Source organism: Martes martes (assembly GCF_963455335.1).
Source record: "Martes martes genome assembly, chromosome: 2".
In the NCBI taxonomy this organism is placed as follows: domain Eukaryota; kingdom Metazoa; phylum Chordata; class Mammalia; order Carnivora; family Mustelidae; genus Martes; species Martes martes.
In genome coordinates, this window is record NC_137889.1 from 143127383 (window position 1) to 143196910 (window position 69528).

The 69528-nt window shown below is 51.8% G+C and overlaps 4 protein-coding genes and 1 pseudogene across 6 annotated transcripts; 1 reads left to right on the forward strand and 4 right to left on the reverse strand.

Moving 5' to 3' along the window:
- Positions 1–22194: 22194 nt before the first annotated feature.
- Positions 22195–23644, reverse strand: BLOC1S4 (biogenesis of lysosomal organelles complex 1 subunit 4). The gene has a single exon (XM_080797630.1). It carries the CDS (start codon positions 23556–23558, stop codon positions 22815–22817), a length of 744 nt encoding a protein of 247 aa, XP_080653756.1. The 5' UTR covers positions 23559–23644; the 3' UTR covers positions 22195–22814.
- A 1057-nt stretch (positions 23645–24701) lies between these two features.
- Positions 24702–25439, reverse strand: LOC308338894 (small ribosomal subunit protein eS4-like; annotated as a pseudogene). Its single transcript has one exon. The product of its transcript is annotated as a small ribosomal subunit protein eS4-like (transcript).
- Positions 25440–29473: 4034 nt separating this feature from the next.
- LOC308338795 (MORF4 family-associated protein 1-like) lies at positions 29474–39805 on the forward strand. Of its 2 annotated transcripts, none has more exons than XR_013966434.1 (2): positions 29474–30137; positions 34217–34801. XR_013966434.1 is itself a non-coding variant. In XM_080797085.1 (2 exons), the coding sequence occupies exon 1, from the start codon at positions 29656–29658 to the stop codon at positions 30037–30039; it is 384 nt and encodes a 127-aa protein (XP_080653211.1). In that variant the 5' UTR covers positions 29636–29655; the 3' UTR covers positions 30040–30052; positions 39791–39805. The 2 variants fall into 2 exon arrangements, 1 of the variants encoding a protein (XP_080653211.1); XM_080797085.1 differs by lacking the exon at positions 34217–34801 and adding an exon at positions 39791–39805 and having other exon boundaries at positions 29636–30052.
- On the reverse strand, positions 36093–45121 carry S100P (S100 calcium binding protein P). The gene is made up of 3 exons (XM_080797086.1): positions 44780–45121; positions 38601–38771; positions 36093–36381 (listed from the first exon to the last, which is right to left on the reverse strand). Exons 2-3 carry the CDS (start codon positions 38736–38738, stop codon positions 36232–36234), a joined length of 288 nt encoding a protein of 95 aa, XP_080653212.1. The 5' UTR covers positions 38739–38771; positions 44780–45121; the 3' UTR covers positions 36093–36231.
- An 8113-nt stretch (positions 45122–53234) lies between these two features.
- MRFAP1L2 (Morf4 family associated protein 1 like 2) lies at positions 53235–55151 on the reverse strand. The gene is made up of 2 exons (XM_080797635.1): positions 54634–55151; positions 53235–53902 (listed from the first exon to the last, which is right to left on the reverse strand). Exon 1 carries the CDS (start codon positions 54994–54996, stop codon positions 54649–54651), a length of 348 nt encoding a protein of 115 aa, XP_080653761.1. The 5' UTR covers positions 54997–55151; the 3' UTR covers positions 53235–53902; positions 54634–54648.
- Between the last annotated feature and the right edge of the window lie 14377 nt (positions 55152–69528).

Here is a 69528-nt window from a genome sequence, read left to right on the forward strand (position 1 = left end):
CTCCCTCTGTGTATGTCTCTCTCTCTGTCAAATAAATAAAAAAGAAAAGAAAAGAAGAGAAAGAAAGAGCAGGCCAAAGGGCAGCACCAACCTTCCCCCGTGGGGCTGCAGGACCAGACCCACTGCACTGACCAGTCTTTCTGCATTCAGGCCGCTGACCAGTGCTCCTGCCCACCCAGGGGGTCACGTGGGGCCAGGGCTGTCCCCAGATATGTCGTGTGGCAGCTTTGACCCCATGATTCCACTTCTGGGAGGCGGCGTCCTGGGTGCAAACTTAGTGAGTAAAGGGTTGTGATCTGCAGTGGACCCTGGCCTGGGAGGAATGGGGATTGTGGAGAAGCACTTTGGCTACTTTGAATGTTTTTGTTTTTTAAGGATTTTATTTATTTATTTATTTGACAGAGAGAGAGAGAGAGAGAGAGATAGCCAGAGAGAGAGCACAAGCAGGGACAGTGGCGGGCAGAGGGAGAGGGAGAAGCAGGCTCCTTGCTGAGCAGGGAGCCCGATGTGCTTGATCCCAGGACCCTGGCATCATGACCTGAGCCAAAGGCAGACGCTTAACGACTGAGCCACCCAGGAGCCCTCGGATACTTTGATCATCAGTCTCTGGCTGCCTGATCCTTTTTACTTTTTAGTTGAAGTGAAATTCACAATAAAAAAAATCAACTTTAAAAAAAAATTTTAAATTAGAGGGCACGCATGCGTGGAGGGGTGCATGGGGGAGGGGCAGAGGGAGAGGGAGAGAGAGCACCTCAAGCAGGCTCTTGAGAGCCTGACATAGGCCGGATCCCACGACCCCAAGATCACGGCTGGAGCCCAAATCAAGAGTCAGATGCTCAACCGACTGAGCCCCCCAGGCGGCCCCCAAAATCAACTATTTTAAAATGTACAACTCACTGGCATTCAGCACCTTCACAATTTTAACCCCTACCTGCATGTAATTCTAAAGCTTTTCCGTCACCCCTAAAGGTGGCCCCTACCTGGGAAGCAGGTACTCCTGCTCCCCTTCCTCCTCCCCCAGCCCCTGGAGACCACCCATCAAGGGCATTCTGTCGCCCCAGCATGTCATATAAATGGAATCCTACCATGTGTGGCCTTCTGCCATCGGCTCTGCCCCCTTGGCGGACGTGACCTACGTTCATCCGCATGGTAGCGCGTCACTGCTCCGTCCCTTGTTCCAGCTGAGTGATCTTCCACTCGCGGGGAGAGAACAAACGGTGTTTATTTATTGTTCTAGCTGCGGACATGTGGCTGTTTGCACCTCTGGGCTCTTGTGCCTCTGTTGTGATGACACTCGACCTATGTCAGCTTCACCTGTCACGTCTGCAGAATGGGGACAAGGAAAGGACCTACCTCGTGAGGCCGCTGGGAGGCTGAGTGGGTTAGAGATGTGAGGCCCTGGCCTGGTGCCTGACCAGTGCTCCACTGTTGATTCTGCTGGGGTTTGCTCATAATCTGACATTTATTGAGGACTTACTGTGTACCCTTTTAAGTCCTATACCTGTATTAACTCATTTATGTTGATGTTTTTCCTTCATTCATTCATTCCTCCAGCAACTCTGTGGGTGTAGGCCCCACTGGTCATTTCTGCTTTATAGAAACCCTGGGCCCTGAGAAGTCCGCTCAAGAATGGCCTGTGGAGGCAGGAATTGAACCAGCCGACTTGACCCTCAACCCGCATTGCGTTCTTTTTTTTCTTTTTTTAAAAAGAAGGCTTCTTTTCCTTTTTTTTTTTTTTTTAAGATTTTATTTATTTATTTATTTATTTATTTGACAGAGAGAGAGAGAGAGATCACAAGTAGGCAGAGAGGCAGGCAGAGAGAGAGGGGGAAGCAGGCTCCCTGCTGAGCAGAAAGCCCAATGTGGGACTCGATCCCAGGACCCTGAGATCATGACCTGAGCTGAAGGCAGAGGCTTAACCCACTGAGCCACCCAGGCACCCCCCGCGTTGCATTCTTAACACCTTTCTGGTCTACACTCCTTGGACTGTTTACACAGCCATTCACAGGTATGTCTGTGGTTGTCACCTCTGGACTGGGGACTTAGGGGGATTTTCACCTTGTTTATCCCTGGACTGTCTCTCTCACCTTTCTGTCATTGTTCGTTTTGACAACGAGCAAATAATTCTGTAATCAGAAACAAACACTAAATATGATTTTAACACCTATCTATATTAAGTAAAAAGAGCCAAACATGAAATTTCAGGTATAGCTTGATCCCAGTTTGTCAAAACGTGTACAGAAAACCCCCAGGGGACTGTTCCCCCAACTTACTGATAAAGTTTGCTGAGCCCAATGGGGTGACTGTGATGTTTGGTAGAAGTCTGTTGTCCTTCTAGCTTTTCCAGCTTATTTTGACAACAGACATAAAGTATCACTTTTATATTGAGAGAGAGAGTCTGAACACAAAAAGACCCACCTTCCCAGCTAGGACCCCTGGGTGTCTCTGCCTCGGCCGGTTGTCTGGGCAGGTGTGTCTGACCCACTGACAGCCCAGGAGCTAGTGTGAAGCTGCCAGATGGGAGGGTCCCACATCAAGGAACTGGCCCAGGGTTTGCTGGCTGGACACTGTTGTTTGTCATTCCATCTCCATGCAGGGACACAGAGACACAGGTAGGACACACCAACCTCAGGGACCCCCCAGCGCCTGGATAGGGCCACCTCAGCCTTGGGCTGCCCACCCAGCCCAGCCACCTCCCCTTCCACCTGAATTTCTGCCTGCTCCGCCCCCCTCCCGGAGTATGCTTCCCAGATCCTTGTGCTCCCTCTGGTACAATCATGTCATCGGGTCCTCCCTCCCCTTCCCTGCCAAGTGGACAACTCTGGAGCCCCTTCTCCCTTTGCCCGACACGCACTTGAGACTTGGCCCTGTGCCCTCCCTGGCCCCGGTTTAAAGTGATTGCGAGCTCCAGGAAAAGCTGGTTGAGCCTCCCCGGACAGGATGCCGTATGCAGCCTGGATGACCAGTGAGATGGCCTAACCCATGACGCCGACAACACAGTAGGGCAGAAGGGCTGGACCGGCTCCACCTGGGGGATGCCACTCCCCGGGGAGGTGACGGGTGGGTGGGAGTTGGACGACATGAGCTGGGAGGAGAAAGACTTCTCAGCCAAGGAAGGGCGGGGAGGGCAGAGGACACCGCCTCTGACCCCATGGCCACCTCTGCCTTGGCAGGACAACCAGGCGAGCCCAGCCCAACTCCGACAGCCCCTGCCAGGAAAACAGGTCAGAGCAGGACGGACCCAGGCGGCACTGGATGCTGGCTGGGCTGGGACACACAGCTTGAGCCGAGGAGGGTGGGTGGCCTGGGCTGGCCCCTTGGCTTCCCCGGGGCTGTCATTCCCTCCAGGACATCCAAGCCGCCCAGGCAGGTGGCAGTCAGTCACAGCCCAGCTGGCCAGGGGGAAGGGCTGCCCCCCAGCCCAGACCACAGGATGGGTGGGAGCCCTGTCCCCACCCAGCTGTCCTGACGCAGCCCCACCCAGGATCTAGGCTCAGCCTCCCGTGGGCTGGTCGTGCCCTTTATAGCAGGAGGAGGGACCTGGCCACAGAATGCAACCACGCTGAGTCTCAGTGTCCCCATCGGTAAATGAGGATGAATTCTTCCCTCAGCTCTCAGACCACATCCTGTGAGATAATGTTGGAAAAAGCTCATTTAAACGTTGGAAGCTCATTCGCATTGGATTGTTGTTACTATTGCTATCATTCTTATGACTTTATTATTAGTGGTGACTATTACTGTGGGGGAATGCCCAGCCCGGTGGGAGAAGAAGATAGACCTGGATTTGATTCCAGCTCCACTATCCAGATCACTATCCCGAACCTCTCTTTCCCTTCTGCAATCACCCAGGCAGTGTGTGTGCCTGGGCTCCGCATCGGGGCGTGGCCAGCCTCGGGGAAAGGCCAAGGTCAGTCCAGAAGGGCAAGGCTCCGCGGGGGCAGCTACAAAGAAGCAGCGTCCTCTTGGACCAAGGCCAAGCCACTGCCTGGGGCTCTGGGTGCGTCCCAGCCTGTGGCTGACCCCTGTGTCCCACCCAGTCTGCCCTGCTGACTCTTAACAACCCCTTAGCCGCCAGTCCGTCCTGGCCATTCAGGAGGCATCACCTCAAAGGTGCGGCCACCCCCTTCTACAAATAGCACTGTTGAGCTGCCGGGTGGGAAGGCCCTATGCTGGGCATGGAGCCCACGCAAGCAGTGGACCAGTGGAGACAGACAGACAGAAAGACAACCGCAGGCTGCCAGCCAACCATACCTCCACAGACATGCAGGCACAAGGGTCGGGGGCTTGGAGAGGGTCGGGCAAGGCCTTGAGGAGGCAGCCTTTGGCTGAGCCTTGGAGGGGCCACGCCCTGGCTTCTGTCCCTCCAACCACTTCTTAAATCCAGGCTGACACATACTCGGGGCTTCATAGGGCCTGGTGAGTGCCCATGGAATGAGGGAGGGAAGGAAGGAAGGAAGGAAGGAAGGAAGGGAGGGACACTAGGGGGCGAATATTGTATTATCTTTATATCAGACTCTGAATTCCCTGGGGGAGAGAACTCAACACTGCAAAGTTACTTAGTTCAGCCTCTTAGGGTGGTGATAGAAGCATGGGAACATCTGGGGACTGAATAGTGTCCCCTCCCAGGCCTTCTCCTCCTCCAGGAGGTAAGTAGGGCTCTCCCCAGCCGAGACTCCCCAAGGCCTAGGAAATCCTGATGGTCAGAGCCTTTGTGGTACTGTGTGGCCTTGGGCCATCCAGTGACCTCTCTGGGCCTCAGTCTTCTCACCTGTGAAATGAGATCGGTAAGGGCAGCACATACAGGGGTGTATTAGGATGGGAGGGTTAGCAGGCGGCAAGGCTGTGCTCCTGCGGGATTGTTAGCCTGCTCCCTGCTCTCAGGAACCCCCACCGGCCGTGCTCCTGGGCATCTCGGTGCCAGCCACCAGCTGAGTGCTGGCTCAGTGCTGGCTGAGCCCCCCTTCCCCCACCTTTAATGATCAGGTCTGTCCCCACACCATGGTGTGACTCTGCCTGAATGCATTCATTTAGGCCCCATAAAACAGGGTGACAACGAGCCATGTCAGAGCTGAGCAGAGAAGGCATTCCAGGGGCCTCCCAAAGCAAAGAGACACCCAGGAGGGCAGTCTGGGGCTCATGGGGGCAGCTGGGCTGTGTCTGCCAGAAAGACCTGGCCAGGCCTGAGCCAACCCTCCTTAGAGGGGAAGTGGAGGAGGGAGACAGACAGACTGAGACAGAGAGGCAGAGGCTAGGGGACAGGGAGGGGGAGCCAGGGAGAGGACGAGCTTGAAAGGACCAGAGACAGGGTCAGAGACAGGGTCAGAGTCAGGGTCAGAGGCACAGAGAGAGACTGGGAGTCAGGAAGGTGGGATGGAGAGAGGTCCTGAGGGCAGGTGGGCAGGGAGGGGGTTCTCCTGAGGGGCAGCCTGGACAGAGCAGCTCCGAAGCGGGGGCCTGGGTGGCCCCGCCAAAGCACACAGGAGCCAAGGTGGGAGCTGGAGGGGGCAAGTGGCCCACCTGCAGCGCTCCCTGCAGCCCACGCACAGATGCCAGTCTACACTCGCTGCCTCGATTCCGGGCAAACACGGTGTCTGCCTGTACTTCAGGTACACACCAGCACAGAGCACACGTGCATCATCACTGACCAACGCTCCCAACGGCACATGTGCCCATGGGCTCCGGGCCAGGTGCTTATGTGCTCAGCACAACCCAGGGGCTCCAGTCTGCAGGGGAGGCAAGGGCAGAGCGGGGACCTGCTCCCCCAGGCTGCCTGTGTCCTGGGCCCACAGAGTCCCCTGAAGTAACCGGTGGAGCCCTCGTGCTATGGGAAACAAAGGCAGAAGGAAAGCAGATCAAATTAAAGGTCCTTCTAACCTGCAGCGCACTGGCAAACAGCTGAGTCAGGCATAGTGTCAGGTTCCTCCGAGAACCCCCAACTGTCTTCGCTACTGCTTTCCTAGAGGGAAAACCCAAACTTGACAACTGCAAGGCCTCAGGTGGCTGGTAGGTTCTCTTTAGCATTTGAAAGTTCTTTTGAAAACCTCCCGGTTTTCCTTACCAGCAGTCCCAAGTATCTAATAGCCATCAGATAGCCATCCCTCCCAACCCTGGGGCAGCAGTTTTTTCTGCCCAAGGGTCCTGTCCCAGTGCTTTCATAAACCGGCAGTTTGTACCAAAGACAGCTCAAAAATTCTTTCTTGGGTGTCAGCCTCCGGACCTCACCTACCTTCCAAAACTACATCAGACATCGGCTAGATTAAACGAGCACCCACCCTATGATCTCATTTTAACTTGATTACCTCTGGAAAGACCCCACCTGCAAATAGTCACAGTCTGCAGTATGGAGGTGGGTGGGCTCGTGGGTTAGGGCTTCAACCTATGGATTCTGGAGACACACAATTCAGCCCACAGCACTGCCTTTCATCTGACACACAAATTCCTGCTCCCTTGCCTCTGACAAGGGTTGCCCAACTTCAGCTTGCATACCTCCCGTGTCAGGGAGCTTTCTACCTCACAAGGGGAAAAACGGTGGGCAGTGATTTCTGGCAGCGGCTGCCATCCTTGGGAGCAGCCCCACAGGGAGGCTGAATCCTTTCAGTCCTCCAAAAACCGAGAGAGGGCTGTTTCATCTTCAGGAGCAATTCAAAGCAGGTTGGTTTCGCCCTAAACAGCAAGAGAGCTTGCTTGTTTTGGAAGGCAAATTCAAAGGCAGATTCCTGCTGGTAGACTTATCTGTGTTTTGTTATCTGCCTTGAACAGCAGTGGCTTTGGAAGCCCCAGAGTGTGGATGCCTGGTTTGCCCAGATAAATGTCTGCACCCAAAGGAAGCTATAAATAGGTCACCAGGGAGGGGGCGGGTGGCTTTAAGGGGGGCCACTGTGAAACTGAAATTTTTTTCTTCCCATCCAAAAGAGCTGGATTGTTGTGGGGTCCCCTCCAGATGGTGAGAGGGAGCCACTGGGGACGTTGCGATCAAGTCTTACTCAACTCAGTTTGGCTTTAAAAGTCTATTCCCAGAAAATAAAAAATAAAATAAAAATCCATTCCCAGCTCAGCAAAGGAAATGATTATTATTTTTGTGCCCCGATTTCACCCTGCCATTCTATTTTTTTCTAAGAATTTTTCAAATCCCAAACATAATACACGTTTATTATAGACAAGATGAAAAACGTAGTTCGGTGTGAGGAAGGGGACGGACACTACCTTTAATCCCGTCACCCAAAAACCCTTAACATTGGATGCACCTCTCTCTCTCTTCAATGGGATTATACTTTTAAAAAACAGATCATACTGTTTCTTGCACCCACCAGAGGCGACACGTACAATGGTGAACAAGACAGCCAAGGGCCCATTCCCTTGGAGCTCACAGTCCGGAGGGGAGACCGAAAAAACACACAGATGAATTTGCAGGCCATTTACAGTTTTCCTTGTAACAAATAGGACTACTGTGAATCCTGGTTCCGTGGATCGCCTGAACGCATGCATGTCGATTACCTAGGATGACTTTTTTTTTAAGATTTTATTTATTTGAGATAGAGAGAGAGAGATGGAGTATGAGCATAAGCAGGGGGAGTGGCAGGCAGAGGGAGAGGGAGAAGCAGGTTCCCTGCTCAGCGGGTTGGATGTGGGGCTCCATTCCAGGACCCTGAGATCATGACCTGAGCTGAAGGCAGATGCTTAACCCACTGAGCCACCCAGGTGCCCCAGGATGACTTTCTAAAAGTGGAGTATATGACACAGGGTTTCTTCCATTATCAGTAAACTGTAATGATCGACTTCCTGCGTACCTGTATTAGTAGCATGTCGGTACCACCTGCCTGAGTTAGACAGACCTGGAGATTTTCCAGATTCATGGGCATTTTGCAGCCTTCCCATCTTGGTGAACCCCTCCTCCGCCTCCCTAGCTAGCTTACATACCCCGAAACACAGGATGCTCATTCCCTCCTCAGGCCGCTCATTCCACCTCTACGTGGCCCTGCCCAATATTGGAATGAAACATGTCTTCCTGGGCATCCACCACTGGCCCTGGTTCTCAAAACTGCAAAGAGGAAATCAAGTGAGGCCTCTTCCTCACATAGGCCCCGCTGAGCGTGGGGACAGCTCCACAATGGCCTGGAAGGTGGAACTTGAACGGACTGTGCACAGAGCTCCTACTCCCCTGGAATGGCTGTTCCTTCCTTGTGACTCCACCCAGGGATTACCTCACCTCCCCGAGGGAGCCTTCTCAGACCACCCCTCCCTGAGGAGCAGGTGGTCTGGCTCTTCTGCACTCCTGCTCCCATCCCCCCTCCCTGGGAGCTTGTGTTTCTTTCACGAGGCAGCTTCAGCTCTGTCTCTGCCCCCACTGGCACTGGATAAAAACCTGTCATATAAACAAATGCAGGACTGGATTCTAGCGCCTATGTCTCGGACAAACTCTGTGCCTGAGGGCCCACTGCCCTGAGCTGTAACGCAGACACAAAATGAGCTATGCCCGAGCCGAGCCAGTGTAGCCTGCCCTGGGAAGGAAGGGGCTGTTCCAACCGAGACCCCAAAGAGGAAGGTCTTCATGTAAAGGGGGCAGGGAGCAGAATTCCAGACCCAGGGAATAGCAGGTACAAAGATCTTGAGATGGGACAAAGCCAGGGCGACTCCCAGATGGATCAGAGGTCACATGATGGATCAGAGGTCATCATTGCAGCGACGATGTGTGCGGGGCCCAGAGCTGGCTGTGGGTCCGGGTACCACAGCCAGGAAGCTGGCCCCAGCACGGCCCTCCAAGGGCTTAGATGTGAGTGGGGAAGATCAAGTGACTAAACAGAGACACAGTCAGGCAAGGATTCCTGCCTGTGGGCCCTGACCTCATGAAGTCGGTGACTGATCTGCTGAATCATGGTTTCACGGACTCGCCGGCTGATTTCTTAATACAGTGGTTGGTTTGTTCATTCAAATCTCGACTGTGGCCTTCTGTGAATCAGGCACTGTGCTGAGCTCTGGGGAATGGCCATGATCGAGACACACAGCAAGTTGACCTCTGAACGATACCCTCTAGAGGGAACGTGACAAGTGCTACCTACGTCAGGAAAATCAGACGGAGCCACGTGACAGAGCGCAGCGCTCAGGAGCGGCGGGTCCCCGTCCAACCAGGAGCCACTCGCGCTCAGGCTTGAAGGAGAGGCAGGAGGCAACCCCTCAAGGGTCATAGGAACAGCCTACCTGCTGAACACGTGTTTTGTCTGCAACAAATCGCTCCTTAATGGGAAGGGGCTGCCAGCGAAGACATGCCCCCGTCTCTGGCCACACACAGTGCGTGCGTCCTCCTGAAAACCAGCAAAGTCAGCCTCCCCCAGCTGGCACGGCATCCTCCCGGGGAGGCCTGGGGAGCTGGTGGCCGGGTGGCCGGAGAACAGAGCCACGTTGTGAGCTTGGCCCAGGACTGCATGGGTAAACAGAAGGGCAGGCAGGCTGGGCGCTCAGAAGCGCTCATTGAGCCCATGAGCACCAGGCCAAGAGTGCAGCCAGGAAGAAACAGGTCTTTATGAAGGGAAGGCCCCACATGGCCTGAAACAGAGGAAAAGTCAGGCCATCCATCTGCAACCCCTGCGAGGCTGGGCCGGGAGGACGGCGGGCTGGACACCAAGCCACAAGAGCGCATGGAACTGGCAAGTGAGTCTACCTTCCTCGTATGCGGGCCCCTTGTTGTACACGGACAGATTCCCACACGGAGACACACAGCTACCTTTCTTGCACCTTCCTCCCCAGGACAGAAGAAACTTTTTGTTTGTTCGTTTGTTTGTTTTTTAAAGATTTTATTTATTTGACAGACAGAGATCACAAGTAGGCAGAGAGGCAGGCAGAGGTGGGGGGAGGGCGGGGGGTGGTGCTGAAAGCAGGCTCCCTGCTGAGCAGAGAGCCCCGACTCGGGCTCCATCCCAGGGTCCTGGGATCATGACCTGAGCCGAAGGCAGAGGCTTTAACCCACTGAGCCACCCAAGCACCCCAGAAGAAACGTTTTCAATTCCCACACAAAGGGTGGTGGTCTGGGAATAATGCCACGTGAGTCTCTGCAGTCCTTGACACCTGAGCTCAAGGGCTCCTCCGCGATTCCATGAATGGGTGCCCTTGGTCACCAACCCCATTCTGCAGATGAAGAAACTGAGGGCCGGAGAGGATCCGTAACTTGGCCAGGTTCATTGCGTAACTAATGGAACTGGGATGGAAGCAGGTCTGCCCCAGGCTCAGGCCTGTGCATTTCACCATCACAGCGTGTGCTGTTCCAGGGCGTATCCAAAAACTTGACCTTGACCTTGGTCAGGACGCGCATGGTAAACTGGCTTCGGGAATGGGCCAAGCTTATTTACAGCAAGTGTTGGGGAAATCAGCCCCAAAGTACTCCCTGCCAAGGCAGGGGTGCAGGGGGCCTCTTCAGGTGGGGACATTTCTTTCATGGGGTCAGGGCCTTGGGGAGCTGGGTCAGACTCTTGAAGGGCAGGAAAAGGACCAGAGAGACCAGGGAAAAGGAAGGGGCATAGAGGGAACAGAGGAAGGGAGGCTCAGAGGCCTACTGAACCTCTTAGTCCCCCCTGGCAGGCCCACCTGCCCATGGAATGGGGATCCTCCTCACTGCTCACCTGCCTTCAGCCAGAATTCCCCCACCCACCCTCCTCCCCACTGTGGGCCCCAGAGGGTCTCGATCAAATCTGTCCCATCTTTCCCCTCCTTTAGCTTTCCTGGGGACAGATCCCAAGGCCGCAGGACCTGCCCGTCTCTGCCCTCACCTCCTGCCTCATCTGACTTTGGACTTGGCTCCGAACAGAGCTCCGCAAGGTTCAGGCCTCTGGGCCTGCGCCCCTGCAGTTACCCTGCTCGAATCCTTCCCTGAAGGCTCCCCTGGCAAGTGTTCTCTCCCCTCCTTTAAGGCTCTGGGCCTCCAGCCCCTGGCACTTCCCCTGCCCAGGGCTTGTCACAGCGGCACTGATGACTCCTCTGCGCCACTCCCAGCCGCTTCCCTCTCAGGGGTAGGGTGGCGGGTCCCTCTGTTCCAGGCTATGGAGCAGATTACCTGGAGACTTCCAGAAACAAGGATCTGTTAACCCAGATTCTGTGGGTGGGGAATTCGGGCTCCTCCCTGCCCCCATGTTGTCCGGGGCCTCAGCAGGAATCCTCTGGAGGTGCATTCATGGCGCTGGTTGCCACTGGCTGTCCCCTGGGGGGCCTCCCCACGTGGTACTTCCATGTATGGCAGCTGGCTTCCCCCAGAGTGAGCATCCTGGAGATAGAAGCAGGTGGAGGGGAGCCCCGAGGGGAGAGGCTGCTTGGTGGGAGGAGTGCACGTGGGACTGCAGGGTATTTCAGGACATTCAGCCTCTGCCCAGTGCAGGACCAGTACCCCGCAGCCACTCAGGCTTACCTTGCTCCGGGGAGAGTGACCCGAGGCAGGATGTCTGGAACACAAGGCCTGAGAATATGCCCTGACTTCTGGGAAATGGGGGTGGGGGTGAGGGTTGGGGACAGGTCCTGCCCCTCCTGGGACACGTGGGCAGACTCTTGAACCTTGGCAGGTCGGGCACAGAGTGGGATCATGCACATTTGTGTGGACACGCCCTGTCCTATCATCTGGGTGACCCCCTATCAGTGACACCCTTAAAGATCTCTGGGGTCACTGGTGGCAGCTAGCTACAGGCTGTTGCTTGCTGAGCGCCCCGGGGGTGTCTGGACGGAACTTCGCTCTGAATTGTTCAGGGAAGACATCCAAGGACTCCCGGGGCCCCCAGGATGAAGACCACAGTCTTTGAAATGGCTGCAGGGGTCCCTCCTGCCCCTTGTCTTCCCTTAGCCTCAACGGTCAAGGCCCCAGAGGTTCTTGCTACCCGAAGTCAACCATCCACAGAGCAAGACACCCACGCTCTAGACCCACTGCCCAGCTGCAGGTCCTCGCTCCATCTCCTGCTTAGCCTTTTTTTTTTTTTTTAATATATAACATTTTGTATGCTCAACTGAATTTTCACTAGTTAATTTGACTCCACTGTATTATGTGTTCTCTGTCTCTGTTTCTGTGTGTTTGCACATGCTGTTCCCTCTCCCTGGAGTGCCCTTCCCCTCCCATTTCTCTCTGGGAAACTTTGACCCACCCTGCAATGTTTAGTTCAGCGATCACCTCCTCCAGGAAGCCATCCCTGATTGCCTACCCCTCCCTCGGACCTCACACAGAATGCCCAGGTTTCTTCTTGTGACCACCTAAGAGGACTCTTTAGCACTCTCTCCCCCGTTGTCCCTTGAGGTCAGGGCCAGGGTCTTATTCACTGGCCAGGGCCCAGGACATGTTACACCCCAAACGGTGTCTGTGGAATGAATGAGTGAAGGATGCACTCAAATGAGGCCATCTGGAGAGCCAGCCAGTGTGGTCCACCTTCCCTCTCTACCACTTCCAGGCGATGTGATCTTGGGTAGTTTTCTTGACTTCTTAGGGCCCCTTGTCTCAAAGGCTGGGTGAGTCTGAAAGCTACATGTGTCTGTCCATCAAATGGTGAATGTTTCTCTGTGACTGTTCTCACCAATTCTGAGACTGGTAGAAACACAAGAAAGGAGGGCATACACTGGTGCCCTGTGACAAAGAGCAGCGGCAAGCCATGAGCCACGGGGTGGGGGGGACATGACCTTGAGTGGGTCTCCTCCCTGCACCTAGCCTTGGTTTTCCATCTGTCACCAGGTGGGGGTGAGCTGGAACGGGAAGCCAGGTAGGCTGGCCCTTGAGTCAGGTGCTAGGGACTTCTCCCCCTGCCTCCTTCATTGCTCTCTGCCTTCCCAGGAGACCCAGCCAACCCTCGGCCCCAGCGAGGGTTCTATAGCGCCCACACTCCTTCTATAGCGCCCACACTCCTCTCTGCTTTAGGGTTGAGTGAAGTGCCTCTCACACACACGTGCACACACATGCATGCGTGTACAGATGTCTCCCCTGAAAGAGTGTGGCTTTCTGTCCTCTCTTCACATGGGGGTCACGTTCTCTGGTCACTACCCTGGATGTATCCGGCCAAAGTCAGGACCAGTGACCAGAAATTGGAGGCCCCACAAAAAGAATGCTTAACACCAGACACCAGGTCCTTCCTCCTGTCTTCCCTCGGAAACCTCAGGGGCCATGCGTGCCGCTGCCTCAGGGCCTTTGCACTTGCTGTTTCCTTGTGCATTAGCTATTGGTCTGGCTGCCTCCTTCTCCTGGTTCAGGTCTCAGCATGGATGACACCTGCTGCTGAAGGTCTTCTCCATCCCAGCCATCCCAGGAGCAGGAGTGGGGAATATCCTGCATGGTGGGTGGGGTGGCACAGTGGTTGGTGAGTGTGGGCTGGATCGGCTTTTGAGGGCATGTGGTGCACCTCTGCTCACAGCCAAATTAGAAGCCAATGACATCTTCTCTGTGCTTCTGCATCCCATCTGAAAGGTGGGTACTCACCCAGCAGGGCTGAGCAAGAACATGTGAGCAGGGGGCTTGGCACAGGGCCAAGTGCGTGCTGGCCGTGGAATGTGGAAACAGGGTGCTGGGGGATCACCACTCAGGGTCCTGCTGCTTGGAGGCACAGCACTCAGCCTGCAGGAGCAGGGAAGCCAGGAGTTGAGGAAAGGGATGGAGGGGAAGATAGACAATGCCAAGAACAGAAGGAACAACCCCTGACATGGAGACCACCCAGGTGGATCTCAAGGGCATCAGTCAGGTTGTGTGGACAAAGCCAGTCTCAGATAACGTGCTGGATGATTCCATTTGTATACCACTCCATATATAGCCATGGAGAGAGAGCAGGTGTTGGTGGCCAGGGGTTGGAGTGTGGAGGGGGTGACCAGCACGGTGGGTAGCACAAGGGAACTTTCTGGGGGTGGCAGAACAGTTCTGTACCTGGGGTGGTGGTTACAGAGAACTGGGTTCAAAGAGAAAAAGTGAGTGCATGGAAGGGCAGGAGGAATCCAAATAAGGGCTGCTGTTCTGAATAGTGGGGTATCAGAGCATGCCAACATCAATCTCCTGGGTCCATCGTTCCTTGGCGGTTAGGTAAGATATGCCCTGCGGGGAGCTGCCTGACGGGCACACGTGGGCTCCCTGGACAATTTTTGCAACTCTACTTCAAACTACTTCAAAATACAAAAGTTTTAAAAACAAAAACACGGAGACTACTTCCTCTAACACTAACAGAGTGCACGTCCTTCTCAAGCTCCCACGGAGCATCTGCTGGGGAGACCACACCGAAGACAGACCCTCAGATACACCAGATACAGATGCTGAAAAGAATAGAAACCGTGCTATATGTACTCTCGGACTGCAGCGGAAGTAAGCTAGAATTCATAATGGAGACAGTTGAAAAAAAAAAACAACAAATTCTCAGCGATTGAACAAGTCTTCTCAGTAACATGCAGCTCAAAGAAGACATGGTGAGAGAAATTTTTAAATATTTTGAACTCAGTGAAACTGAAAACACAACTTATGTAAATTGTAGCGAAAGCAGTGCTTAGAGGGAGACTGTAGCACTCAACACAGATTAGAAGAGCAGAAAGATAGGGCACTGGGGTGGCTCAATGGGTGAAGCATCCGACTCTTGATTTCAGCTCAGGTCATGATCTCGGGGATGTGAGATCAAGTCCCGCACTGGGTGTGCACTTTACTTGGGATTCTCTCTTTCCCTCTCCCTTTGCCCCACCCCCGCTCATGCACACGAGCACACGTGCACTCTCTCTCTAATAAATAAGTAAAATCTTTAAAAAAAAAAAAAAGTAAATTCAATCGAATGTGGGCAGAAGTGGTCCTGGAGTGCCCAAGGCTCCCACCCAGCACCCTTCTTAGGGGGAAGGAAGGGTGGACACAAGGCTTGATGGCGCCCCAAGAACACAGGTGTGCCTGCTGCAGTTCTCACTGTTGGCACGGGCTCACCCCCTCGCCACCTTGAGCGGGCGAGGACGGCCACTGTAAACTAATAAACACAAGGCTTGGTGAAGATGGGGGGAAGCTGGGACAACGTGCTCTGCTGATGGGTGTGTAAGGGGGTGTGGCCATGCTGGAAAACTGTGGAGGTGCCTCCAAAAACTGAAATATGAACCACCCTGTGATCCAGCAACCCCACTGCTGGGTATTTATCCAAATCAACTGAGAGTAGGGCTGGGGATGTCTGGGTGGCTCATCCTTAAATGTCTGTCTTCGGTTCAGGTCACAATCCCAGGGTCCTGGAATGGAATCCCGCACTGGGCTCCCTGCTTGGCGGGAAGCCTGCTTCTCCCTCTCCCACTCCCCTTGCTTGTGTTCCCTCTCTCGTTGTCTCTCTCTCTCTCTGTCAAGTAAAATTTTAAAATGAAAAAAAAAAAAAAAAACCAGAAAAAAAAACCCACCAAAAAACCCTGAAAGCAGGGTTTCAGAGAGATATTTACACCATGTTCAGAGCTGTGTTGTTCACAGAAGCCAAAAGGTGGGAGGAACCCAAGTGCCCATCAGCAGGTGGATGGATAAACACAGTGTGGTCCACACACACGATGGGATATATTTTCCAATGTTAGAATGTTAGACAGGAAGCACATTCCGACACCGGCCATCACACTGATGAACCTGGAGGACACTGTGCTCAGCCGAAGAAGCCCATTGCAAAACGTCAAACACTGTAGGGTTGCTGTCCTATGAGGTACTGAGAGCGGTCAGGTTCACAGAGACAAGGTAGGCGGGTGGGGGGATGGGAACGGGGTTCGTGTTCAATGGGGACAGAGTGTGAGTTTTGCGAGGAAATTTCTGGGCATGGATGGTGGCGGCTACTGCATAGCAGTGTGAACGGGTTTAACAGCATGGAACCAGACACACAAAAAATGGTTAGGTGGTAAATTTGTATGTACGTTACCACAGATTCTTTTTAAAAATAATAAAAACTGGGGCGCCTGGGTGGCTCAGTGGGTTAAAGCCTCTGCCTTCGGCTCAGGTCATGATCCCAGGGTCCTGGGATCGAGCCCCACATCGGGCTCTCTGCTTGGCAGGGAGCCTGCTTCCCTCTCTCTCTGCCTGCCTCTTGCCTGCTTGTGATCTCTGTCTGTCAAATAAATAAATAAAATCTTTAAAAAAATAATAATAAAAACTTTGAACTAAAACCAAAATCAATTAAGGGACACCAGGGTGGCTCAGCGGGTTAACCGTCTGGCTTCTCTGCTCAGGTCATGATCCCTGTCCTGTATCTATTGGGCTCCCTGCTCAGAGGGGAGCCTGCTTCTCCGTCTGCCACTCCCCCTGCTTGTGCTCTCGCTCTCTCTCTCTCTCTCTCCCTGACAAGTAAGTAAATAAAATCTAGAAAATAATTTAAAAATTAAAAAATAAAACAAACCAGTTAAGAAAGAACTCAAGAACACTTATGTTTCCAACTTCAAAAACTTTGCAAAGCAAACAACTTGCTGCTGGTGCTTGGCACTGAACTTGTCCCAGCGGCTCCTAATTCCCACCCCCGCCCTTCTCTGCCTTAGTTAGCCTGTCCTAGCAATCCACACACTGCCAAGACAATCCACCAGCAAGCATTTTCACCGTTGAGACAGCGAGAGCCTGTTGGTGATTTTGTGGGGACTGGGGCGGGGGCGGGGGGAGGGCAGGGCACTAGGTTTCCTGGTTTTGCTGGGACAAGGAGCTGAACGACCAGGAACGGAGTCTGGAAGTGCATCCCTCACCACCAGGATGGCCTCCCCAGTCCTCCTTGCCAACCGCCTCCTCTGGGCCAGGCACCCCAAATCCAGGGTGCACAGAATGGACAAAGGCCAAGCTCCTCGCCCTCGTGGGGGAGACAGACAGACAGACAAATCAATACATGAGCTTGCTTATTCTGGTGCAGAGGAGATGAGGACAGCAAACAGGTTGAGGGACAGGACTGGCCATTGTATACCACCCCTACCCATCCCCCAGCTGCTCCCATCCCACTTTCCTCCCCTCCCACACCCTGAGCAGAAAGGGCAGCCTTGGGGGAGAGCCGTGGTCCCCACACTGCCGGCCCCTCAGGCGTGGACAGGGCCTGAAGGCTCTGAATCTGCAGCTTCCAGCCCCCGCCCCAGCCTCTCCAGGGCCGGTTCCTGCAGGCGGGGCGGACCAGCTCCTGGCAGGGCGGCCTTTTCTGCTGTGGCAGCGCCCCCTGCTGGGCAGGGGCTGTTCCTGCCGTCTCCTTGGCCGCCGGCACGCTGTCACACGCCCACGGGAGGAGGCCCGGGTCCCTTTATTCCCATCCTCTGCCCCAGGGTCCCACCTGAACCCCTTCGGGTACGCCTCCCTTTGGGGATGAAGACCACCAAGAGGAAACTCTCACTCTACAAGGCATGCATTCCCTTCTCTATTGCTGGGGCTAACGATGTAGGTCACTTTGGAAAATGATTTTTAACCTTCCGGCATGAAAAGGAGTCTCTTCAGAAAGGTAGTTCTGGGGGCGTCTGGGTGGCTCAGTGGGTTGGGCCTCTGCCTTCGGCTCGGGTCATGGTCTCGGGGTTCTGGGATCAAGCCCCGCATCCGGCTCTCTGCTCCGTGGGGAGCCTGTTTTCCCCTCTGCCTCTCTGCCTGCCCCTCTGCCTGCTTGTGATCTCTCTCTGTCAAATAAATAAATAAAATCTTTAAAAAGAAAGAAAGAAAGAAAGAAAGAAAGAAAGAAAGAAAGAAAGAAAGTTCTGAAAGTTCTCTAGCAACATCCCCGGGGCTCAATTCAGAAGGGGCCCTCTTGGAGCCCATAGGAATGATGGCACCAGATTTAAAAAATTCAGTCCCCGAAGCTGGGGTTGGACTGAGTTGGGGTCGGACTGCTCACCCTCTGGCCCGTCTAGCTCTTGAAGAACAATCAGGTCTTATTTTTCTTGGTGTCCTCAGCCCTCCCAGGATGCTTGATTTTCCAGCAAGTCTTGACTGCATTACTCTCTTTGTCTTTCTGTCTCCCATTCCATACGCAGCGCCTAGTTTTTCCCTGGCTGTTCATTCCCTTGGCCGGCCCGATGGTCACTGGTTGAACAGCTGAGCATGCCAGGCGCGGTGTTACCTGCTGATAAGACAGTCGTGGTGCAGTGGGACGGACAGAACCCGTGCCTGGCTGGAGGTGGGGGAAGCAGACAGCACAGAGTGACACAGCACTGTGAAGGGACTGCACTGAGTATCTTTCAGGATCAAGGTGAAGCTGGATGGGAGTGAGCAAGGGGAGAGAGGCCCAAGTCAAGATCACTGAAGGGGTGGGAGCCAGATCCTGTAAGGTGTGGCAGGCCACAGAATAGAATTCAGATCTTACTCTAACGTCACGAGAAGCCAACGATGGTTTTAGGCAAAGCCCAATGTATCTGGCCTACGGTTTTTATTTATTTTTTTAAAGATTTATTTATTTATTTATTTGACAGACAGAGATCACAAGTAGGCAGAGAGGCAGGCAGAGAGAGAGGGAGAGGCAGGCTCCCCTCCGAGCAGAGAGCCCAATGCGGGACTCGATCCCAGGACCCTGGGATCATGACCTGAGCAGAAGGCAGAGGCTTTTAACCCACTGAGCCACCCAGGCGCCCCTGGTCTACGGTTTTGAAAGACACCTCTGGCTGCTGTGTACTGTGTGGAAAGTGGCTTGGAGAGAGGATGAGGGAAGCAGGAAACCACTTAAGAGACTGCTGGGTGGTGGAGGTGAGATGGGCTAGCTGTGGGATGGACAGAGGGGTGCATTTGGGATGTGTTGTGGGTGGTGCCTATAGTCGTACTGACAAATTGGATGTTAGCTTTCTATATATATCTATCTATATATATAGATCTATATAGATATATAGATATAGAAGATTTTATTTGAGAGAGAGGGAGCGTGGGCGAGCATGAGCAGGGGGAGGGGCAGAGGGAGAAGCAGACTTCCAGCTGAGCGGGGAGCCCCATGCAGCACTCCGTCCCAGGACCCAGAGATCATGACCCAAGCTGAAGGCAGACTCTTAACCGACTGAGCCCCTCAGGGGCCCTGTTACAGCGCACACTATTAACAGCAGTTCATTTTAAGCCAAAGTCCTTAGAAGATACTGCTGAGAGAGGCCAGGAAGCTTTGTTTCTGGTAAAGGTGGGTCTTGAAGAAGGTAAGACCTGAACTGGTCTCCAGCTGTTTGTGACTGTCTTTGGTCCAAAGGTAACTGGCGACCTGAGCCCCGTCTGCGGTCCTAAACCCGGCTTTCTCCTGATTCACGTTCACCAGTGTGGTGGTGAGGGGGGTATCCTTAGAACTAATGCTTTCCAGTGCTGCCCCTTCTGAGGAAGCCAAGCTAGTTCAAAATTTTTTGTTTTTTAAGTTTTTTTTTTTTAAGATTTTATTTACTTATTCGACAGAGAGAGACACAGCAAGAGAGGGAACCCAAGCAGATGAGTGGGAGAGGGAGGAGGTTTCCAGCTGAGCAGGGAGCCTGATGCGAGGCTTGATCCCAGGACCCTGGGATCATGACCTGAGCTGAAGGCAGACACTTAACGACTGAGCCACCTAGATGCCCTGTTTTTGTTTTTAATAGATTTTGTCAGAGAGAGAGAGAGAAAGCACAAGCTGGGGGAGTGGCAGGCAGAGGGAGAGGGAGAAGTAGGCTCCCGCTAAGCAGGGAGCCCGACACGGGTCTCAATCCCAGAACCCTGGGATCATGACCTGAGCTGAAGGCAGATGCCTAAACGACTGAGCCACCCAGGTGTCCCAAGCTACTTTAAAAATCTTAAATCGCAGACCAACATTAGTCTGCTCCCCTTAGGTCTTTTGTTTCAAGAAGTACCTAGGTTTTATTTGCATGCAGCCTGCACATTTGTCTACGTGTGGTCTGTGGCTGCTTCTGCACCAGCGCCAAGGGAGTAGTTTTGAGACCTGTGGCCTTGTGGTTCTTTCCCTCCACCCCTTTAGGGACGTAGCTAGTCTGTCCTAGATCATATACTTAGCAGGTTCACATTGGGCTGACTCCACGACCTGCACTTTTTTTTTTTTTTAAGATTTTATTTATTTATTTGACAGAGAGATCAGAGTAGGCAGAGAGGCAGGAGGACAAAGAGGAGAAGCACGTTCCCTGCTGAGCAGAGAGCCCAACTTGGGGCTCGATCCCAAGACCCTGAGATCATGACCTGGGCCGAAGGCAGAGGCTTAACCCACTTAGCCATCCAGGCGCCCCCCTTTTAAAGATTTTATTTATTTGAGTGAGCCCAGGCATGGAGCCTGATGTGGGACTCTATTTATTATTTGACAGAGAGAGAGACCAAGCACAAGCAGACAGATGGCAGGCAAGGAAGAAGCAGGCTCCCCACCCAGCAAAGAGCCCGACATAGATCTCGATCCTAGGACCCAGGGACCACGACCTGAGCCAAGCAGCGGCTTCACCAACTGAGCCCCCCAGGTGCCCCACGACCTGTACTTTTCTATCTACAATGGGCCCACCCACTCACACATGGTCCAGACGGGCCCAGTTGGTAGAGCATGCAACTCTTGATCTTGGGGTTGTGGGTTCAAGCCCCATGTTGGGTGTAGATTACTTAGAAATAAAATCTCGGGACACCAGAGTGGCCCAGTCATTGGGCATCTGCCTTCGGCTCAGGTCATGATCCGGGGTCATGGGACAGAGTCCCACATCAGGCCCCTTGCTCAGCGGGGAACCTGCTTCTCCCTCTGCCTGTCCCCCTGCTTGTGTGAGCTCTCTTTGACAATAATTAAATAAAATCTTAAAAAAAAATAAAATCTCAAATAAAATAAAATATTTTAAAAGTTTATTTTTTAGTCCTCTTTACACCCAGCATGGGGGGGGTCAAACTTACAACCCTGAGACCAAAAATTGCATGCTCTCCCCACTGAGCCAGTTCAGCACTGCCAGCTCTTATTTTCTTTTCTCTCTCTCTTAGTTTTATATAAGATTTTATTTGTTTATTTATTTGACTGAGAGAGAGAGAGCGAGCGAGCGCAAGAGGTCACAAGCAGAGGGAGAGGGAGAAACAGACACCCTGCTGAGGAAGGAGCCCAACGTGGGGCCCAATCCCAGGACCTCAGGATCATGACTGGAGCCAAAGGCAGACATTCAACTGAGCCACTCATGTGTCCCAAGGTTGTTTTTTTTTTTTTTTTAATATTGCCAGAAAATGGGGCACCTGGGTGGCTCAGTTGGTTGGGCATTTGCCTTGGGCTCAGGTCAGGATCTCAGGCTCCCTGAGAGCAGGGATCAGGCTTCCTGCTCAATGGGAAGTCTGCTTCTCCCTCTCCCCTGCTCCTCCCCACTGCTTGTGTGCATGCTCTCTATTTCAAATAAATAAAACCTTAAAAAAAATTAGTTATCCCAATTTTTTTCATAATTTGCCCTAATTACTACCTACTTTTTAATATAAAGCATTTTGGCAATATGGATGTTAGGTACTAAAGCTATTTTCATATTCAGTGACTATATCATAGGGATATTCTAATTACTTACGGTACTACCCAGCAATTGCCCAACAGTATTAAATGTAGCTTACTTGTGCTTTGAGCTTCTAAATTCAGGAGTTCCTTAATTTATAGTCTATGAACCTCCTAAATAAAAAGTATAAATATGCGACACTGCAAGTCCATGAAAGAGGAAAGTGCAGATTACATCATCAGATTTTTTTTTTTTTTTTTTGGTCAGAGAGAGAGAGAGCGAGCTTGTGAGCAGGCGAGTGGGCACACAAGCCGGGGGAGTGGCAGTTCGAGGGAGAAGCAGGCTCCCCGCTGTATAAGGAGCCCGATGCAGGACTCAATCTCTGGACTCTGGGATCCTGAGCTGAGCAGAAGGCGGACACTTAACCTACTGAGCCACCCAGGCGCCCCTACATGATCAGACTTATGATACACAGCTATAAGAGAACATGACTGCTCCGTTAGCCTCTAAGATCGACAATAAATGACACAAAAGAAACCTAAGCTGGGTGCTTATTTGAGATCTACTGCCCAGGAACATCAACTAATAACAATAGATTAAGATTCAAATCAAGATCAAAGCCTGCTGCACCTGCAAGACATCTTTAGGATTCCATGCTGTAGGGTGAAAGAACAAAAACCCCAACACCAGTCATTCATACGTATGATTTAACTATTGACTTTGAGAGGTGAGAAACATAAAGTTCTTTGGAATAGTAGCTAAGCTTTTTCACATCCGAAAGGAGTTACTCCCAAGACACCTCTCCTTATCCCTACAATCATGAGCAATATATCTATTTTCAAACAAAAAAGGGAATATGAAAAGCCCTTTCCAGAAGAAAAGCTTTTCCAATAAAATTTAAAATTTTTATTAATATTTATATTATAAACCAAATGTTAGCAACCACTTACAGACACGTTTGCTGTGGGCAAATTAAGATTCGGAGGGCCTACTTGCAAATACAGCTTCAGAATTAGTTGCAATAAATCAATCCATCTTCTCAGAAATTGTATGATTTCCTTCGGTTTACAACCCATGATGTGCAAGTATAATATAACGTGAAATAACTTACCATCTACCCTAAAAGCTACAGAAAATGGAATCGCTATTAGGATCGAATAATAAGACTGGGGCAGTTGGGCAGTTTTTCTTAATATAAAATATAGAAACTCTGAAAAGGTAATACCGTTAGGTGAGCTGTAAAACCCATAAAAACAACAGTTCTGCCACAGCGCACAGAGAAACGCATTCGTGTTCTTCGACGCCCCAAGCAGCCAGCCCTCAGTTCAGCACTCGAGACAGAAAGCCACACGTCCTTACGGGAGGGAGGTCATGCAGACAGTGGGAAACAAGTGTGCCAAAGACAAACACGCCGTCCGCCAACCTCGTGGAGGTCTACCAGCAGCCTCGCCGGCAGACTGAGCAGCCCAGACCCTCGCAGCCGGCGTCCCCTAGCGGGCCAGCCGGCGGACTCAAATCTGAGGTGTCTCGCTGCAACAGGGAAAGTGGTCTTCGGTCCGAAACAGGACGGGCGGCTCGTAGCCGCTCTGCTGGGGCCTGCCGGAGGGCGCCTTGCTGAACAAGGAGGGCACGCTGATCGTGTGCAGCAGCTTCCTGAAGGCGCTGGGGAAAGCGCCCAGCTCGGCCTCCGCCCTGGCCACCTGCTCCTCCATCCTGGCCACGCGGGCGCCGATCATCCCCACGAAGGCCTCCAGCCGGTCGATCCTGCTGTAGACCCGCCGCATCTCCGCGGCCTTCGCGTAAATGCGAGGCACGCCCTCACTGACGACGTGGGAGGAGTCCCCGCGCAGCATGTCCAGCATGCCCACGAACTCGTCCACTCTGGTGAGCAGGTCCTCCAGGCTGGCGTCCAGGGCCTCGACCTCGGGCCGCGCCCCGGCTCCGGGCAGCAGGCAGGCGGCGTAGCCCGCGGCGGCGCGGCGCAGCAGCGGCAGATCGCGGCCCGGCGCGCCCAGCTCCGACGCCTCGTCCTCCCACGGCCCCGAGGCGCTGCTGTGGCTCTGGGACACATTGCCGCTGTCCCCGCTCCACGCTGCTCCGGGAAGCTCGGCCTCGTCCTCCGCCGACCCCTCCTGCGGCGGCCCACGACCCGCGGCGCGACCCTCCATGGCCCGCCGCGGCAGGGATACCCACCCCGCTTCCGGGCTCCCAGTTCTGCTTCCGGCTCCTACGCGCGCACGCGCGCGCCCCAGCATCCGGCTTTTGCGCGCTCACGTACACGCACGGGCGCCGGTCTCTGTTTCCAGCCCCTGCACGCTCGTCCGCGCGCGACGTGAACAGAACTAGGTTAAGACGCGTGCGTCCTCACTGTATCTTTCGCGTGGTCACGCAGTCAGGTAACCTCCATCCAGATCAAGATACAGGACATGCCAAGGACCCATGAAGAGCTTCCCACTCTCCCTAGTTTCTTCTTGCTGCTCATACCAGAATCAAAGAGGAGAGAAATAAACAGGAGTTCCCCAGAACCTTGCTCTTCTTGATGACTTTGAACGTTCTCATCTTCTTTCCTCTTTTCCCCAAACACTTGGTATTGTCAACATTTTCATTTTTAGCCATTCTAGTGGATGTATAGTGAATGCTATCTCAGCGTGGCTTTAATTGGCATTTCCTGTTGAATAGTGAACTTTAGCACCCTTTTGTATACTTACTGGCCATGTGGATATTCCCTCTTCTGAAGTGCTGGCTCAAGTCTTGCCCGTTTTTATTTTTTATTATTTTTTTAAAAGATTTTATTTATTTATTTGACAGAGATCACAAGTAGGCAGAGAGGCAGGCAGAGAGAGAGGAGGAAGCAGGCTCCCCGCTGAGCAGGGAGCCCGATGTAGGGCTCCATCCCAGGACCCTGAGATCATGACCTGAGCCGAAGGCAGAGGCTTAACCCACTGAGCCACCCAGGCGCCCCTATTCTTTTTTTTAAAGATTTTATTTATTTACTTGTCAGAGAGATCACGACCAGGGGGAGCGGCAGGCCAAGAGAGAAGCCGGTTCCTCGCTGAGCAAGGAGCGCGATGTGGGACTCGATCCCAGGACTCTGGGATCATGACCCCAGCTGAATCCAGACACTTAACTGACTGAGCCACCCAGGTGTTCCATCTTGCCGGTTTTTAAATTGAGTTTTTTGTCCTTTCCTTATTGATCTATAGATGTTCTCAATACAGTTTGAATGTGAATCCTTTGTTATCTATATCCCTTTAATAAATTCCAATTCATCAAGCCAGGAATGTTTGGAGAGTGAAAGGGGACACTCAGGATACAAGATACAAATCATTTTGTGTGTGTGTGTGCTGTATGATCTTTAATTAACTATAGTCTTCCAATCACGTCACCTAGGGACCATTTTACCCACTGCTCTGTTTGGTCGCCAGTCTCTTGTCTCTTTCTTCAGCAATGGTGAGGTGGATACCCTTTCCCTGGGGAAGGGAAATCCGTGGTTTGTTCCCTTTGCCAATAACAAAAATGTTAAGAGAGTTGAGTGGCGAATCAGTTGCCATTGGCATCTTTCATGAGAACAGTATCAGATGAACCAGGGTGTCTCTCTCTGTTGGTGATCACACCAGTTCTTCCCAGGTTAGCGCCTCTGGTCACCCTATACAGATAGCCAGTGTCGCACTTGATGAAATCAGTAATCTCTCCAGTCTCTCAATCAATCTGAATGGTGTCATTGACCCTGATGAGGGGCTCAGGACAGCGGATGGGGCAAGCATGATGAGTCACCAGATGAGGGATTCCTAATGTCCCCGCAAAGATCTTCCTCACTTTGCACAACTCACACTTGACCTTTTCAGGTGTAATCCAATGAACAGCAAAGCGACCATTGGTGTCATACATCAGATGGAAATTCTCCCCCAGTCTTGCCAATGCTGATGACACCCGTAAAACCAGTAGGATACATTATATCAGCTTGGATATTGCCATCATTCTTAATAAAATGCTGCATACAGATCTTTACTTCATCTCCTGTTAGGGCATACTTGAGTCTGTTCCTTAGGAAAATGATTAAGAGGCAGACATTCTCTCAGCTTATGGGGATCAGTAGACAGGTGAGGAGCAAACACACTGGTCAGTTTATCCAGCATCCAATACTACCTGCTTCAGATACCCTTGGGACCACGAGCTGTGGCTGCACTAGGCAGGAGACGAGCAAGATACAAAATCTTGGGCAAATCATATCACGTAATTATTATGGGACTATAAGGATCATGAGATGATCATTACGGATCATATGTCCAATGCCCAGTTTGGTGCAGCAGGTGGAAACTGACACTCGGAGATATGTGTTCGGGTTAGCCAGCTTGTCCAAGGCCAGAGAGCAAGTAACTGGAGGGACTAGGAGCACCTAATGCAGGATGTTTCTGACTTCAAAACCTTTAGCATCAAACAACCTCCATTCACTGTCATAATAACTATAACACTATCACCTCTTATATCTGCTGGTGCTTTGGTATTTGCAAATCACTTTCCTGCACATCACCTCACTTACACATCTTCCCATCGATGGATATTCAGGCTGGGATCGCCAGTTTTTACTTAAAGACTGGAATACTGAAGCTCTAATCTGTGGCACTATTGTAAGCAGAATCCCTCCAAAGTTCAGCTAGTGGGACACTCACTGAACAAGCCTGCAAAGAGACTCCATCCATTCCACAATGGCATACTCTCGGTGCTCAAACATTTTTTGTTAAATGAATGTTAAAGCAGAATTTTACTGGTCCCCTGCTGTTTTTCAGGTCCTATAGGTGTTAAGGACGGAGACCAGAACCCACTGTCAAGGGGCCTCCAATAGACAAAGGCACTTATATTTTAGGAAAGGAGGCCTTATCTCTAAAACATTCCCTAAGGCCCTACTTGTGTCCAGTCTGCCAGGAGGGGCTGAGGACAGAGCCGAATCAGAAGTGGCCCTTTATCTTAGGTTGCTCACAGTCTGGTGAAGATGATGCAGGCAGGTTGGGTCTAAGAACCCAGAGGGGGTTCTGGGGTCCCTGCAGGACCAACTTTGCACGGGACAGAAATCAAATGCAGGCCAGAGAAAGTAAAAACAGTTTATTAAATAGTGTGAGAAACAGAATTTAGCAGACAGACTGGGAGACTCAGAAAGGAAAGGACAATGAGTCTCTTCCTGCCTTGGGCCTAGGGGTTCATATTGGAAAGGGATCTAGGGCAAGTGTTCCTTCAGGAATCCAGAGTAGGGTCTGATCAAAGGTGAGTGGCAGGTGAGTAATAGGTGTTATTCTATAAACCAATGAAGGTAGGGGTTACTGATGCCAGCGTCTGCCAAGTCTTGTTCAAAGTTAATGTCCTGGACACATGTTTGGGACCTGGCTCTTCTTAGATGTTATCAGGTGTTTGGGGGCCTAGGACAAAAATTCAGAGAATAGGGTGCCTGGATGGCTCAGTTGTTAAGTTTCTGCCTTCGGCTCAGGTCATGATCCCAGGGTTCTGGGATCAGTCCAGACATGGGGCTCCCTGCCCGGCAGGAAGCCTGCTTCTCCCTCTCCCGCTTCCCCTGCTTGTGCTCCCTCTCTCTCTGTGTCTCTTTGTGTCAAATAAATAAATAAAATCTTTTTTAAAAACCTCAGAGAATGATTAACTCTCTTGTTTCCCCTTTGAAGTGGGAACACAGCTTGTTGGGTTTAACCGGATGCAGAATATAGAACATAGGGGCGCCTGGGTGGCTCCGTGGGTTAAAGCCTCTGCTTTCAGCTCAGGTCATGATCTCGGGGTCCTGGGATCGAGCCCCGCATCAGGCTCTCTGCTCATCAGGGAGCCTGCTTCCTCCTCTCTCTCTGCCTCCCTCTCTACCTACTTGTGTGTTCTCTCTGTCAAATAAAGAAATAAAATCTTAAAAAAAAAAAGAATATAGAACATAAGTACTTGTGGCCTAAACAGAAACAAAAGAGACAGGACCTTTCTAAAATGGAGTCCCTTCAGTTACCCTACCTCAAAGAGAGAACAAAAACCTACTGACCAGAACAATCCAAAGAAGCGGGAGAAAAATCCGCCCAGGACAAAAAGCTGGGAGCAAGGGGTGAGAAAAGAGGAGTTAGAATCCTGGTTTTTTGGCAAGGGAAGTGAGGGCAAAAATGAACTGTTGGGACTTCATCAAGATCAAAAGCTTTTGCACAGCAAAGGAAAGAGTTAACAAAACCAAAAGACAACTTACAGAATAGGAGAAGATATTTGCAAACTACATATCAGATAAAGGGCTAGTATCCAAAATCTATAAAGAGCTTATCAAACTCCACACCCAAAGAACAAATAATCCAATCAAGAAATGGGCAGAGGACATGAACAGACATTTCTGCAAAGAAGACATCCAGATGGCCAACAGACACACGAAAATGTGTTCCACATCACTCGGCATCAGGGAAATACAAATCAAAACCACAATGAGATACCACCTCACACCAGTCACAATGGCTAAAATTAACAAGTCAGGAAATGACAGATGCCGGCGAGGATGTGGAGAAAGGGGAATCCTCCTACGTTGTTGGTGGGAAATGCAAGCTGGTGCAACCACTCTGGAAAACAGCATGGAGGTTACTCAAAAAGTTGAAAATAGAGCTACCTTATGACCCAGCAATTGCACTGCTGGGTATTTACCCTAAATATACAAACATAGTGATCCAGAAGGGCATGTGCACCCGAATGTTTATAGCAGCAATGTCCACAATAGCCAAACTATGGAAAGAACCTAGAAGTCCATCAACAGATGAATGGATAAAGAAGATGTGGTCTATCTATCTACCTATATTTATATATATAATACATATATATTATATATAAATATATATATAATATATAAATATATAAAAATATATATATATAGGAATACTATGCAGCCATCAAAAGAAATGAAATCTTGCCATTTGTAACGACATGGATGGAACTAGAGGGTATTATGCTTAGCGAAATAAGTCAATCGGAGAAAGACAACTATCATATGATCTCCCTGATATGAGTAAGTGGAGATGCAACGTGGGCGGTTTGGGGGTAGAAGGGAGGGAGACAAACCATAAGAGACTCTTAATCTCACAAACAAACTGAGGGTTGGGGGCGAGAGGGTGTGGGGTTATGGAAATTGGGGAGAGTATGTGCTATGGTGAGTGCTGTGAAGTGTGTAAACCTGGCGATTCACAGACCTGTACCCCTGGGGCTAATAATACATTATGTGTTTATTAAAAAAAAATATAAGAATCCTGGGTTTTCGACTTAAGCGCCCTGTCCCAGAAGAGGAAGCAAGTGTGCTCATTAAGAAGAGTGCCTGCGTGGCTCAGTGGGTTGGGCCTCTGCCTTTGGGGGGAGTCAAGATCTCGGGGTCCTGGCTTCGGGCCCCACATCCGGCTCTTTCCTCCGCGGGGAGCCTGCTTCCCCCTCTCTCTGCCTGCCTCTCTGCCTACTTGTGATCTCTGTCAAATAAATGAATAAAATCTTAAAAAAAAAAAAAAGTAGACCCAAATGGCTCAGATTCAAATTCTGACCATAAGCACGTGTTTTGTTGTTGTTGGTTTTAGGATTTTTATTTATTTATTTGACAGACAGAGAGATCACAGATCACAAGTAGGCAGAGAGGCAGGCAGAGAGAGAGGGGGAAGCAGGTTCCCCGCTGAGCAGAGAGCCCAATGCGGGGCTCCATCTCAGGACCCTGAGACCATGACCTGAGCCACCCAGGCGCCCCCATAAGAGAGGTTTTTAGCCAGTTTTTCATCTATCAGCTTTGCTGTGAGGTTAAGTGAATTAAACTAAGCACTTGGAGTAGTGCGTGGCTGGATAGTAAGAGCTGTAAACATCAGCCTGCCTGATTTAAATACTACGCAGGGAAAATTGCTTTCACTTAAAAAAAAAAAACAAAGTGAAAGTAAAAGCCTGGGGATGCCCTCACAGAGGAGGTAAGCGGGGCGATCCCAAAGGCTGATGGGAGGGAACCTGGGTGGCTCAGTGGGTTAAAACCAAAGGCGGGGCGGGGCGGGGACAGAAGCTGGGGGCGGTGGGCGTGCGCGCGCCCCGCGACAGAGACCCATCAGTGTGCGCGCGCCCGCCACGGGTCGGTCCCAGTCACGGCCGTAAGGGGGCCGGGCCACGTCGTGAAAGTGCCGCAAACACCCCCACCGCCGGCGTCGGCAGCGAGTACCGCTTGTTGGCCAGGCGTAGGTGCGGGATCGGCTCTGGGTTCTTTCCCGGAGCGGCTCTGAGGCGGGAGGCGTAGATAGTTCGGGAGCAGTGTTGACGCGCTGACGGCCGCAGGAACGGTTTAGCAGTCCCCAGGGGCGTGGGCATGAAGAAGTGGCAGGACAGATGCGGCCCTTGGACATCGTCGAGCTGGCGGAGCCCGAGGAGGTGGAAGTGCTGGAGCCCGAGGAGGACTTCGAGCAGTTCCTGCTGCCCGTCATCAACGAGATGCGCGAGGACATCGCGGCCCTCACGCGGGAGCACGGGAGAGCCTACCTGCGGAACAGGAGCAAGCTGTGGGAGATGGACAATATGCTCATCCAGATCAAAACGCAGGTGGAGGCCTCGGAGGAGAGCGCCCTCAACCATCTGCAGAACCCCGGCGACGGCGTGGACGGCAGGGCGGCCAAGAGGTGCGAGAAGGCCGAGGAGAAGGCCAAGGAGATCGCGAAGATGGCAGAGATGCTGGTGGAGCTGGTGCGGCGGATAGAGAGAAGCGAGTCGTTCTGAAGGAGCGCGGGCGGTGAGGCTGGGCGGCGGCGGGGCCTGGCGGTTCCGCAGCCAGACTCAGTAGCGTCCTGGGTGGTCGTCCTGCTGCAGCAGTGAAGGTGAAGCTTCAGTCTCACTACGTCCAAAATTGGGCAGGGGGAGCAAAGTTGAGGTTGAGAGGAAAATGGGTCCGTGCTAGCTTGGACAGGTGCTAGAGTAGATAGTGATTTTTGTGGCTCCTCCTGACTCCGCTGGTAATTAGAGAAAAATTAGAATAACTTGGGGTTTGTCTTTGTGAAACTGAAAAGTCACCTCCGGAGGGACAGTTGCTGGAGGTAGAGCCGCCCAGGCACTGAGGAGGGTGGTGGCCGGAGATGGGAAGAAAGCTTGGCCATTGAGCAAAATAGGGGCGGGTGAGAACACGGGAAAGAAATAGAAGTGTGAAGCTGTAGGCCTGGACTAGAAATTTCCAGGTTCTTCTAGGAGGAGGTGGTGTCAGAGGACTCTGTCTGAAAGAAGTGGCATTCTTGTGGATGTTTTTTTGTTTTTTTTTTTTTTAACACCAGGATGCAGAAATCTGAGACTCAGTGTCTTGATGGTGAATTTCTTCCAGTTCTGCTTTAGGTTCACAGCTGATGGATGCTGGTCACCTGGGCTGACACCACGAAAAAGCTGAAGTAGCTTGTTTATTCTGTTTTTGTATGTTTCTTATCTGCATGCCACAGTCTCCCTCAGGGTCAGTGGTTGTGTAAGCGAGCCAAAAGAGAATTCTTCCCTCGGATGCACAGCAAGCCAGTAAAAGACTGACATGGAGATTTTGCAGTGAGGAAAGGTAGGCTATTCATTGGAGAACAGGGAGCTAAGGCTTCAAGTCCCAAACTGCCTGATGACTTACAGGTGAAGGTTTTTAAGCGCAAAATTTGGTCGGGGTGGGGGCGGGTGTCTCAGCAGGTGGATGCTGTTGATGGTTTGGAGGTGAAGTTGTGTTCACAGGCTTTATTCTGGTCCCACAGAGGTCGGTCTGTCCAATCTCGAGAGACTTAGAATTTGAAAAATGTCTTTCTTTCTTTCTTTAAGATTTTATTTGTCAGAGAGACAGAGCGCACAAGTAGGGGGAGCTGCAGGCAGAGGGAGAAGCAGGCTCCCCACTCTACAAGGAGCCCGATGCGGGACTCAATCCCAGGGCCCTGGGGTCATGACCTGAGCCAAAGGCAGATGCCTAACTGACTGAGCCACCCAGGCATCCCCAAAGTGTTTCTTTTGTTAGAGATTTTATTAGGTACATCTGGTGGTTCTGTGGTTAGGATAGTGTTGATCAGTGGCTTGTACTCGCCTAAACAAGCTACTTGTCTGGGTGTAAGTTCACGGGCTTGGATCCTTTGTGTTCCTTTGAATGATTAGCAAGTATTCCTGGCTCTTGGGCCTGGGTCTGCATGTTTCCTGGCCAGTCCAGCTGTGCCCTGGGAAGATAAGACCTACGGTGTTCATCCGTTCATCTGAATTAACTGGGTACTGGCTTCAGCTGGTGACCCTGTAAGGGGAACGGGGCTTAGTGAAGAGTTGTTTCAGTGTTCACGTTTGTTTATTCCTATTCCTTCGCTGTGTTTGGAATGTTGGGCATGGCCTTGTGTTTTACTGTTAACCTCTGTGACCTGATTGTTCTCTGGACCTTCGGAGCGTGCGTAGACTTGGGGCCAAATCTTCTTTCTGTGGAGATTCATGGAAGGCACTGCTTGGGTAAAGCTGGTGACCAGTGTAGGGGTGAGACTGCTTTGGGAAGCTCTTGGAAGAACAAGAAGGCAGTTGGAGATGGAAGATGCTTGGGTGTGCATTCTGAAACTTTGATTCCTATGAGACACACGTGGAGAGCTGGGTCTTGTGGCATAGTGTCTGGTGTCTGTGGTGGCAACTGCCAGGTGGGTTTATTTAGACAACCTCGCTGGCTCCAAATGACAAAGAAGTTTGGGTAGAGAATGACGGAGGATGCTTCGCTGTCAGAATGACCTCACATGTTACAAGGTTTTTAGGGGATCACATCAAAGGAGCCTAGGGACACTGGAGGAAGGAAAAGGTGTTACCGGGGCCCATAAAGTCCCTTCTAGTCTATCAAGGTAGACCTGACCATGATTTGAGTTCAAAGTCAGACATGTGATCGATAAGTGTTCATTTGCCTTGAAAAACAAAGATCTGTAGAAAATCTTTTTTCAAATAAAGATGTTGTTCAGAAGACCAAAGCCAGTGTGTGTGTTAATCCATTTCTTTTGAAATGGACACTCTTCTTTCAGCACTGCCACCAGCAAGCGGGACTGAGTTGCTTGAAGTTTGGGGTTCTCGTGAGCCTGGAACTGGGAGGGAGGATTGCTTACAGAAGGTGCTGTGGGGACAGGATGACAGAACTCTCGGCTTTTTTTTTTTTTTTTAATATTTTATTTATTTATTTGACAGAGATCACAAGTAGGCAGAGACAGGTGGAGAGAGAGGAGGAAGCAGGCTCCCTGCTGAGCAGAGAGCCCTTCCGGGCTTGATTCCAGGACCCTGGGATCAGGACCTGAGCCAAAGGCAGAGGCTTAACACACTGAGCCACCCAGGTGCCCCTAGAACTCTTAGCTTTTAACGGAGATGAACTTCAGGCCATCGTCTCATCTCTGGCTTTGCTTCTCAGCAGCTGCAGTATGTTTAGTCTCTCAGTCGGTGGGAATAGAACATGCTTTCTGTCCCACCCGAGGCACCAGGAACGTGAAGGAAAGTCCCGGATAGTGAAGAGCTGGGACGAGTAATTGCGATGCCCTGTGCTTGAGTATCCCGTGGGAGCAGGAGGAGGGACTGAGCACTCATGGAGGGGACTGGAAAGCTCTTCAGATCAAACGACTTGCCCTGAGCGTGGAGTACAACCTCTGAGAGTAGAACCCAGTGGGGGCCCCTGGAGCTCCGGGAACCACGGGAGCTGCAGCCCTGGGGAGACTCTGGAGGACACTGTGGGAGCCAGGTGAGAGGGGCGGGCTGAGGAGAGAGGCTTCCTCAGGGAGTTAATTCATCTGCATTGGACTGTGCTGATGGATGCTCAAAGCCATAGGACAGGCAGGGTGCGATTTCCAGAATTGCTACACGTGATTTGATTTGAGCAAGCATGTGTTCATGGAGACAAGCTGAGATACATGTCTTGGATGACTGTGTACTTTTATCATAGAGTACCTGGGCACAAAGAGAGTCCTTTACAGAAACTGTTTCTGTCTGTGGAATCCTTGTCCATGCTCCTGGCTTTCTGAGGTCTGGAGCGGACACAGAAGTAGTGCCAGGAGCCCTTGAGACCCAGGAGAGGGGAGTGTTGGGGGTCACGTGTGTAGTGTGGGAGGCTTACTCACTGCCTGCGGTCTGTGTGTCGTTGGAACTTGGGTGAAGGCGAGAATATGGGGGCTGGTGCACATGGGAGTTGAGAGCCTGACCTGGAGCGGGGGAGTAGGGAGGACCCACTAGGCTTTCCTGGGGCCGAGAGTTGGTGTCTGTCTGTGCCAGTCAAGGCGGCTAGGTTAAACTGTGCTAACAGGTCCCCCCAAAGTCTTGGGGCATACAGCCTGCAAGAGTTATTTCTCATTCCTTTTGATGTACACCACAGGCCACTTGCTCTACGTTCTCTTAATTCGAGGAGCTGGCTGAAGGAGCACCCCTCTTTGAGATATTATGGACCTTGATCAGAAAACTTAGTTATAAGTTGTTTCGCTGATTTAAAAACAGATGTGTTGGTGCAAAACTTGCCATACCTGTGTGTGCACGCATGTGCACATAGATTTTCCCCTTGATTAACTGACCACAGATTATACTTCTCCATTAGGGTGCATTTCATCTCTTCATTGTCCCAGGTCTCATTGCTAAGCCTCCTTTGTGGGCAGGGCCTTAAAGTCTGAATCATTTTGGACCCCTGGCTCTAATGCAGAGCACTGTGGCGACAAGCTGAGCGTCTTCACTTGTGTTTGTGATGCAGCTTAATGGAGAGGCCTAGGGGGCCTTGTGTGCATTTCCTGCTTTAACTCATATTTTCCCCTAGTGGGATTCTGGATCCGTGGAACCGAACCCACTTCCAGGTCAGCTAGAAAATTTGAATCGCCTGCTGTCAGCAGCTCCAAAATCATTTGTCACAGATGAGCCGGTGGTGCCCAGACTCCCCTTCCCGTGAAGTCTGAGATTCTGTGTTCTCTTCCAGAAGGCCTGGGAGATTCTCCAGCGGCCACTTGTGTCAGCTGGCTTGTGAGCCTGCCTCTTCACTCATGTTTTGTTGGAATACAATACAGAACAATACTTTTGTTTCTTCTGAGAACAGGTGAGTGTCCATACTCACATAGCTCAATGAGCCACCTTTTCCAGTGTCGGCTTCCATGTTGCCTAACCAGAGAGGCCCGCTTATGCTCGCTCTTTCAAACAGCACTGCCATCCCCCCTACTCTCTCTGCTCCTTTGTTTTGCTTCTCACTACCTGACATGTGATTATTAATTTGTGTATTGTCTGTCCTCTCTGCTTGGAATGTCAGCCCCTGAAGGCAGGAATTTTGTTTACTGCTACATTCCCAGCACAAAGATGAATGCTTGGCTGCCCTGTGGCTGATGCTTAATACTCACTGAATGAGTATCAATTCGATACGTAAATTACATTTAATTGTGGGGCACCTGGGTGGCTCAGTTGGTGAGCGTCAGACACTTGGTCTTAGCTCAGGTCATGAGACTGAGCCTCATGTCAGGGTCTGCTTGAGATTCTCTCCCTTTCCCTTTCTCTCAAAAATAAATACATCTTTAAAAAAAAAAAAAGTTGTGTCTGCTTACCAGTGCACATAACTCAAACCGAAGTTTCTAAGGCAGAAACTTTAGTGTGCTTCTTGATTCCTCTCTCTTTCTCAGCAACCCCTTCTTCCTTCCTCATGCTGTCACTGAGGCACATTGATTCTCTGACCAGAGTGTACCCTGGATTCATGGACCCCCTCCCACTGCCCTAGGCCGCTGGTGCAGGGCTCTCCTAACTGTACCCCCTGCTGTGGCTTCATGTCTCTCCTGCTCCTTCCCAGTCAGCAGTGGGTGGGGCTATGTCAGGTCCCTGCTGAGAACCATTTTGAAAATTCATTTTACTGGGACGCCTGGGTGGCTCAGTGGGTTAAGCATCTGCCTCCAGCCCAGGTGATGATCCCAGGGTCCTGGGATTGAGTCCCACATCAGGCTCCCTGCTCAGTGGGGAGTCTGCTTCTCCCCTTGTCTGCTGCTCCCCCTGCTTGTGCTCTCTTTCTCTCTGACAAATCAATAAAATCTTTAAAAGCGAGGGAGCATGAGTGGGGGATGGGCAGAGGGAGAGGGACAGGCATACTCCCTGATGAGAGCAGAGCCCCCTGAGATCATAACCTGAGCTGAGGTCAGACTCAACCGACTGAGCCACCCAGCTGCCCCTTGTGTCATTCATTTCTTCTCTACGTGTGTTACTGTGTTTTATGTGTGTTTTATTTATACTGTGTTTTGAGCCAAAAAACCCAACCCCCCCCCCCAAAAAAAACCTCAAAGAAACAAAAAACCCCATGCATTTAAGAATGGGACTTGTTGGGACGCCTGGGTGGCTCAGTGGGTTGATCTCAGGGTCCTGGGATCAAGCCCCGCATCGGGCTCTCTGCTCAGTAGGGAGCCTGCTTTCTCCTGTTTCTCTGCCTGCCTCTCTGCCTATTTGTGATCTCTCACTCTGTTGAACAAATAAATAAATAAATAAAATCTTAAAAAAAAAAAGAATGTGACTTGTTTGGACATGGAGGGGCTGGGGTCTGATGAGTGGCTGTCTGGCAGCCTGGGTAGAGGGATGCGTGGCCCGTGGGCCTCCATGGTCCAGGGCAGCATGACGCTCCCTCAGTGCTGAGCCACCCACAAAAGCAGGGACAGGGCCCCACTGGCACAGGGCAGTAAGGAGGTGGTCCACCCGACCAACTGATCCAAGTCCTTTCCTTTTCCAGCTCCCTACTGGGCAGGAGCAGGAAGTAACAAATCAGGGAACTCACTGTGCTGGGGTGGGGGCACTGAGGGGGTCAGGAAGGAATCCATGTCCACCAGACCAGGAACATTTCACAAACGTTTTACTGATCACAGGGGCAGCTGGAGGCCGTGGAGCACAGGGTTCGGAAAGCCAGGGGCTGCTCCCTGCCTGCCCCCTCCCCCCACCCCCGGGGCCCCGCTGGGGCTCTGGGCTTGCAGGGCATCAGGGGCGCCCAGCCCGCTCGAAGTACTTGTGGCAGGCGGCTGTGAGTGCGGCCACAAAGACGATGAACTCGCTGAAGTCCACTTCGGCGTCCCCGTTGGCGTCCAGGTCCTTGAGCAGTTTGTCCACGGCGTCTCTGTCCCTTTTAGTCTAGAGACAGAGGCTGGGGTAAGTGGGTGAGAGGCCCATGCACTGCTGCCTGGTGGGGGAGCGGGGAAGGGTGGGGGGACACCGACAGGTTGTGTCACTGGGCTCCGGGAGGCCAGGAGCCACGGTTGGGTTTAGGGCTATCGGAATTGCGTGGTACAGCTCGGAGGCAGCGTTTGTCTTACTGGCAAGTTTGGAAGGGGGTATCTTTGGACTGTTTAAGGTGCTTTAGAAGGGGGACCACCCCCAGGATGTGCTGCCAGCCTGGCGGGGTCACTTTAGGAGATCATGTCTGGGCCATGCACTGCACACCTGTCCCGGCCACAAGCCTCCGATCCTCAGAATGGGGAAATCCAAGCTGGGGTGAGGGGTGGAAAGGAGGGATGGGCAGGGGTGCTGAGGCCCCAGGCCTTCTGCGAGCTGCCACTATGTCGGTGGGGGGCCCCAGCCTTACTGGAGACCCCCCGCAGCCACCCACACTGGGGCTCCAACAGCCCCCCAGGATGGCAGCTCCCGACTGTACCAGGAGGTGGGCTTCCCCATCAGCTGGAGGCCTGGGGGCCTATGGCCCTGAGCCCCAGCTTTTATAAGCACCTTGGTGAGGATCCCAGGCTTAGCCACCGGTTCTCAAATTGTGTTCCGGGGCCACCTGCCTCTGCCCCTCCAGCAACCACCAGCTTTTGGGTTCAAAATCTCCACGGGTTAGACTCGAACGTGGCTGGTTATCAGAACATCTGCACCATGCCCAATTCCTAACCGGGGCAGGGGCGTTCAGTGAGCATCCGGGTTTGAGACTGTTTGCGGTGATATTAAGTTCAAAAGGAAATTAAATTGCATATTTAGAATTTCACACACATTAGCTTTGAGCTTTTGACTGGGGAAAAGGCAGAAAGGGAGAGGGAGAGTGTGCTGGGGGCAGATTTCTTGCCTCCACATTTCTGTATTTTCACATTTTCTACCACAAACACATTTATAAGAGACAAAAACAAATGAACTTCATTTAAAGATCTATACCCTCACTGCCTTTACATACTGAAGCGCTCAGTGTGTTTGAAGGCTAAAAATCTTAGGCTTCCATTTTCAAGAATCAGCTCAGGGTAGCTCCATTAGAGGGCAGGAGGTGGGGTTTGATGGGGCCAGGGAGGAGGCAAGGGGGGAAGGGGAGGAGTGGGGAAGAGGGGGAGCTGTAACTGAAGAGCAGAGGGGAAGAGAAGGACGGGAAGGGAAGGGAAGGGGGGGGCAAGGGTGAGGACCCAGAGGAAGTGGGGGAGAGAGGAAAGGAGGGGGAGAAGGGGAGGGTGGGGTAGAGGGGAGAGAAGGAAGAAAAAGGGGAGGGAAAAGGGGGAGAGAGGAAGGGAAGGAAAAGAGGGGAGGGAGGGAGGGAGGAGGAGAGAAGAGGGAAGGAGGAAGAAGGAGGGAGGAGGGGGAGAGTGGAAGGGAGGGGGAAAAGAGGGAGGGAGGGAAGAGGAGAGAAGAGGGAAGAAGGAAGAAGGAGGGGGGAGGGGGAGAGTGGAAGGGAGGGGGAAGAGGGGAGGAGGGAGGGGAGGGAAAGTGGAGGAAGGAGGAAAGGGGAAGAGGGAGGGAGGGGGAAGAGGACGGAGCCAGAAGAGGCAGCCAGAGGGTCAAGAACGGAGAGGAGCATAATGGGGAAAGGAGGACAGAGAGGGGAGCCCCCCTGTTTTGGGGTCCCTGAGGAGGTCTCCCTTGGGCAGATCCAGGTCCAGGGGCTCCAGGCAGATAAGTGCCAGATGGGACCTCCTCCCATCTGTACCCCTGTCAGCCCCGCTAACACCACTCGGGGGATGCTGGGAGGACACAGCCAAGCAGACAGGAGGGCTGGGGTGTTCATGGCCAGCAGGCTCAGAGGGGTGCAGCGGTGAGGGACCAGCAAACCCAGGCTCACCATCCCTACTGCTCAGGTTCAGGTTTGCAAACCACCCCCCACCCCTAGCTCTGCCACTGGGCACCTGCTGAGAAAGAATCCTGGTGGCTCTAATTCCATGTGTCAGGGACTGAGCTGGCTACTCCAGCTCCCTGCTCCTAGAGACCTCAGCCCCGAGGGCAACAGATCCGCTCCTGAGCAGGCGGTCTCGCCTTCCAGCTGCTCCTTCTGCAGCCCCTTGGGCCTCTCCTGCCCTCCTTTCTCCTGCCCACCAGCCCACTGTCTTCCCTGACCCTCCCCGCCTGCTCCCCCCACCCCCCGCCAGGCTCTGCACCCTCACCTGCAGGAAGCCCGGGAGCTCCTTCTCCATGAGCACCTTCAGCTCCCCCTTGGTCAGGCTCTGCTTGCTGCCCTCCGCACCCGCATAGCGGGCAAAGACGTCAATGATCATGCCCATGGCTGTCTCCAGTTCGGTCATGGTGCTGGACTTGGACCCACTTCCTTCTGGGAGCTGGCACGGCAGAGGAAACTTTCCCAGGGCAGCTTCTTGGAGCTTTATAAGACCCAGCCTGGTATTGACTCAGAGGGTGGGACGGATGGGACAGCACGGGACAGAAGGCTGGCTGGCCTCAAAGCAAGCCCTGCCCACCCCCTCACACCCCTCCCCCCGTGCCCCGCGCGCTGCTCAGTTCCCCAGAAATTGTGTGGGCACGACTTCCTGTCTGAAGCCCTCCCCCAGGCCACACCCTTGACGGGTGGGGTCAGCAGTGTAAGAGGGTGCCTGGCGAATGTTTGTTGAGTGACTAAGGAATGGGTGGAGAGGTCCTGTCCGGCCACATATGGCGGGCCAGCAGGAGGGAGGTTGCACGAGGGAATGTCGGACTAAGCAGGGTTTTGCTTCCATGGCGCTTTGCAGAACACCTCGTGGAGGACAGTCATGCACCTCTGTCCCACTCCCCAAACACACAGCAGTGATGGGTCTGGGAGGCAGACACTGCCAGCTAGTGGACCAGATGAAGGGCTGCCCCGCCCCACCCTGCTAGGCTCCCCAGAAGCCTCTGCATGCTCTCTCCCTGTGCCTTGCGGGGTGGCCCCATGCATGCAGTGATTTCCAGACCCCAAAGTGGACTCCTCTTTGTTTCCTGATTGTGGATGTCGAGGACTCAGTCTGCAAGAACTGCAGGGGCCGGTAGTAGGCTGTGACTGAGTTAGAACGCCCTGGGCACAGAGCTGCCCCTCCCTCAGTCCCCAGAGGTGGCCCCAGGGGTGGCATGGGAGTGGGGGGGTGCAGTTGTTGCTGGGGATGCCTGCAGGCCCAGGCACCGAGGGAAGCCCTGCACAGAGCCTGCAGATCCAGGTGGAGGGGAGAGGAAGCCAGTTACACTCAGCGGGCTCAGCCCCAGCCTGGCAGTCCTTTCTGCTTTGGACACACTGCCTTTCCCACGTCTCCTGCAGGGGATCATTTGGGAGCAAGGAAAGGTCAGTCCACTCTGCTGCGCTGGCTAAGGCCCTCCTAGGATGAGACTCTAGGTTTCCAGCCAGCGGGCGGTGCCTCCCAGAGGGCATCCCGCAGTAAGACATCCCGTTGTGACACTTGGTGAAAAGGAAGGAAGAGTGTTCAGGGCTGTCACAACAGGGCTCATGACTGCCTCAACGGGGGCGGGGGCCACTGGCTCAGCTTGCAACTCAGCAGAGCTGGCCTGGGTGGCCCAGGAGCAGAGCCAGTGGGGGTCAGAGGGTGGGAGGGTATTACTAAGAGGAGGCTGACAGGGTTGGGGGATTCTGGCCACAGGCAAGCCCAGGGCTCACCCGTCAGAGTAGAGGATAAGGAACTTGGGCAGGCATCAAGGGTAGGGAGGTGACTTCCTGACTCTTCGCTACAGCCAGCCAGGCTGGACAGGTGGAAGATAGATGGGACCAAGGATGAGGCAGGATTGCTGAGCAGCCTGATGAAGGGGGGAGTCAGCCAGACTCCTGGGGCAAGACCTGGCAGGGAAAAGACCCCCGACTGGGGGCCTAGGGGGTGGCTGGCCTGTGCTCTCTGGGGGAGGGCCTCCTGGGAGCTGTGGGGGCAGCAGGGCAGGCGGCAGGGAGGGAGCAGCACAGCACCTGCAGGGCTCTGACCCCTGCTGGCACTCTCAAACCTACAGTCACCTTCCTTACTCAAACACAGATGCTCCCCCAGCCCCCGTAAGATTTAGTGATGAGTGTGTGGTTTTTCCCCCTCAACGTTGTCTTTTCAAACTTGTTGCAGAAGTCAAAGTAAGGCCACTCAAAGACCTCTCCTGGTGGAGTTCTTTGTAGGGATTAAAAAAAAAAGTGGGGGTGCCTGGGTGGCTCAGGGCAGCATCCCCGGTCCTGTTGGGCTCCCTGCTCAGCGGGTAGTCTGCTTCTCCCTTTCCCTCCCCTTGTTCATTCTCTCTCTCAAATAAATAAAATCTTAAAAAAAAAAAGTGGTTAGATGATCCCTGGTTGAGTGAGCACAGAAGAGAACGCCTGATTAGAGGTCACTAAGACCTCGATGTAGGTAACATGGGGGTAGGCAACTAACTTCCCAGACCAGTTCTTAACTCTTAAACATTTAACAGAAACCGCTGTTAAAAAGAAAAACTACTGGGTGCCTGGTGGCTCAGTGGGTTAAGCCTCTGCCTTTGGCTAAGGTCATGATCCCAGGGTCCTGGCATTGAGTCTTTCTGCCCAACAGGGAGCCTGCTTACCCCCTGTCTCTCTGACTGCCTCTCTGCCTACTTGTGATTTCTCTCTCTCTGTCAAATAAATAAATAAAATCTTTTTTTTTTAAATATCAAGTAGAGCAATTTTTATTTACCTGCATATAACCAAGCTATGTGTACTCACTAGCAGGTAGGTCACATGGAAATGCATTTGGAAAAATCTGTACTTGTTCTTGCTAATAAAGTTAACTAAGGACCTGAGATTAACTCAGCAGCCTAGGGTGAATAATCGTTGTGTCGCTATTGTTCTCCTTCTCAAGCTAGCAGTCACAGAACATTTACTCTGTACCACTGACTGTCAGCAGATACAGTTGGTGACCTTTTACTGGGCTTAGGCATTCCAGCCCAACTGCTCTCAGAGACAGAAGCCTCCCTGTGGGACTGCCCTTGGCTCATGCAATCCCCTGCACCCAAAGAACTGGAAGGTTGCCCTAGGCCCTACCCAGGGCTAAACCCTGACTAGCGATGTGGGGTGTGCAGTTCAGAACCTTGCTTCCAGGTGGATAACTACTTTGGGGGCAATTCTCAGTCCAAAGAATCCTTTGGAACCAGGCTGGGGTTGGACTTTGCCAAAACCACATCTTTGCCCATCTTCTTCCCCGATCCTCCCCTGCTTCCCTCAATTCTCTACAGTTTCTCTTGAGTGCCCTCTCTCAGTAAATCATGTGCTTGGGCGCTGCTTCTATAGAACTGACCTCAGATAATCTTTTGTTTGTTTGTTTCAATTTTTTTAAAATTTCTTTTCAGCGTAACAGTATTCATTGTTTTTGCACCACACCCAGTGCTCCATGCAATACGTGCCCTCCCTAATACCCACCACCTGGTTCCCCCAACCTCCCACCCCCCCGCCCCTTCAAAACCCTCAGGTTGTTTTTCAGAGTCCATAGTCTCTCATGGTTCACTTCCCCTTCCAATTTCCCTCAACTCCCTTCTCCTCTCCATCTCCCCTTGTCCTCCATGTTATTTGTTATGCTCTACAAATAAGTGAAACCATATGATAATTGACTCTCTCTGCTTGACTTATTTCACTCAGCATAATCTCTTCCAGTCCCATCCATGTTGATACAAAAGTTGGGTATTCATCCTTTCTGATGGAGGCATAATATTCCATAGTGTATATGGACCATATCTTCCTTATCCATTCGTCCGTTGAAGGGCATCTTGGTTCTTTCCACAGTTTGGTGACCGTGGCCATTGCTGCTATGAACAATGGGGTACAGATGGCCCTTCTTTTCACTACATCCGTATCTTGGGGTGAATACCCAGTAGTGCAATTGCAGGGTCATAGGGAAGCTCTATTTTTAATTTCTTAAGGAATCTCCACACTGTTTTCCAAAGTGGCTGCCCCAACTTGCATTCCCACCAACAGTGTAAGAGGGTTCCCCTTTCTCCACATCCTCTCCAACACACACTGTTTACTGTCTTGTTAATTTTGGCCATTCTAACTCATGTAAAGTGGTATCTCAATGTGGTTTTGATTAAAAAAAAAGAAAAACTACCTATAGCCCACTGACTTCAAGTCCTGGAAATAGGCAGAGTGACATTCCTCTAGGGACTCAGCTGTCCCGATGCTAATGCTTTGCTAGGGCAAAAGGCAATCCTTTAGCCAGAGCCCCAGGATCCTGTGAGTCTACCTTAACCTATAAAAATTCCTTTGGAAACTTACTTTATCTCTGCCCCCCGAGATACATGTTGGCAATCATTCCCCAAGGGTCTGACCCACCGATACCTATCTGCAGGGTCTCATGACTCAGGTTTTATTAGACTACTAAATGACCTTTTCCCAACAGCAGCTAGCCCCCTTAAAGTCCTGGAAGCCTTGCTTCCAAAATTCCTTAGAGACTTATGCTCTCACTAACCCCCTCCCAACTTGAAAGTATATAACGGGCCACTCCTCATGACCCCAGTGCAGTTCGTTCTGCCTGTGGGTCGGTCCTGTCCTCCTGATTTAATAAAAACATTTTGCACTGAACATGTGTCAAGAACTTTTTCTTGGCTGTCAGCTTCGAACCCTAACATTTCCTATATCAAAATCACAGGCCCAAATTGGTGTCACTGGCCAACTCCCCAACCTGGCCCTTCATAGCTAATCTAGCTACAGTTCCAACCACCCCCAGAAACACTAGTCCTAGCCCGTCAGGAATGCTCTGAGCAGCCCAATAAAGGAGCTGGGCTGTGGGCTAACTGGCATGAGACCCCTTGTCCTCCTCCTCCCAAAGTCAAGTGTGCTCATCTAGAAGAGCCTTTTCTTTTGCTAATAACATCTCACTGCACCCTCTTTCTTAGGAAAACTTTTCATTTTGCACAACTCCTGGGAGTTCCCCTCAGCTGGCTTGCTACCTGGGTGCTGTCTGGTTCCTGAATCATTTAACAAAGCCAGTTTGAGCTTCAAATGCACTGGGTTGGATTTTGTTTTTTAACGCTGCATTTATCTGGAAAGGTAGTTTCTTCCGAAAAGGAGATGGTGAGTTACATCATGCAGAAACCCCCTTCTGACCCTGACCAGGTCAGGCGATTTTTCTTCCCAGCCTCCAGGCCCCAGGTGCCCTAAGATCCCTGGTGCCTGGGCCTCCTTTACAGCATGGGGATTCGGTGGGGGGTGGGTAACAGGAATATCAGCAAGGAAGCAGACACCCAGGGGTTACGGATCTGGGAGACTGCTGTCTGTGTGGGGCCAGCCCCCAGCTTGCTGGGAAGGGAAAAGCACGTCTCTTCTGAGCCAGCTGAGCTGGGAGAGAAAAGTGTTCCTGCATCAGCACAAATCCCCACCCCGACCCCCATGCCCTTCTCATGCTCCCCCATAATCTGCTGACAGTGGGGAAGGGTACTGGGTCGCCAGCCAACACCCACAGCCGGCCACCCACAGCCCACCACCCGGCAGGCTGGGCCAGACCTCTGCATGCATGTGGGTCCTCCCACGTCCAGCACCGGAGGCCAGAAGAAGTGGAATTACAACCTTCCTACACGCAATGCAGGGCAAAGAGGAACCACCGAAAGACCGAGGGGTGCAGGTAACCATCACCAGGAAGCTGCTAGAAGCCCAGGACATTGCCCCAGTTCTAAGGGGGATGGGCGGCCAGGATATGTCTCTGTGGGTCAGGGAGCTTTGGGGTGGGGAAGGCAAGGCATGGTCTGCGGGTGGGAATAGTTTGCTAGACTCTGGAAGTCTGGGTCACTCTGAGAAGGACGTCTGTGCTCAGCAAACATGACCAAGATCCCTCCTGTGTGGCCCCAGGTCAGCACAGACCCGCCGGGCACAGACCCCAGACCAAACCATGTTGGTGCATTGAGTTCTTCTGAGCAAACCCCCCACCCCCACCCCCACCCCGGCCCCAGTCCCAGGAGGCAAACCCTGACCTCTGGAGTGCCTGGCCAGACAGGGGCCTTCGAGGGAGAGGCAGAGAGCACAGGGGCAAGGGGCCCCAGGCCAGGGAGCAGCCCGAGGAGGAACGGAAGTCTGCAGCTTGGACCGGAGGGAAGGGGAGTGCAGCAAAGAACAGAGGCAGGAAGAACTGTGGCTCTGGTGAGCTGGGAAGTTGGTGGGGGGTGGTTGGAAGGGCGAACAGGATGGAGCAGGAAAGGCTCTGCAGGCCCGCCTCCCTGGGAGCCTGTCTCACAGTCCTTAGGGCACAGCAGAGCTCCTGAGGGACTTTAAAGGCCAGCTGTCAGGGCCCCACTCCCCCAGAACTGCACTGGCCCAAAGCTTCCCAGCTGACCCTCCCAGGAGCCGGCTGGAGACCACTGGTCAAGAGGGTTTTCCGCTGGGAAGAGACATGGTCGGATTTACCTTTTAGGCGACCCCAGCAGCTGGTAGGACAGTCAGATGAGGAGGGTGAGGCTGGAGGCAGGGAGGCCGGGGAGAAGGCTGCAGAGTAAGGAAACCTCCAGGCACACAGGCTCAGGGGTCCTGCAGCTGCAGCCCAAAGCACACCTGGAACGGGTGGAGGCCTCAACAGGGTGCAGAGATGAGAAGGAAGATGCGGGCCTCACCATCTGATCCATGCTTTGTAGAAGGGGAAATTGAGGCTTAGGGCGAGGACGTGGGTGAGCAACCCCAGGTCCCTCTCCACTCTCACTGTACAAACAGCTCCCGGGCTGAACTGATTTTGTCCTTGGTGATACATCTGACAAATATTTGCTGAAGGAGGAGGTTGAGAGAGTGGAGGAAGTGAGTTATTGTTTTTTTTTGTTTTTTTTTTTAAAGATTTTATTTATCTGACAGAGAGGGATTGAGAGAGAGGGAACACAAGCAGGGGGAGTGGGAGAGGGAGAAGCAGGCTTCCCCTTGAGCAGGGAGCCCAAAGCGGGGCTAGATCCCAGGACCCAGGGATCATAACCTGAGCCGAAGGCAGATGCTTAAGGGCTGAGCCACCCAGGCGCCCCACTGACGAAATGAGTTTCTCAGGAATCCCAGGTGTCAGGGGTCCTGTACCACATAGTTGTGGGGGCGGGGGCCCGGTCCTCAAGCCTAGGCACGTGGCTCCTGGGGAAGGTGGTGACCAGCCCTGCGCCCCGGGCAGCTGCCTGTAAACCCCCTTCTCCAGTCCAGAAAGCCAAACTCCATCTGCTACCCCTGCTTGCCTTTTTCTGAAGCCTGGAAGTGATGCCTGGAGCAGTGGCAGCCATACTGCCACCACGTGGTTGATGTTAGAATGGGTTCTTGGTGCTTATTTTGCAGGGCTGCTGTGACCCACAACCACAGACAATAGAAACTGCCACTCTCACAGATCTGTGAGTCCAAAATCAAGGTGTGAGCAGGGCTGCTCCTTCTTGGGGCCTCAGAGGGAGACCATTGCCTGCCGCTTGCCTGGCTTTTGGAGATGGCCTGAAATCCTTGGCTTTCCTGGGCATGCAGCCACTGAACCCTGCTCCTGCCTGTGTTAAATGCTGCCAAAGGGCCTTGATGGAGAGAAAAAAGCCCACCCTCCTGGCCATCTCCGAGTGCCTGGAGCCCTCCAGATCGGGGCGTGGGGGGCTCCCCTCTGATCTCCTCCAGAGCCACACCTTAGGAAACTTGGCTGTTTTCTTCTGCGAGTCAAGACTTGCAGGTGATAGGTATGGGAAAACCCATGACAGTCTGCTCAGAATCAAAGTCTAGGCTGGCGGTGGCAGAGGGGACTAGGGACACGTTTCCATGTCTTCAAACCCAGGCCTGGCTGACTCAAATTAATGTGTTCATGTCCTTCAGATGGCTCTCCCAGGATCCTCCTGATGTTAGTGTGAATTTTGCCCCGTGATCTGTCTTAAACAGAAGCACTGGGGGTCCTGGGACATGTTTGAGGGGCGGCAGGAACCTGGCTCCCGCCCATGGCGCGGGGCTGCCTGGGGCAGGGCACCTGGGGCCTACCTGGCCTTGACCCTGCCGGGACGCTGACCTGCTCAGTGACTCTGGTGAGTCCCTTCTTTCAGGACTACTTTTCTCACCTGTAAAATGAGGGGTGCAGATTAGACCCGCTCCAGGACTCTGAGCTCCCAAATCTCATGTTCTCAGCCAAGGTGCCCATCACCCTTGGGGTGCAGTGTGTGATGAGGGTACTTGGACCACCAGGATTTACGAAGGGTTTCTCTTGGGATGGAGAAACTCACAGAAATGTTCAAGCTAAAGCAGGAGCCTTGTGGTAGACACCTGTGGTTTCCATCCCTGGGGCCCATTCAGCCGGGTCCTGGTAGCCCCGCCAGCCAGCTGTGGGGTCACGCCCCCTGACCTGTGTGAGCTGGGCTCCAGACCCCTCCTCTAGCTAGGTACTGAATGACCACAGGGGAGTACTGGTTTGAGCACACCAAGAAAAAGGAGCTGAGAGTTGGAGGAGAGGCTGTGATCTCACTGATGTGCCAGGGCACTTGAGTCCGTAAGCCCTGCATTTCTAGGCTGTCTGTCCCCCAACCAGCACTTCCTAGCCCCGCAGAGCTGAGTGTCCAGTTCTGGGCCAAGTCCTCTGGCGTGGGGTGGGGGAGCTGAGGCCTGGGTCAGACCGGGCTGGGTTTAAGTCTCAGGGAGAACATTGCTGGGGGTTCCCAGCACACCCCTCTGTCCTCCCGCAAGCACTAGTGTTCCGTGCATGGGCGCTGCAGGGGATCGCACGAATGCCTGTTCTGTGTCTCATTGTGCCTTTCCCCTCTGTTAACCTGCCAGCGAACTGCATTCCTGGACTGAGGCTGAGCAGCTGGGAGGCCCCATGGTCTGCTGAGCACAGCCGTCACCAAGGGCTGCCCTCACGTGGGAAGAAGGGATGGTACGGATCTGCTGACGTGCTCTACACTGACACACTCTCTAGTGAACTCCGGACTGACCGTGGCACTTCCGGGTCAGTCGAGGGCTGACTTGCCCGCACATCTCACCAGCACAAGGCACCTGCTGGGTAGCATTCAGGGCAGGTCACAGTCCAAGCCTACTGAATGCTGAATGATAAAGCTTCTGGACTGTCAGCAGAGGGCTGCCCAGGGACTGGGGGTAGTGGAGTGGTGGTGAGCTCACCACCACCACCAGGAACCAGGTGAGTGGCTGTTCCACCAGAAAGCCACAACCCTGCCATCTTGTGGGGGCTTTTCAGGTCACCTTCCCAGGGAAGCTGTAGGGAGAAAGGGCCTCTGGATCATGGTTCATAAACCCATTCTCACCCAACAAAGAATTTCAGAATCTTGTATATTGCTCCAGGAGGGGGTCAGGGGGATAGGGCAGGGTGACCTGGGGGACAAGGCCATGGAGGGGTCAGTGGTCCCAAGCACATGGAGTTCAGGACTCTCAGGGAGAAGCAGGGAGGCTGCTGGGGAAGGGGCATGTGGACTGTGGTTGGAGTGTTCCCCAAGGAAATGTTCCAGAAATGGAATGTCAGTGCTGATGCACTTCTTGCTGCCAGCTTCAGAGAGAACTGCAGGGAAGCTTACATTAACTCAACCAGAGGCTGGAGAGCAGAAGAGAAGCACGGACCTGCCTACGAGAGCCAGAGGGGTAAGGGCCATGGTGTGCCCTGGGGGTCCCAGCAGCAGGTGCCTCTCTTCATGTCACCCATCATCAAAGAAAAGAGACCTTTTGTGAGCCACTCCCAGTCACCTCATTCCTCTGCTCCACTCCACAGCAGAATTCCTTCACAACCCTCCCGTTCTTGCTCTCCATTCTTACCCCCTTTAAGTGTCCCACTCAGAGGCATTGGGCAAAGGTCCTGGGGCCATCATGTGCTCATCCTGGCTAGGGAATGGCTGGAGTGGTGAAATTGCAGAAGTCTGCCCACCCTGCCCTTCGCAGTCTATGGTGCTGACCTTGGATTTGGTTCCAAGTGATAACTGAAATCTCCAACAGATGCCAGAAAGGTACTGAAATATTATCTCAAAGGTGCCAAGGGAGAACGTGTGTCAACCTAAAATCACACACCCAGCAAAACTGTCTTCCAAGAAGGAAACACAAAACCCGAGTAAGTTCACCATCGTTGCTCCTCACAAAATGCAATTCTAAAATATGAATTTCAGGGTGCAGAGTGGCCACCTCGGAGGCAAGAAAACAATGAGGAGCAAAGAAATTGGTAAACATGTGGGTAAATATAAATAAAAATGGATTATTAAATAGAACAATATTATTTCTAATATGTGTTTAAAAAAAAAACTAGCATATCAGAAGTTTCCAGATCCTTGTGTATTTTAGGAGGGTAGAGATGCCAATAAATTAAATTTTGGTAAGCTAATTATGCATGTACAGATTCTGAAGAAGATAATTAAAGAAATAGAAAAAGAGTGCATGAGGTTTTTTTTTTTTTTAAGATTTTATTTACTTATTTTTTGAGAGAGAGAGAGAGAGATATCACAGAGAAGAGGGAGAGGGAGCAGCAGATTCGCTGCTGAGCAGGGAGCCCAATGCAGCGCTTGATCCCACGACCCTGAGATCATGACCTGAGCTGAAGGCAGACACTTAGCTGACTAAGCCACCAAGGCGCCCCAAGTATATGAGTTTTAAGCCAGTAAAGCAGGGAGCGGGGCAGAGGGAGAATAGATTTAAAAAATCTTAGCCCATAGTAAGGCAAGAAAAGAAATGAGAAAAGTGGAACAGGTCAAAATAAGATGGTAAAAATAAATCTCAATACATTAGCAATTAAAATAAATGCATAAGGGTGTGATTCTCAAGCCAAAAGACAAAGATTGTTGACTCGGATGAAAAAATCCAAACCAAACAAAATCAAGACACATACCGCTTACAAAAACATCCTTAAAAAATGTAAGGACACAGGGGCACCTGGGGTGGCTCAGTGGGTTAAGCATCTGCCTTCAACTCAGGTCCTGATCCCAGGGTCCTGGGATCGAGTCCTGCATCAGGCTTCCTGGTTGGTGGGAAGCCTGCTTCTCTCTCTCCTTCTGCAGGCTACTCCTATTTGTGCCCTCTGTCAAATAAATAAATAAAATCTTTTAAAAAATGTTAAGGACACAGAAAGATTGAAAATAAAATGGTAAACAATCCCAAGGCAAACAGTAACCCACAACAAGCTGGGGTAGCTTACAACAGCAGACAGAAATGGTTACTCAGTTCTTGGGTGTCTACCTTCAGCTTGGGTCGTGATCCTGGAGTCCTGGGATTGAGTCCCACATTGGGCTCCCTGCTCAGTGGGGAGTCTGCTTCTCCCTCTCCCTCTGCTACTCACCCTGGTTGTGCTCACACACTCTCTCAAATAAATAAAATATTAAAAAAAAAAAGAAAGAAACAGTTACTGACAGAGTATCGCTACATAGGGATAAAAGCACCAATGCACTTACTCGCAGAGCATCCAACTGCCCAAAGAACCCACAGAACTCCGGGGAAAACCTGACAGTCTGTCAGCAGAGGGTGTTCTACAAGCCTCACCCCCACTGACCCCTCAAGCCCCTAAGAGGCCTGCTTTGTCAGGCAGGGGTTTTACGGGAGCATATTAAAGGAACTCCTCATCCGTCCTTCTCTGCGCCTTGGTGTGTAGGTGTGTAAAGTGTATACCACACACCTCTGCCTGTGGGGCTATGGAGTATGGGTGGGCATGTGGCACTTAGAGGATAGAGAGTAGGTGACCAGACAGGGCGCCCCAACCCTGGTTCAGGACGCCCTTGACTGCCCAAGAATTGCATCGTGGGTGTTGCCAGATGACCATAGGGAAGAAGACCGAAGATGGAGTTCATTTCTTGGTACCTTTCCCCAGTGGGAGAGAGTGTCTCAGGGCCTTTCTGGAACCCAGAGATCTTCCACTGTCTAAGCAGACTCGTCTACACACAGGACCCTCTTGTAAGTCCCAGCGTAGTCGGAGCTCCCCCTGAATTCCCTGAGCCTAGGGAAAGGCCTGATGCACCTTGCCGCGAGGGCCAGCACTGAAATTGTCTAAGGGCTGAGTGGTTACTTGAATTGGAGACAACTGGAATGTCAAGCCCCAAGGAAGCTCAAAGACAAGAGAGTGCAAAACTGTCATCTTCTGGAGGCCCAGACACAGTCGGCTGGAGTCACAGAGCCAGCTTCTCCTCCCGGGTGAGTTCCTGGGGACACCACACCCACTGTGTCCTCACCTGAACAATGAGGACGATAAAATGACCTCTCAAATTTGGGAAAATTAGATAATGATGTGAAGGGGCAAACCCCAAGTAGATTTTTCTAATACAGACTTTTATTTTCTCATTCCACACGTCCAAAGCACTGTCACTGGACAGGCTGTAGGAACTTGGCTGTGGGACAGCAAAATCTGGATCCAGGCACGCTGCGCTTTTGGTCCCTTGAGTGATTTTAGGGTTGGACCTGTTCCATCCCATTCGTATCCTAGAGACTGACTTTATTCCTCATGAGTTTGATGCAAGCAAAGTTATTGATACCAACTACCACTGGTTAGAAAAGGAAGCGGATTTTAAAATGGAAATAAAAGCACATTTGCCTTAATAGGAACAACACAAAGACAGGGACTCCCCAAGAATTCCCCCTCCCATTTTCACCCCTGGCCCTCTCCATCTGACACTGCTGCAGTCACCCACGGTCTTGCCTTGAGGGGACAGCCAGGACAGGGGCCTTGGAGGCTGGGGGTCCTGGGAGGGGTTACGCAGTCCTCAGCCCTGACAACCCGGCCCTGCCCGGCTGTACACACAGCACTCCTGGCATCATTTGTTGCTGAAGCCACAGCAAAACCTACAGGAACACCGCCCCCCCCCCCTTTCTTTCCACTGTGATGTCAATTATATTTTAGTTCAAAGACCACATAATATGATTTCTATGTTCTCTACAGGCACCCTTCTAACAAAGGACTACAGATCACAAGTAGGCAGAGGCAGGCAGAGAGAGAGGAGGAAGCAGGGTCCCTGCTGAGCAGAGAGCCTGATGCGGGGCTTGATCCCAGGACTCTAAGATCATGACCTGAGCCAAAGGCAGAGGCTCTAACCCACTGAGCCACCCAGGCGCCCCCACACTTGAAGTTTGAACAGCCCTGCTTTAGGGGCTCGGGACAGAGCTGGAAGCAGCCCCGGCTGTGACTCTAGTGAGTGGTAGGTCATTTTATTTTATTCACATTGTTTTGTTTTGTTTTTAAGATTTTATTTGTCAGAGAGAGAACACAAGCAGGTGGAGCAGGAGGCAGAGGGAGGAGGAGACTCCCCACTGAGCAAGAAGCCTGATGCAGGACTCAATCCCAGGACCCTGAGGTCATGACCTGAACCAAAGTCAGACGCCTAACCGACTGAGCCCCCCAGGTGCCCTGGGTAGGTCATTTTAAAAATTAAACAGTATCTTTCCTGTCACACATTTGGGAACCCTATTCCGAACACGGCGACACAAGCCCTGGTAGGAAGTACTTTATGGCACGTGCAGGCGCAGCCAGGAGCACAAACATGGCAGAGGCAGAAGCAGGGACTCACAGGATCAAGTTTAACCTCTTCTAGGTCATACACAGACTTCTACAACCATGCCCTCCCTCCCTGCCTCTCTGTGCCCTGCAAACACCCACAAATCCTATCATGTCCCATTTCGACCTCCTGAGAGACTCCCAGGGTTGGTTCCGAGATGCCCATTCCCTGTGCCTGGGGTGCCGTTCCGGTGGCTGAGCTCCAGCTTCTGGGCCCAGACTAAGAGTCGCTCGGTCCGAAAAGCTTTCCCACACTCCCCAATGCTCAGTGGACTCCCTCTTTAGTGCTCCTACTGCAGTACAAGCCAAGGGTACCTACATCTCCTTGTCTGCCGGCAGCAGGCCTGGGACCACAAATCACATTACTACTAGGACCACCTTACCCTTTCAAAACTGCCCCCGTGGGACACCTGGGTGGCTCAGTTGGTTTAGTGGCTGCCTTCGGCTCAGGTCATGATCCCAGGGTCTTGGGATCAAGTCCCACATCGGGCTCCTTGCTCAGTGGGGAGCCTGCTTCTCCCTCTGCCTCTGCCTGCCTCTCTCTCTGCCTGTGCTCACTCTCTCTGACAAATGAATAAATAAAATCTTCAAAAAAAAAACAAAAAAACAAAAACCTGCCCCCGTTTGGCGAATGACACGGCTAGCCTCAACAGGTGCTCAGGCCATGAGCCTCAGGACCACAGCTAGATTCTCGCACACTGGTGTCATCCCTTAGCAACACCTTCAGAACGTGGTCCACACGCCCGCCAGCCCCTGCAGGGACCACTGTGCCCCAAGCACCCCCAGCTGCTTGTGCCCTGCCTCCCCACCTCACCCTTGCTCCACCCCCAACTTCAATTCATTCCACACTTCTCTCTTTGCCCCAGTGTCGCTGTATCAGGTATGTCACCCAACCACCCTATATAAAACAGCAACCCCTCCCTCCCCAATAGTCCTTCTCTTTTTTCTACAGAACTCACCACTACCTGACACATACAGTTTTCTTCCTGCCTTGGCATGACGGGGCACTATTCTAAGCTTACAAATGTCAGATCCAAGTGTCGCACTTTGCCCACCGATGCACCCCAGCCATCTGCAGGCACCCGGCTTATGTGGCAAACCAAAGACCAGCACTGGGGGTGCTGTACTGTGATTTTACATTAGCAGAGCTGTCTTAATCCACTGATCATCTCTCCTGGAAATTCCTAGTGTCTGGCAGACTCTGGAGGGGCCCATGGTCACGGTGAATGCTAAATGACTGAATGAATTGCTCTGAAGGCAGAGGCCAGCCCAAATGCTTTCCTGAGGCTCCTTCCTGCTGTGTCTTCTCTCCTTTCCTGTTACAGTCCCTACAAACCCTCCTCTGGCCTCCAGGCTTTTGAGCACATTCCCACCGGACATTCATTTGACAAGAATGACAATCAAAGAGAAACTTTTATTCTGCAAAGAATTTATTCATCTCACCTTTTTCTGGCCAAGTCAATGGCTTTGATTATTTGCACAAATATTTGCTGGCTTTCAGCATTTGTTATTCCAGGCAACTGAACTTTATCAAAGAAAGCTAGAGCTCTGGTCTCAACCTGTGAGGACCAAGGCTGGATATCATCTCAGCCTGGAAGAAGCTTCCTGCTATCATTCTGGGGCCTGCCACGGTCAGACCCATGCTCCCCTCCCCAAACCCTCCAGGCCATGCACATGTCACAGGCAGCTGTGGCAGAGAAGCTCCTGAAATGCATGATTACATCAAAAAAGTGTGCCCCAAAGTCAGCCAATACACACAGCACCTAGAACTCAACCCTTATTCTAGGTTACTCACCAGACAGGTTACAAGATGTGCACCAGTTAACATGCCACAGAAAAATTACATTTCTGAAAAAAAGAAACAAGCAAACAAAAATGAAAAGAACACAACTCTCCTCCTTCGATCTGACAAGACTACAGAATCCGAAAATGCAGACGCCACCGCTCTCCATGCCCAACAACCCTCCAGGGGCTTCTCAATCTGATCCAAAGCAGCGGCATCCACATCCTTGGCCGGTCTGGGCTCTCCTTTCAGCAGCTGCAGCCAGGCAGTGTCTTCTGTCTTGCAGAACTCTGACCTCAAGCCTCTTCCAGGCATCCCCAGATTCCAGGAAGCATAAAAAAAAAAAAACAGCAAAGCACAAGAGTATACTTTGGAACTTTAAATAAACAGAATAAAATCACGATAACGAATATGACCGCAAAACAGCTTACAATCTAGGCCCTATTCCCTTAGGTAACAGTATTTATCTAAAAGCGGTCTTCTCAAAACTCAATGTACCTAATAATCGTAATCATATCTGCATACATAATACTGAAATCCTCTCCCCAGAATGATACTGGACATTTAGCATTTAACATGGTGAAAATGTAAGAACAGTACAGGAGAGAAAACGATCTTGGTTTCAGCCTCTCCAGTCCGTCCTCTTTACCAGCGGAACAGAGTCCATCGGCAGATAACCTGGAGTACAGTGGGGAAATTAACCACCACAATTTAAACCCCAAGACTCTCATATCCTGGAGTCAAACAGACCCAATCACCCGTGCAAAATTCTACCGCTTGCAGCTAGGTCATGGGCAACGCCGCACTCTCAGCACGTAGGGTTCCCGTCCTGCACTTCTGTCTCACGCACGTTGTGCACCTGTTACCTTCACAACGACGTACAAACCACTTGCTTCTAATTCCCAACCTAAGAGCGCCACCCTGTGTCTGCTCACCCCCCCCCCCCCCCCGCCCAGCGGGGCACAACGAGGCAAGGCGGCACGAATCCCCGTCCAGCGCGCTGCCCCCCGACGACCCCCGCCGCCCGGCACGTACCCGCCCCCGCGTCCTTCAGGAGCACCCGCAGCGGTCTATCTGCCGGTGGAGCTCTACGATCCTCCGCCCCACCAGCGCGGCCTCGGCGGCCTTCCTCTCCGCCTTCTCGCACAGCTGCAGCACCCGCTCCTCCGCCTCGCCGGCCGCACAGCGGCCGGGGCCCGGGACACCCTCGGCCGAGGTGTCCACCTCGCTCTGCAGCTCGTCCAGCAGGCTCGCCACCTCCAGCAGCGTCCGGCGGGCCCGCAGGTGCGCGCGCACGCGCTCGCGCTCGAGGGCGGCGACGTTCGGGCTCGCGGGGCTTGGGGTGCGGCCACAAGGCCGCTCGGGCTCCCGCCGCTCGTCCGCTTCCGCCGGCCGCATCGCGCCGCCCCCGCCCCCGCCCCCGCGGCCCGGTCACCGCCTCCGGGAGGCCGGCCGGCTGGCAGCGAACGCGGAGCCGCGGGCCGAGCTAGCCGTGACGAGCAACAGGTTGGCCCCACTCCGCGCCGCAGACACGGCGTCCAAGATGGGACCCCACCGTCCGCCAGAGCTGCGCTCACGTACGGCCCTTTTACGACACGGCGGGGCTCCCTTGCGGCCGCGCTGCGCCAACCCCGCTCCCGGCGTCGTCTGTACGTGCGGACAGCGCCCTCCCTGCGCTGGTGTGGGTTGAATCCTACTCCCTGGCTGGCGCTTACTGCCGGTTGCTTGAGCTACTTAACGTTCTGAATCCCAAGTCACCGGCTCGGTGGGCCCTGCTAGCATCCCTCTGCGTCCCGAGAACCGAGGTGGCGAGCTCGGCGTCGGGCTTCGGGACGCGCCCTGGCGGCCCTCCAACCCCCGCTGGCTCTGGGCTCGCGGGCGGTGGCTCTTCCACATAGGGATCCTTGCTCAGCGGGGAACTTGCTTCTCCTCTCCCTCTGCCTGCTGCTCCCCCTGCTTGTGCGCGCGCTCTCTCTCTCTCAAGCAAGCACGAATGGGGGGAGGGGCAGAGGGAGAGGAAGAAGGAGACTCCCCACTGAGCAGAGTCCAGTGAGGGTCTCCCTCCAAGGACCCTGAGATCATGACCTGAGCCAAAAGCAGACGCTTTTAACTGACTGTGCCACCCAGGCACCCCTGAGTATTTTTCTTTAGAAACTCGGGCCAGGGGTGCCTGGCTGGCTCTGTCGTGATCTCAGGGTTGTGAGTTCATGCCCCACGCTGGGCATGGAGCCTACTTAAAAACAAAACAAAACAAACTTTAGAAACTTGGGCCTGGAGTATCTTCTTCAGGAAGTGGTACTCATTCTCTTTGGACATCCAAAGCTTCTTCCATATCCCATTTTCACCTTGAAACTGTGTCCTGTTTTTCTGGATGTCACAGCACAAGACACAGATTTTAGAATATGTAAATCAGCCATCACTACAGCTACTTTTAATGTCACTGCCATATGCAAAAATGATGTTCCCCAAAGTTGCACATTTTACAGTCAAGATCACATTGCCATGACCAGCTGCGGACCACATTACGCCACATGAAGGATTCTGAAGGAAAGGGGTCTTTGTTACACAGCAGCAGAGAACCTGCAACCTGCAGAAAAGTGGAAAGAACATATACCTAATGGACTAGATAATCTTGCTAAGGAGATGTGAAGGCAGCGTCGTAGGTCGCCTGGATTCTTCTAGTTGTTGGTAGTAGAATGTAAGAGGAAGAAACAAGTGTTGCATATAAAAGAGCTGGGACTTGCTGGGTTTGCTGGGCATCTCATTCCCAGCCTCTCTGGATGGCAGATGGTGCTAACATAAAGGGAGGGCTCTGGACAGAGATCAAGTCCACGTTGCTATCAGGAAAACATGGTTTAAATATGAGACCCAAAGGCATGACTAGAAATGCTCTGTTAAAACCTTAGGAAGACTTATGGTGTTGTCTGATAGAGCCTTTCAAATACATAAAAGCCCGGCTGAGGATCTCAAAGACATGCCTCGTAGATGTCTTGCAAAGAGCAGGATCTCTAAGAATCCGAAGAACACTGTCCTTACAAATATCACTAAAATCCTGGGGTAGAGAAGGGCTTATCTCAGTGAGTTTTGTGGGTATGGCTTTCATGGGTATATTAATCAATTATGAATCAATAAGAAGCAGTGTTTCAAAAGGAACCATGTCAGTTTGAATTAAGGGAGACAGAGACTAAACAAAGTGAAAAGGGAATCTTAGAACCCCAAATTTTTGCAAGCAAGAAGCAGTTGGGGAAAACTACTCAGCTGCAATCCTGAGCTACATCTTCTGAAGAAAGGAAAGATAATTCAAAGGTTGGGGTAGAGAGTCCAGAGGGTGGAGCCAGATTCACAGAGAATTGTTCCCAGGCAGTAAGACTAGGCCCTGATAGAGGAACTGGAAACAGCCCAGCTGCGTCGCAGAAACTGCTACAGACTAGTGATTACTATATGCTTCCTCTTCCCCTCTTTCGGGTTGTGTCTGTAGCAGCTGGACGATGATGGTCCCACCAGGGCCCGGGGAGTGTATGGGACAGGTAGAGCATCTCACTGGTGCACAGGTCTGCATGTGGAGAAGCAGCACCGAGGAACTGACCTGGGGAGCCTTTTCTGTCCTTGGTTCTGATCCAGATGACAAGACCCTGGCCTCCCGACACAATGTGGTAAGACTTGGGACTTTTCAGGGAGGAAGAGTCTGAGTGTGGGGTTTCCCAGGTGTGGGGCGTGTGTGAACTGTTGTGGCCCAAGGATGGACTGTATTCTCTGAAGATGGCCACTACAGTATTTCTCGTCCCATGAGCTCTTCCAGAACCTTGCCCATTCCCTATCATGAGGAGGAATCTATGTCCCCTCTCCTGGAATCTGGATAGGGCTTTGTGGCCACCTAAGAGAGGATGGCTCAGGTGGTGCTATGTGACTCCTGGGACATGCAGCTTTAGAGCCCCAAGATCTCAAAAAATCTAATTACCCAGAGCCACCATAGTAGACAGACCATAGAGAGAGAGTCAAAGAGATGCCCAAGGGTCCCCAAGTTTCTAGTTTTCTGAGCCCAGTCACCAGACATGTGAAGTGAAGGAGAATTTGAGATGACTCCAGCTCTAGCCACCCCTGACAGCAATTCCACCAGACCCTGAGCCCCAAATGCTGAACTGAGTCTTCCAAATTCTTGACCTATTCAGTTTTTTAAAAAATGTTTATTTATTTATTTGATAGACAGAGATCACAAGTAGGCAGAGAGGCAGGCAGAGAGAGAGGAGGAAGCAGGCTCCCTGCCGAGCAGAGAGCCCGATGCGGGGCTCGATGCGGGGCTCGATCCCAGGACCCTGAGATCATGACCTGAGCCGAAGGCAGAGGCTTTAACCCACTGAGCCACCCAGGCGCCCCTTGACCTATTCAGTTTTAGAGCGATCAATTATGTAGCAAGAGATTATCAAAACAGAGTGCCAGAAACTGTTGTTTGGTGAAGGCTGATGTACCTTCTGCCACAAAGCTGACATTGTCTTCTGTGGCTGTGTAGCAGATTACCTACTTGGCAGCTTGAAAATAAAAACAAACCACCCACTTATTATCTCATGCTTTTAATGTCTGAAGTCCAGTGTGGCTAGAGTCTCTGCTCACTTAGGCCGGGCTACCTTCCTTTCTGGAGGCCCTGGGGAAGACACCATTCCCAAGCTCATTCAGGTTGTTGGCAGACTCCAGTTGCTTGGGTCTGCAGGACTGGGATCCTGTTTCCTGGACATGGGGCTGCCTCCATCTTTAAGCCAGCAACGTGCATGGGATGCTTTTTCTGCTTTGACTCTCTTGGAGTTCCTCTGAAGCTGTAGCTCTATGCTCTGAAGGGTCCACTGAATTTTACACTGGACCCATCTGGATAATTACATCTGCAAAGTCCTTTTTGCCTTGCAACATAACGTGTTTGTGGAAGTAACACCACGTGTGCAAATCATGGGAGCCAAAATTCTGACAGAATCTCTGACAACGAAAGCTGAACCTGAAGAACCCCAGGCAGTTAGGCCTTGGTTTCCCTCTGCCTAATTTGCTGGTGACCTGCCACCAATATAACTCAAAAGTCATACATCATGGTGTGTGACCTCAAACAGAAGCACAGTGTAATTGGGGAAGCCACTTCTTTCCATAGACTTGGCACATAAACGCCTCCATGTGGGAGTCTTTTAAATGCCCCTGACTTCTTTTCAAGCAAATCTGGATTATTAAAAAAAAGTGGGGGAGCGGGTGTCTGGGTGGCTCAGTCAGTTAAGTGTCTAACTCTTGGTTTTGGCTCAGGTCACGGTCTTAGGGTGGTGAGATCGACCCCCTCATCAGGCTCCGTGCTCAGCATGGAGTCTGCTGGAGAGTCTTCCTCTCCCTCTACCCCTCCCCTCCCATACTCTATCTCTAAAGAAATAAATCTTTATTACAAAAGCCAATCTGGAGTGATGGCACCTCTGTTCTACAGGTCTTACTGAGGCTCCCTTTTTCTCTTCATGTTCATTCACTATATTAAAAAGTTTTGTTACAGAAGAGATTTTTTTGTGCCCTCGGCTTCCCATTGTCCCCCACTTTGGGTGGAGGAGGGTGACTTTGTTAAGACATTGTGAAGGAGCTCACATTTCCTAGGGTTCAAGGAGAGTGGTGCTGGTGCTGAAGGAAGAGCGGGGGTGGGGGGCAGAAGGATCAAGGAAACAAGGGGGCCACAAGCAGGAGTGACCAACAGAGAACGGAATCCTCGTGCCCACCTGGGACAGACTCGGTAAAGACAAGATGCACCAGTGCCCCAGGGCCTCTGGGTGGTCCACAGACAGCAGGGCTGTCGCTCTGGAGATGGGCTGCACTTACCCACCCACTGGTTAGCCCACAGGAGTAACTGAGCAGTGCCTGTCAGGCCTGGAGCTAAACCAAGTGCCTGGGAATTCTGCACTATGAGGAAGGCACTGTGGATGGGAGAGCCCGCCCTGCAAAAGCTCACCGAACCTGCTGTGGGAGCAGAAAGCAGGAAAATGGCAAATGGCTTATGCAACCAGAAAGCTGGGAGTCTGTCCTCATCCGTGTTTTGGGTCATCGTCCCAGGAAATACTGGGGAAGGGGTTCATAAGAACAGTGGTGCATAAACCTGTATCATTCCATCACGAATCTCACAGAAAAGCTGGATTGATCCAGGAGAAGGGAAGGGGGCATTCCACGAAGGGCTGGCAAGAAGACACAGGGAGCCTAGAGGGTGGCAGAGCCAAGTGTATGGAGTGGGGGGCACTGCATCCTAAGACAGGCCGCAGCAGGCGCCCCTCAGCTGGTGTGGAGGTGGCCTGGCACAGGAGCTCAGGACTCTGGCTGAGGAGGGAAGGTGAGGAGGGGAGCTGGGGGGGATTTGGGCTGCCGACAGCCTGTGCTCCCCAGGGAAAGGATACAGTAGCGGGATGCCAGTGCTGTACCTTCCTGCTCACTGGCTTGAGAAACCTCAGGAGGTAAGAATTTGTGGGGAATGCCATGCTGCTGATCTGTTACCAGAGGCCACAAACCCCCTCAGTTCCATGAAGGATGGAGGGAGGCTTTGGAGCAGTGAGCCCAGGGAAGGACTCAGGGCTGGCCATGCTTCCCATGGCCTGAGAGCACCATGCCCTGCATGCGGGGCCTCCCTAGCACAGGGCACGGCCTCATGTCTCCCAGCTTAGGAAAAGAAGACCCTCTCTTGAACCTGTGCCTGTCCATCCCCATTTTTCAGGAGTTATACGTATGCACCATTTCCGCTTCTTACCCCCTTCAAGCTGGACTTGGTTGCACCTCTTGGCTGCACTGGAGTCTCTTGGGCAAGGACTGAAGCCCTCAACAAGCAACACAAGGCCGGTGTGACTGTAGAAAACTCCAGCAAAGGCAGGAGGCGATCAGACAGGGCAGAGGGCAGAGCACACAGGGTCAGCTGGCCGTGGAAGGCTTTGGTGGGTCAGGGGCAGGAAGCATCTCTCCTATGTGCATCTCCCCTTCTCAGGGACCTGTACCACCACCAGGCTAGAAGAACCAGTGATGGATCCCTTTCCCTGCTGCCCGCAGGCAGTCCAACAGTACCCTCTCCCAGCTCTTCCTCCCTGTGACCCTCATATCTGCTGGGAGCTGGTGTCGGGTTTCTCAGGGCCTCAGTGGGTTCTCTCCCCACAAAATCCTCCTGATATCCCACTCGCCCAGCCACTCTCTCCACCCCGGAGTCTCCAGGACCCCCAAAGTACAAATCACATGTCTCCTTTCAAGTGTCTGTTTGGCTTCATCCTCACATCATTCAGTTCTGCCCCTTCCCTGACCTAAAGCAGCTCAAACCTCTGACCTTGCTTGACTTCTCATCAGAGTAGCCAGTACAACCTGACAACATAGTGTAGATGTACTTGCTTGTCGTCCATCTCACCCCCTGGAAGGAGCTTAAGGACAAGAAATTCCCTCCTCCTCTGGTATGTTCTATTTACTACTGCCTCCCTCACCAGTTTTGATGGATTCCTGGGGCCCAAGGAATGGAAAGGGGCCATGAAAGAGCCAAGAGTGTCCTTTTTCTACCAATGGGATGTGGGCTTATAATAAATCATAGGACCTCAGACCTTTTAGGGCCTGTTTCAAAAGGTTTGCTCTTCCTCTCTGGGCAGTAAAACAGGTTATTAACTCAACAAATATTCTAATCTCTGGAGATAAAGCAGCAAACAAAACAAAACAAAGTTCCCACACCCACGAAGTTTACATTTTAGTGGGACTCACTGACTTGGTTTCCTAAAACACTCTCCCCCTGAAAAAATTTTATAACACTAAATAAGTTATTTTATTATTTTTAAAAAAGATTTTATTTATTTTAGAGAGAGACAGACCACTAGAGGGAGGGTAGAGAGAGGGAGAATCTCAAGCAGACTCCACGCTGAATGGAGAGCCTGATGCGGGGCTTGATCGCATGACCCTGAGATCATGACCTGAGCTGAAACCAAGGGTCAGACACTTAACTGACTGAGCCACCCAGGTGCCCCCAAATAATTTTATTTTTTGGGGGGGTGGGTTGGAGGTGCAGAGAGAGAGGGAGAGTGAGAATCCTAAGCAGGCTCCACACCCAGTGCAAAGCCTGATGCGGGGAACGATCCCATGACCCTAAGATCATGACCTGAGCCGAAATCAAGAGTTGGATGCCCAACGAACTGAGCCACTCAGGTACTGGCCCCAAAATAAATTTTTAAAATAAAGATCAGTTTAAATGCACTGTTGAGCTGGAAAACAAAGTGGACTCCTTAGAGGTCAAATGGAAAAGAAATGGCAGGTGACTCAGGGAATGCCAACATCCAAGTTAGCCTTTGCACTGGAGGCATCTGCAAACCTTGGTGAGCTTGACCAGGGTGGTCTAGAGCCCAGTGAAGTTGGGAGGGGTGGGACTCATGGCTTGGATCCCCCTTCAGGAATGGAGATCTTATGATCCCAGCTGCTGTAAGAGTTTCCTGGAGACAGCCCACACTGGTTCTCTTCTTCAGATGCTGCCTCAGCAGAAGACGCTGCCTCCCTCAATGTCACAGTGGTTCTCCAGGGGCACCTGCATTCAGTGAGTGATCCATGAAGAGGTACAAAGCTTGGTCCTCTACCCCAACTGTGGGAAGCCCTAGAGGACTATCAAACGTTTCTTAGTGATCCCTTGCTGCATAACAAATTTGCACAGCATGTAGAAGCTTGAAACCACAAACATTTGTCATATTAGAGCTCCTGGGGATCTGCTTGAGAGATCTCATGAGGTTGTAGTCAAGGTGTTGGCTGGGCTCCTTTGATATCTCCTGGCCCACGGGAGGGGGTGGGTGATTGCTTCTAAGATGACTCCTGGTTGTCACCTGGCCTCACTCCCCTACAATATGGGCCTCACAACATGGCGCTAGCTCCCCCCAGTATAAGACAAAGAGACCATGTCCAAGATGGAATCTGTGGTCTTTCATAACTCAGACTGACACCCATCCCATGGCTCAGTCTAGCCCATCTCCAGTCATTCTTAATAGTTTTGCTGAAAACACAGCCAGGACTATTTGTTTAGGAATCTCTAGGGTTGTTTTTGAGCTATAGTGCAGAATTGAGTAGTTAGGACAGAGACCACAGGGCCTAAAATCCTAAGGCCTATGTCACCTGGCCTTTAACAGAAAGCTTGCTGATCCCTGGTCTAGTAGAAGCAGCCATGGCAAGCTGCTACCTCAAAGGCTACACAGGAAATATACTACTTTCCTGCCTAAAACCCTCCCATTTTTATGCTCACGTAACTTTTTCATCAAACAATTTTAGGGACAAAGGAGAGTAAAATAAAAATTCTGGAGAATGGGACACACAGAATTAGCCACTACAAAGAACAAGTCTCTGTAGTTCATGGTTTATGAGCCAACCTACACACCAGTCCCTATGGCAGAAACTTACCATACTGGTTCTGAACCCCTGGCCTTTTCTCATGCTGTCCCCTATGCCCAGAGCAGCACTTCCTCTCTCCTCTGCCTTGGGAGAGTCTCACCCTCCTCTAAGAGCTCAGTTCAAGATGCCTCTGTCTGATAGCCTTCCACATGTCTGCACCCCTGCACAGTGGACATGCTCCACAATGCTTCCTAATGCCACGGCATTTATAGTCATGCTCTCAAGGCTGAAAACCTCAAAGTTATGGGTGAGTCCCTTTTTTTCCCACACTTCATTTGCAGTAACAGCTCGTACTTGGGAGTTTCAGAATCAGGCACAGTTATTATTATGTATTTGTTCTCTGTTGTGACTGGTTTACACACTTAGTTCATGTAACTCGCTCAAGAGTCTACGAGGCAGGTACTATTGGAATACATCTTATAGATGACGTGCCGACACTGGAAGAGACTCGCAAAAGGTCACAGTCACTTAGCTGTGGACCTGAGATTCAGTTCTGTCCCTGCCGTCCACCACCGTCCTGGACTTCACATGCCTACCTGCACTGTGTAATTTTTTTATTTACAGAACATATTACCTTGTGACATATTTGTGTATCCTTTCTTTCTATTCATCAGAGACTGAAAGTAAGGGAGGGAGGGAGGAAGGGAGAGAGGGAGAGGGAGCACAAGCAGGGGAGTGGCAGGCAGAGGGAGAAGCAGGCTCCCCTCTGAGCAGGGAGCCTGATGAAGGACTCGATCCCAGGACCCTGAGATCATGACCTGAGCTGAAGGCAGAGGCCTAACCCACTGAGCCATGCAGGCGCCCCCTTACATGTTGTGTTTTAACCTTGAATCTCTGTGGGTTGTGCTATTCAAATGAGTGTAACCAGACAACTGATGACTCATGATGATGATGTACCTGTTCACTTTAGGTCTGTGGTTCTTTTCCCAGACCATCAGGGCAGATTCCTCTACTTCTAGGCCTCAGAGTGGTGGAAACGCACTGGGGACAGTGGTCAGTAATGCTGACCCTTAAATCAAACCACAAATGAAATAAAAGAACACAACCATGTTCCAGGTTTCAAGTCAAATCAGATCTCACCAGGTTGTCCAAACTCTCCCAAGAGTTCACAGTATGTGTGCCAAGTAATGTGATTTAACTTCAGAGGGAAGCTTCTTTGTCTCCCAGAGAAACAACGAGTTCCAAACTGCCCTCTTCTAGTGGCATCTTCCAACGAAGCAGGTGGGATCCTTCAGCAACTCCACTCTTGGACAACTGACAGTGTATTGGTTGGCCCAGAGTTACCAGCACTAATTAGGTCATGTGGGAGACAGTAAAATGCACAGTAACAGCCAAATTTAAAAACACTGAGAAATTCCAAGAATAAAAAATATGACCACCTCATCAATTTATAGTCTCAAATTGCCTTGAGAGTCTTTTCCAAGTAAAAGTTCCTTCCAGAACAGAAGACATTTGTCATCTGTTATCCCTACAGTGGTCACCACATTGCAGATTTAGTGGTATATGGAGAAAGAATGTGTCCAGAGAACCAACAAGGTGAAAATAAGAGGCTCTCAGGTTTCAGCTTTTCCATGGTGTCAGCCAATCAGTCAACGAGAGTGATAGTGAACCTATTGGACAATTGGGAGAAATTTATTTTTAAGGTGTTACCCATGAGAATTATAGAACTCTGGCCCATAACCACTCTGTCCAAACCCTGGCGCTCAGAGACCTGATCAAACTCTAGTATGGCTTTCAGCATCTTTTTAAAAAAAATGTATTTATTTATGACAGAGAGAGATAGCAAGAGAGGGAACACAAAGCATTGGGGAGCTGGAGAGGGAGAAGTAGACTCCCAGCTGAGCAGGAAGACCGATGTGGGGCTCGATACCAGAACACTGGGATTAAGACCTGAGCCAAAGGCAGATGCCCAATGACTAAGCCACTCAGGTGCCCCAGCTTCCAGCATCTTAAGGCTGTGTCCCTAGAACAATCCCAGCCCCCACTAGTTCCCCCAGCCCCATTAAAGAGCCAGAAGGGGTAAAGCTCAAAGTTGCTGGGAAAATTTACTGTTTGTTCTAACCAAAACCTAGTGATAGGCAGAGAAGCACCTGAGACCCGTTAGAGCAGCTACTTTAGAAAGCTTGCACTTATAAATCTTCTCTTTGCCCTCTGAAATGTAAATCTTCTACTATCCAACACTGTCTTCTCAAGGACCTGAAAGCCATCTCTCTGGCCTCTCACTCTTGGTCTGCGCAGGAGGACAGGGTCTCACTTGGGTTGGTGCCTGGTCCAACTTGCACCCGCGCCCCTGTCACAAAGACAGACATTTGGTACTCTGGATATACTCCAATGAGCAAATCTGGACAGTTGAGTCATCTGGACCAAACCCCCCTTTTAACCCTTCAGTGCCTTTTCCCTAGCACTCCCAAGCTTTTAGTCTGCTGCCCTTCGTTTCGGGGGAGTTGAGTTCAGTTCACGCTGGATTCTCTGCCCTATTACAATAGTTATAACTCAATAAGATCCATTCCTTACAGCTTCAGGTAGTGCCCAGCTTTATCTTTCACACCTGCGGGAATCCGACGTCCTGGGGTATAAAGGGCCAACTGCGCATGCAGAACGCCACCTACGGCAGAAAGGGTCAAGTGAAACGCTCCGAACTGCTGCCAAAATTTAGAAATGGTCAATAAAGGCCTTCCGTTTCACACTTTAAAATTCTGCTCTGCTTCCCCGTATTCTGCTTCGGTTCAACTCCTTAACCAGTGGCAGCTCTACACCTCTTGCTTTTCTACCACTAACCTCTAAGTTTCATTTTTAAGAAAACCAAATCCCTTCTCCTCTAATCACCAACCAAAGAGCGCGACCCTGTGTGCAATGACCCTCTTCTCCCGTCCCCCGAGGACCCCACGCCCGCGCAGGCCTGTGGAGCTCCGCGGAGACGCGCACCTCGCTCACAACTCGCCCCCCAGGCTCGCGACCTCCCGCAGCTTCCGGCCGGCTTGCCGGTGCGCGCGCACGTGCTCGCGCCCGAGGGCGGCGACGTCCCGGCGGGCGGCAGCGGCGGCGTGCGCGGGGCCTGAAGGGTTGGGGGAGCCCTGCCGCGCGTCCGCGTCCGGCCGTCCGCGAGCCCTGGGCGCTGGGCCGAGTTCGGCGGGAGCGCCTCCCTGACGAGCAACGGGCGCAGGAGTTTTGTGTACTTTTAATAAAACTTTACAAAACTTCTCCCATTAACAGAGCTCAAGTCCCATCCAAGATGGCCTCCCAGCCGTGCAGCAGGCCCTGTTGCTTTGCAGCCCCTTTCGCGATAGCCCCTAACCCCTTTACGGCCACGCCCCTGTGGGAGGCCCGAGGGGCGCACAGGGCGCTCGCACCCGGTATTTGTGGTGGCGCGCACGCGGGTGTGCACGCTCGTCCCAGGTTTTTGTTCCTCTCTGCGGGGGCCCTGGGGTCGGTTCTCAGGGGGCGGCTTTGAACCCAGACTTGTAGAAGTGGTTTCTCCACACCAGGAAACCCAGGGCTCCATCAGTTTCTCTTCTCGCTTTGCCCCCACATTTCTACCCCACCCTGCCGCCCAGCAGGGCTTTAGTTTCTTTGCCTTACCGTGCTATTTGGGGGAGATAATTAGATAACATTATGTTCTAGGCCTGTGGCCCCGGACAGACGAAAAAGAAAGCTCGGGGGTCCTTCCTGCGCCAAGTGCTGCAGATTTGGGACTGGGCCTATCGGGGATGGAATGGAGCCGGTAGTCCCACTTCTGAATACCTGTCAGGGCTTTTGAAACGATTAACTGGGAAAACAGGCGTGAAGGCCCCTTGTAGAACTGATACAAGCACGAGGCAGGAGCAACCACCAGTGGTGGTGGTGTTACTAGACTGTGTATCTGGTGGTTGAGGACAAAGTGCTGGGATTGGATCTGGGATTTGGATCCTAGCTTCATAACATGCTGGCTGGGCGACTCGGGGCCAATCAGGTAGCAGCCTGCAAATGGCTCTCTGGGCATTGATGTCCCCACCTGGACGTAGTGGGGTTGGGCGCCAAGACCTCCAGGGAGACGTAGTAGGCACAGTGGCTCCCAGAAAGATGTCTTTTCTCTGCTCATGAGCAACCCTAGTGTCTCTTCCTCTTCTTTAAGGTCCCCAGTTATATTGGATTAGAATTCCATCCGTATGACCTCATTTAATTATTACTTCTTTAAAGGTTACTATGATCTAAATGTTGTGGCGTCCTCCCCTTGCCAAATTCTTATGTTGAAATCCTAATGCCCAGTGTGTTGGTGTTAGGGAGTGGGCCTTTGGAAGGGCTTAGGTCATGGGGTAGACCCCTCTGAATGGGATTAATGCTCTTATAAAAGAGACCCCATAGAGCTTCCTGACACATCTGCCTTTACCTTGCGCCCCGTGAGAACTGAGCGAGAAATCACCTGCTAGAAACCAGGAAGAGAGCCCTCACCAGAGTTCAGCCATGCTTGTGCCTTGATCGTGGACTTCCAGCCAATTTTGTTTCTAGAAAACTGCTAAACTCTACCACTAATGCTGATGATTTATCTTTAGATTATTTCAAATCCGTGAACTGTGAGAAATAGATTTCTGTTGCTTATAAGCTACCCAGTCTGTGGCATTTTGTTGCGACAGCTACAACAGACTGAGACAAAGGCTCTGTTCCAAATGCAGACATCTTGGGGGTTAGGACTTCCATGTATGAATTTGGGAGACACAACTCAGTCTATAACATCCTATAAAAGGGATCATAGAGGGACACCTGGCTGGCTCAGCCAGTAGAGAAAGCAACTTTTTTTATTTTTTTTTAAGATTTTATTTATTTATTTTAGAGAGAGAGCTTGTGTGTGTGTGTGCAATCTCAGGCACACACAAGTGAGGGAAGGGGCAGAGGGAGAGAAAATCCCAAGCAGACTCTGCACAGAGCCTAGAGCCCAACCTGGGGGCTCCATCTCACAGCACGGCGATCACAACCTGAGCCAAAATCAAGAGTCGGATGTTCAACCAAATGAGCCACTCAGGTGCCCCAGTAGACCATGCAACTCTTGACCTCAGGGTTCTGAGTTTGAACCCTATGTTGGGTGTAGAGATTATTTTAAAAAATCTTAAAAATTATTTTATTTTTTAAAATTTTTTTCTAAAGATTTATTTATTTATTTGACAGAGAGAGAGTGAGAGAGCACAAGCACAAGCAGGGGGAGTGGCAGAGGAAGAGGGAGAAGCAGGGCCCCTGCTGAGCAGGGAGCCCGTGGGACGGGATCCCAGCACACCGGGACCTTGACCCCATCTAAAGGCAGATGCCCACTGACTGAGTGGCTCAGGCGCCCCTAAAATTTTTTTTAAAGAAAGGAGTCTTATGGTACGTGGTCTTTTGTGTATGGCTTTTTTCACTTTGCATAATATTTTTGAGCTTTTATCCAGGCATGTATCAGTACTTCATTCCTTGTTATGGCTGAATACTGTTTCATGAGTATACCATAATTTGTTTATCCATTCATCCATTGATGGCCATTTGGGTTGTCTCTACCTTTCGGCTATTATGAGTAATGCTGCTCCAAACATTCTTGTACAAATTAATATTTTAGTTTTTTTTTAAACAGTTTGCAAGTTTTTTATTTATTTTATTATTATTATTTTTTAAAGATTTTATTTACTTATTTGACAGACAGAGATCACAGGTAGGCAGAAAGGTAGGCAGAGAGAGAGGAAGGGAAGCAGGCTCCCCACTGAGCAGAGAGCCCCATGTGGGGCTCGATCCCAGGACCCTGAGACCATGACCTGAGCCAAAGGCAGAGGCTTTAACCCACTGAGCCACCCAGGAGCCCCTAATATTTTAGTTTTGATGAAGACAAAATATCAAAGTTTCCTTTTATGCCCCACCTCCCGGTTTTATTTTAAGAAATCCTTAGCTACCCTAAGGTCATAAAAATGTTCTTTTTTATTCTTTCCTAAAAGACTTAGTGTTTTTTCATACTTGTGAGCAATCCATCTAGAAGTGAAGTTTGAGGCAGGTGTCTCATTGCAGTTGTCCCCATGTGTGTACTTAGTTATCCCAGGCTTGCTTACTGAATATTTTATCCATTCCCTCTGGTCTGCAGTGTAACATCTGTCAGGTGTCAAGTCTCGCTGTTTGCTTATGTCTGTATTCTGTTCCATTTGTCTTCATCTCTGGGCTTTCATTGCATTGACTTGATTACTAAATTAGATTTATGGTAAATATTGATATCTGGTTAAGTATGACAAGCCTCCCACCCCCCACCCCCCGCTTCTCCTTCTTCAGGAATGTCCTGGCTTTTCTACTTTTCTTTTTTTTTTTTTTAAGATTTTATTTATTTATGTGACACACAGAGAGATCACAAGCAGGCGGAGTCAGGCAGAGAGAGGGGGGAAGCAGGCTCCCCGCCGAGCGAAGAGTCTGACGCGGGCCCAATCCTAGGGGCTCAAACCTCTGAGCCACCCGGGCCCCCCTTTTCTGCTTGTTCTGACTTTCAGTTAGTTTTTAAAATTTTACCAAAACAAGCAGACCCACCTGATGAGATTTCTTTGGGATTGGATTGACTCAGTGGGCCAATTAGGA

What these genes read in the sequence shown, in the direction of transcription:
- MRFAP1L2 (XM_080797635.1), bottom strand. Translation starts at nt 54,996, where the DNA reads ATGCGGCCGGCGGAAGCGGACGAGCGGCGGGAGCCCGAGCGGCCTTGT.
- BLOC1S4 (XM_080797630.1), bottom strand. Translation starts at nt 23,558, where the DNA reads ATGCTGGGGCGCGCGCGTGCGCGCGTAGGAGCCGGAAGCAGAACTGGG.
- S100P (XM_080797086.1), bottom strand. Translation starts at nt 38,738, where the DNA reads ATGACCGAACTGGAGACAGCCATGGGCATGATCATTGACGTCTTTGCC. An exon ending in AGCTCCCGGGCTTCCTGCAG is followed by an intron (nt 36,382 to 38,600) that starts GTGAGGGTGCAG and finishes CTCTGTCTCTAG; the next exon opens with ACTAAAAGGGACAGAGACGC.
- LOC308338795 (XM_080797085.1), top strand. Translation starts at nt 29,656, where the DNA reads ATGCGGCCCTTGGACATCGTCGAGCTGGCGGAGCCCGAGGAGGTGGAA.